Here is a 72,089-nt window from a genome sequence, read left to right as displayed (position 1 = left end):
ATAGAAATCCAGTTATAAATAAAAAACATGTGCACACTTGGTACACTATGTTACAGGGAAAATCAGACAGGCATGTGTGATTTAGCAGTGGGCGGCAGGGGCAAACTCCACCACACAGCTGAATCAGAGTTTTTTTCGAACTCTCAGCTGAGCGTGGAGTTGGCAAAACTCTGCAGTCTCCTCTGGTGAAGTGGAGTTTACCGTCCACCACTAATCCAAAGCTAGTTGTAGAAGTACTTGTTTTGATTTTAGATTATGAGAGGCAGAGTTAAGAATGTAGAGAAATATGACCATGTATTGGCCATTGTGTTAAAAAATGAAATGTTTAATCTGTATGTAGTTGTAAGTAAAAGAAGTAGTGTTTCTGAAATTATAAAACAAAGAATCTGCAATCTGTTAATACAAGGCCTAGCATTTTTATAAACTGTACTGTGCACATATTTTACCCCTATGAGATGTCTGAGTGGAGAAATTGATGTTTCTAGAGTAAAAGACTGTGCTCACTGTTAGGAAAAGTGTGTTTAGAGAAATGTGTTACTTTATAAAACTGTTCTGGAACCATGTTTTATGACATGTTATAATTTAAGTGTAAAAAAAAATCTGGTTCATGGTATTGAATTCTTCAAAGAAAGGAATATCAAGTTAGTTGCACAGTACATATAGCTATGTGATTATGGATGAAAATGTTAAAAAAAGACTTTAGAGTATATAGTGATGTATCACTGTTATCAATTATTGATCAGTATGTAGCTTTAATTTGCTTGGTTAAATTTCCTTTCTTTAGCTAAAAAATCGAAAACTGAATTTTTGAAAAACAGAAGTATCATATCACAGAATATAGGGATGAGAAAAATAAAATGTGTTCACTGTAGATGAGAGAGGGTAACTGTGTGGAAAGTCAGGAAAAAACTTAATTGCAGAACTGAAGTTGTTGTTACTGCTTACAGTGACATTTGTACTGTTCTGTGTAGCTGGTCTTTGATGGCAATATGCTCTCTTCACCTAAACAGCAAGGTGTAGACTTCTGTAAATGTGTAACACACTGGTTCTTTCAAATTTCCCGGCTGAACTCCTTTTTGAAATTTGTATTGTATCTGAAGAGACTCTTTTGCTACCTAGCCAGCCAGAAAAGTACAATTTAAGCATATATTGTTTGGCAAGATAAGGTGTCGGAAAAAAAGTCAAAGAAGATCTAAGTACATCAAAATATAGTATGCAAATTATTCAAAAGGGGAGGAGCAGTGGGGGCCTGGTTATCAGAGTACATTAGTTACGTTTGTTGGTTTGTATGTTTTACAGTTGCTGTTGTAGTTTGTTAATGTTGTTGTTGTAGTTTGTAATGTTAAATCGTTTTTTGTAATAAAAAGTTTAAAGTTGCTACTGATCTCTTACCTTAATAGCTTTTAAAGATTGTAATATTATTACAGCCTTGCCATGTTGACTATCAGTGGCATTTCATTTTCAAGAACTGCAACTGTGCTGCTTGATGGATAGGTATGTATAAGGTGCTAGAGAGAGATCGGTGCTTCATTCTAGTGTAGTATAAAGAGTTTTGTGCAAGCAAGAGGTTTTGACAGAGAGGCAAATGCATTCTCATAGTATACGTCCCACTACTGTGAGCTGGCAGTTCGGTTGCACATCTTAGTATATATGGTTGTCACTCTAGAGAGAAGATTCAGCTCAGAGGTCTGTCTCTGTGTGCACCTTACTACACTTGCCTGTCCCCAAAATGAGTTGTCTTGAGAGAGATGAGTGTGTGTGTCTTTACATTCAGATATGCACACTGGTTTTCCAAGACTCAGTTCTCAAACAAGACAATGCTCTATTATAAACTCTACTTATGACATTCATTATCATGAAGAAAGATATGAGCAGAGGGAGCAGTCTCTACCTGTTTGCACATGTGCAACTCTGGGGAGATGTCTGAACCGACACAGTAGTACCTCTATAATCTATAATAGTCTGTATGCTTGTCATCCAGGAGAAACTTCCCAGTATAGAGTTCATTTCTTCCCCACACCCCAGTTGTAGACCTGTCATTCAACTGAGATGTCTCAGCAGAGACGCCAGTGCCTGCCACCACTCATTTATGCTTACCCATCATCCTTGCAAGAGATCTATGGATAGGGGCCAGTTCATCCCCACTCCCTTTTACATGCACCTGTCATCTTAAAGAGAGGGCTCAGCCTACAGCCCAATAACACAGTGAATTGAATTGAATTTTGAATTGAATTTGATCTTTATTGTTTAGTTAATTAAAACCATAACAAGCTTACTTTACTGTGTCCTCACCAAGGATAGAATAACCTAAACAGAAAAATCAAATAGACATTAGTTAAAATAAAGCGAATTCCAATAATAACTTTCTTAAAACCATCAAATAAAAGCTTCCTTCAGGCTTAGTCCTCAGTCTTGATAATTCTTAAGTGTTACATAGTCAATGACGTATTTGCTTTCAAACCTTTTTCAAAGGCCAACAAAAACTTTACCATCTTACAGTTCATTTGAGGAGCTGTTGAGTCCAGGCCTACGATTACTTCTGTCCTGCATGTGCGTATTCTCTTAACCAGAAAGATGTTCTTCAAGAAAAGCGCACGCTCCCTACTCAGCTTTTTACAATGACATATTATTTGAATTAAATCTTCCTTAGTGTAACCGCAGAGGCGACAATCAGTAGATTTAACGTGCTTCCATGTTGGACCATCAGCGAGAGTTGGAAATCTGCCAAAACACAAAGCCATCAATCTTTTTTTGATAAATATAGAATAAGTTGTATCCAAGTAGGCCACTGGAGTAAGAGTTTTGTAACTGTTGATCACAGTCCATGAATGGGATCAATGAGAAAACATTTCTTTGTCTGTGATCAACGAGTGAAATGTAGTGGCTGTATGTAATGCCTGTTTAAATGAGGTAAACTGTAAATATTTATCCTATAAGTTGGTAGTGCAAGTTAGCTCCAATGCACGGGACAGAAATTTATTTGCCTCTGAGTTTTTTTGTATTTCCAGCTCCTGCCATAGGAATTTATTAAGATTATTATTGTTGATGCCATTTTCCTTTATTCGGTACCAGACCTTGATGCAAGTGTAGAGTCTACCCAGCGATTCATTCATTATTCCGAATTCTAGCCGCATTTGCGCTGGTGATGCAGCCCTTGGAAGTGGAAGACCTTTTTATAAATTTTAGTAATTAGATTGTTTAAAAATTCGGAATCCTTGCCATGCATTGCAACACTTGCATAAGCTAAAGTGGGTAACGTTTTACTTGCAATCACAGTTAGGAGCGGTTTTAACAATGGGCCTTCCAATTTGTTTGACAATGTGCAAAATGCGAACAGTAAGGCCCCTGCTCTTTTCGTTAAATACTTTTTCTGCTCGTTTAAGGCAAGTTTGTCATCAATGTAATAACCCAGGTATTTATAATAGGATACCCTTTCCAGATGTTTTCCTTCAAAGAGCATATTATAATGTACTGATCGTCGGTCAGTGATTAACATTGTTTTGGTTTTGGATGAGTTAAGAGCCAGATTATTAGTAGTCAGGAAATGTGAGGTTACTGTTAGCAGCCTAGACAGTCCAATTGTTGTTAAACTCAGAAGCACAATATCATCTGTGTATGCCAGGTGAGTAAGTTGAAATTTGCCCAATTTCGGGGAGTGTGCATTACATTTATCCAATTTACCGGAAAGATCAGAAATAAATAAATTGAAAATATGCGGAGCCAGGACGCAACCCTGTTTTAGTCCAATTGTTTGATACACTTTTCTAGATACTCGGGCTCCATCCCCTAGTTTTACTTGCGTCCATGTGTCTGAGTAAAATAACAACAGGCCCCTTAATATGCTCTCCGGAATCGCCATGCTCTTAGCTTTGCCCCCAATAGGTTCCGGTCCACGCTATCAAAGGCCGCTTGCAGATCAATAAAGCACAGGTGAAGGTCCTGTTTTGTGCGCTGGCATCTTTCTGCGACCATTGTGATTGATAGAATGTTTGAAGTAGTTCCGATCCCCTCTCTGAGTGCTATTGATCGGTAGTTGAGTGGATTAGATCTGTCTCCACCTTTCGATAGGGGCATAATTATGGATCCTTGCCAGCTATCCGGAACTTGGTTGTTATTCTGCACATCTGCAAATAATTTCTCGAAGTGTAGGCTCCAATAGTCAGGTGCATGTTTGTAGGTAGCTTGCGAAATACCATTCGGTCCCGGTGCCCCATTACTTTTCCCCTTATTGATTATTTTTTTAATCTCATCCACGGAATAAGTACCATATCTAGCCTTAGGTAAAGATGTTTCAGTTGGGACTATTGTTAAGAGGAGACCACAGCCTTCTTCTTCAGTTATAGATTTGTTAGGATTTTTCAAAGCGAGTTGTTTCCCTAGAAGTTTGGATACGTTTTCTTTGAATTTTGATGAGAGAAAGGTAACCCAATCTGATTCCTGCACGTTGGAAGTAATAATATTTCGGACTCTTGTTAATTGATTTAATTTTTTCCAAAATGTATTTGAATTTGGGACCTTGATACTGTAAAGCAATTTAGACCAAAAACTCTTGTTTTTCCTTTTAGTAAATTAACAGATTTCCTTTTTTTACCTTTTTTTTGTTGCAGAAATATATCCAATTGGCGTCCATCTTTGTCAAGCAACTGCAGCTTCTTATGGGCTTTACGCAAGTCCCTTCTTAAGTCTAGCAACTCCTTCGGCAATTTACTATTTGGACCGAATCTCTTTGCCTTTGTATCTGATAATTTCATTTTTGTCTTTAATTTCTCCAAGAAGAGGAACCATGCTTGTATCATATTTGTTGGAGTGTTCCCTAAATCATCCAGCGTCTTCTCTATTATCGAGAACCATTCATTTTTATTTGTATTTTTCCAGATTATACGTTTTTGATTAATTGTCCCTAGTTGGCCCCCTAATATATACAATGGCTGGAATCTTTCCATGAAGAAGTTCAGTTTAATGTGTTGCATCCCATGATCACTCAAGGGGGTGTATTCGATATAAAAACTCACTAGTAAGGGGATTAATGAAAGACTCATGATGGTAAAGTCCAATGTTGATTGGGCATGTGGGCCATAGTAAGTTTTTTTTGGCGGACGATCTTCCTCGGTCCTACCATTCAGGACTCGCATGCCTAAATATTCAAGGTCTGTAACCAATTGAATGCCAATTCGGTCCTTGCGAATCCTCACCCCTCCTTGGAACTGTTGGAGAACACACCAATACATGTTGTCTGCTGATAATATTTCATCTTCCTCTGGGGAGAATATCAAATTTGAATTGAAATCGCCGGTTACTATTATGTTCCAGGATGGTTCTGTGCTGCGAAGGTCCAATATTACTTTGCATAGTAAAGCATTTTTTTTTTAACTCGGAATTTGGGTTGAGTATAATAATTGATCAAGATTGTCGTTAAATTATTGGCAACATTGAGTTCTGAAAATTTGATTAATTGGATACTTGAATCGGGTGACTTAAGCTGTTCCGAATTGATTTTTAAGGCTGCCGACACATAAACAGAAAGACCACCTATGGCACGGCCATAGTTTTTGCTTTTTTCTGCAGCAATATAATGAATGAAACCGGCTAACGGAATTTCTTCCTGCATCCACGTTTCTTGCAAGGCAATTATATCACAGTTAGCCTACTCATCTAAGGCAAGTCCATCCTCAAACAACTTTTTGGCTCCTGCGATGTTCCATACATGAATACCATCACTTGCTGCTTGATTTACCTTGTTTCTAATTGGTCAGATCTTCCGTTTTCTTCCGTTATTGTGACTCCCCAACTCTTTCTACTTCCTCCTCTTCCTGAATGGAAGAAGTGTCACTTCTGCCTTTTGCGTTATGTAAAATTGAGTAGACTGACAATTGAGGAGTTTGTTTGTCCGGATTCCTGGTAAGTAGCTTTCTGGAGGATTTTTTTAGAGGAAATGGGTAACATGGGATACTGGGCAATGATAGTTGTATGCCCCATGGTAAAAAAAGGGCCGAGGTTCCTAATATCCGTTGCACTATTCCTGGAGATTTCCAAGTAGTCAATGTTTGTTCATTTGTTTCTTCATTGACCCCTCTTAAAAATTGGACTGATTCTAGATCTGAAGATTTGATATTACTTAAGACCCTAATTTCTGCCAAAAGTCTCATGATGTTACTCCTATTCAGTATGTCGTAACCACCCTGAGGCTTATACTCCGGTGTCCAAATGATTTGAAGGAGATCTTCTCCAGGCTTAGGAGCGCCTGTTCTTAATTCATTACCATCCATCCTATTCGGTTGCATAATTTCCTTATTGGTTATGCTAAAACTTCATTTACCCTGGTTCGAATTGTTCTGTGTTCCTGATGTGGATCTTAATGAATGACATTGGGGTATTTCTTCGATGGCTTTAGCTCCCGTTTCTGTTGCTATTTGTAATGAAGGGACGGTCGATTCCTTTACCGCTACTTTTCTGCAGATTGCCGTATGTGATTGGCTAATTCCACAATGTAAAACCCCTTCTGTACCGGCTAAGTTGTTTGCCACTTGCGAAACTTGAGGATAACAAATAGTTATAATCTCAGATGATTTTATATGCCCTCTGCATTATGACTTCCCGGGGCTGAAGGATTATCTTGGTATGAAATGCTTTTCAGGGTGATTTTTGGATGTATGATCTCTTCGCAGCGAGGGTCGATGTTTTTTTCCTGATTTGTTGTTTTGTTTAAGTTTTCATCAGAACAAATGATCAATGTGTCATTGACTCTTGATTGCTCATTCTGCTGATTTAACCTCGTGTTTGTGTGGCTTACCGCGCTTCCTAATAGTTGGGAAGCCTCAGGTTCCTTTTTGATTATTGATTCAGCGATGCAGGACTTATCGGCTCTTCCTATAATTTCCATGCTATTTTCCCGTGTATTATCCACGATTGATATTTTTGTGTTTGTTTTTTAAAAGATGGGGTATGTTCTAGTGCCAGACTGTGGGCCTGCGTCGCATTTTGTATTCCTGGCTTTCCGTTCTTTTTTCCTCTGTCTCTTTGTCAGCATTTGCTTTTCAGGTTCTGAAACAATAGCCTCGGTCAAATCAATTTCAATGATGTCATCCCCTCTTATATTGTATTCAGCCCAATAACACAGTGCATCCCCACTCCCTTTTACATGCACCTGTCATCTTAAAGAGAGGGCTCAGCGTACAGCCCAATACCACCCCACACTCTACTACACACACCTGTAATCTGAGAGACACCTCATGGTGGAGGGCAGTTTCTACCTACGTCCTAGTAAACACACACCTTTCATCCATCAGAGTTCGTAGTGTTGAGACCAGTGCTTCCTTGGGGAGAGGTCTCAGTGGAATGGCAAGTCCCTGTACCGTACTATATAGAGTGGTTATCCTGTGGTGAGGTGTTTTTGAAGAGTCCAGTCTCTCCTCACTTCTTAATATATACTGATGCTATACTGTGGAAAGCTGGGACTGGAGTAGTCACTGTTTCCTAAAGCCCCACAAAAAGAAAATATATGCCATAAGCACTGTAATGTAGGAGATTGTACAATCTGTGATTTAAAAAAAATGTTACGATCTTTTGAGAGTCTAGCAAGATCAAGAAAAAAAGGTAGCGGTTGGTAGAGAAAACTGTTTATAGAGAAAGTTGTCAGTGCACAGGCTTATGTGTTTGAATACTCTACTATCCACACTGAGGGATGCACACCTGTTGTCCATGAGAAATAAACTAGATGCTTGAGCTTGCAAGACACTTGTGAGAGACAGAGAAATACATGGCAGAAGGCAGATGTTTGGGTGATGTGGTACTTGCAGGAGGCTCGCAGTATAGTAAAAAAAAGGATTGGGGTAGAGAAAATCTGGCCCAAGAGAGAGGTTTTAGTAGAGACTGTTATGTGTGTAGACTGGAAAGGTGTTTAAAGGATAACTACTGTGAAGAACATGAATGTGTATTGTTTTTAGCTAATTTTTACGATCTTGTGGGAGTAGATGAGTTCTCAATACACTCCATCATTAGGAATGCATATTGTGGTGCTTGTTTTCGAGATAAAGTGTAGTCAGAAATGACTACTGTGATGTGCTGATGGTTATTTTTCATGGGGTTTGTTCATTCTCACGAGGATCCTGCAAGTCTTGCACGAAAAATGACTGGGCCTGCCAAGAGGGGTTTTATGATCCCACGAGAGTCTCATGAGATCGTATGGGAAGATTTCTTTTTTAAAAAGGGCTAAGGGTCAATCCATAGTTACCATTTTTATTATATGATTGGAAAAATGCTGTGATGCGACTGGGTGCATAACCAGAGATAGCTTAGTTTGTCCTTGGTGCTTTGGAGCCGAAGGACGTTTCTTAGAGTTGTGCTCAGCGGACGTTAATTTATCTGTAGCTGAAAGTGACAGGTGTGGTCATTTGCATTTAAAAAATAACTCAGAAGTCAGGTATTTAGCAGTATACTTCAAAAACTTTGTTGTGAAGTGTTAATAAGTGTACTAATTATGGAACACTTCCTACTCACTTTTTGGCTGCTCCATCCTCTTTGCTGTACGCTCTGCATGCCCTGGTGGGACAGGAGTCCCAGTGCCATCTCTCTCTGCGCTAGGCTTTCCCGCAAGGGGTCCAACATCGCGGAAGGGGACTACAGGTCCCAGAACCCTCTGCTGCTGCCACAGGCGCTGCTGTGAGAGGGAGGCGTTTATCATCGTGCTTATAGCCCTGCCTCTCCCCCAGCAGTGAGGGAGTTCCTACTCACTTTTTGGCCGCTCCATCCTCTTTGCTGCACACTCTGCACGCCCTGGTGGGACAGGAGTTCCAGGGCCAACTCTCTCTGCGCTAGGCTTTCTTGCGAGGGGTCCAACAACGCGGAAGGGGACTATAGGTCCCCAGAACCCTCTGCTACTGTCACAGGTGTTGCCGTGAGGGGGAGGCGCTCGTCATTGCACTTACAGTGCTGACTCTCCCACTGCGGCGCAGGACCCGCGCGCGACGAAGCCCGGACCAAGGGCGGGCCCGTCTGTGTCTGTCAGGGTCCAGATGAGGCCAGGCTGGGCCAGCCCTCTGACGTCTCAGTTTGTTTGGTTTTGTGGGTTGGAGTAGCAATTTGGGTAAGCTTAGTTGAGCTGCTTGGACATCATGAACAAACATAAAGCAATAGCAGGGGCGGGGGAAGTGGGGACACTCAACGCGTTCCTTTCCAGGGCAGAATCAGTGTTAATGCACGAAATACAGCTCACTGAACGTAGGCTTTTGCTCAAACCAGTAGTTCCCACTTGTACCCTTGGAACTTCCCCACTCCTCCCGCGCAGTGAGTCAGTCACCATCGAAGCTACTGACCAGCCTAGTGGTTTGACTTCCCTACTCCACAGCAGTCAATTGATTTCCCTCTCCCCTAACCCAGGAAATTTGGAAAGTCCTCCTAATACCACTCTGGTTACTACCAATGGTCAGAAGTCTAGTCATGTTACTATCGTTGAACCACCGTCCAAAAAGAGGAAAGCCTGAGGACCATCTAAAAACAATCATATGCCTCTAAGATCGGGAAAACATGAAGGGGAGTCTACTGCGAGCATTAGTAGCATGATGGCTAGCAGCGCTACAACTAGCCAGCCTCACCTAGTGGATGCATGTGTTTCCTCCCACTCGAGCAATGAGGTAGATCTTTGCACTAGGATTGAATCCAAACTATCGGCACTGATCGATCCCATATTAAAGAAGTTGTCCCTGATTGAAGAAAGACTTGACAAAATAGAGATGGGTATTTCTAACTTTCCCTAAGCAACTCCAATGGGACAACGGTGGGTGGGGCCACAACACATTTGAATGAGAGGTCAGTTGGAGTACCTAGGGGCCCAGCCAGCAGTGCAAGTTGCTTTCTTTCTTTGCCAGGCACAGTCACAAAGGTTACACAACCTGACAATCCACCTCAAACCATAAAGCCCCTATTTCCTACTATAAAGCAGGTAGAAAGACCCACTAGCCAGCAGTTAAATCAGCCCCATATATCCGGCCCCTTGAGTACCCAGACCTTTCTACACCTACCTCCGGAAGCTACTCCATACACAGTTGTTCTGTCCAACGTCCCAGTGCTCCCCCCTTGTGCGCAGGAGCACTGGTCCTCGTTAAGAAATAAGGCACTATGGGCCCGATGTAGGTCGGTCGGTAACGGCCGAAAATCGGTATTTTCGGCCGTTACCGATCGGTATCGAGCAATCGGGATGTAGCAGTCCGAAAACCGCCCAAATCGGGGAAAATACCGATTCGGAAAAGTTACCGAATCGTTAGAATACCGAATCGGACATTACACAGATTATACCGAATCGGTTACAAACCGAATCGGTAAAAATAGGGATTCGGTACACAGATTCGGAAAAAAATTACCGAATCGGTAAAGTCATCGAATCGGTAAAATTACTGATTCGGTATAAATCCGATTCTGTGTGAAAAACTGAAGATTGAGATGTAGGAAAGCTCTGAAATACCGAATTTGCATCAAATTAAGAATCGGTAGTTACCATAGATTGGAATCAGGTGGTAACCAGGTGCAACCTAAAAAAATGGACCCAAAATGCAATTCTTCTTGCACCATGGCGGCATTTTATGTCATAGCAAGACGGCTACGGCTACAGCAGGAAGGAGAGAGGGAATGGCTGAGACAGGAGCAGGTGTATAGACAGCGGATCACCCTGTTCATGCTGACAGATGCAGAGATCCTACAGAGGTACAGGTTGGACTCAGAGACCATCTTAGAGCTCGTTAGGGACCTCCAACCCCTGTTGCAGCACACCACCCCAAGGGCACACGCAATCCCAGTGCACGTGCAGGTGCTATGCAGCCTTCACCTGCTTGCGTCTGGCAGCTATCAAAGTGTAGTTGCTGTGGCAGGAGGGGTGACCCAGAGCAGCCTGTCAAGGTTCTTCCACAAGTTCCTTGACACCATGATACAATGGATGGACCAGTACATTTCCTTCCCTGCAACCCATGCAGAACTGGTACAGACAAAAGCAGACTTCTACCAGATGGCAGGATTCCCCCACATCATTGGCTGCATAGATGGCACACACATTCCGATTTGCCCCCCTGCTGACACGGAATATGTATACCGCAATCGGAAGTCACGGCACACCATAAATGTGCAGGTGATTTGTAATGCGAAGTGTGTCATCACTGACGTGGTAGCAAAATTTCCAGGGAGTACCCATGACTCCTACATCTTTCAAAATAGCGGAATTTATGCACGGCTGACGGCAGGGGAATTCGGTGAAGGATACCTCCTAGGTAAGACACAGTGTCAGACACCCAAAACCTCAATAGCAGTGTGAAGTACATGTATGAATGTGAGTAATGTTACCCCTTTTCCTTCTAGGCGACAGTGCATATGCCCTCCGCTCATTCATTCTTACCCCCTACCTCAACCCCTCAACACCCAGCCAAAGGAGGTATAACCGTGCGCACAAAAGCACAAGGAATGTAGTAGAACGGACCTTCGGCATCTGGAAGAGCAGGTTCAGATGCCTGCACAAGAGCGGAGGTGCAAGGCAATATACCCCCATCACCTGCTGCAAGATAATAGCTGTCAGTGCAATGTTGCACAACCTTGCGGTCAAGAAGGGCACAGAGGTAGAGTTATCTGACTACGAGGACCCTGACGATGACATTGCTGTGCCACAAACACAACCTGCCGGAGGGCCTACACCAACTGATGGCCGGTTCAGACGTGAGGAGATAACAGACAACTATTTCTGAGTGAGTACAGATGCACAGACACGTTATGTATGTGAAGAAAAGCAATTTTTAATTTTTGGTACAACGTTACAGCACTGATGTGCAACACATGAAAAGATAAACTACAATGTGGGGACAGGAAATGGGCCGGGTTGCCTCACCCACACTGGCAGTGTCATTTCTTGCTGCGCTTTGCAGACCCACTGGGATGCGGCTCCCCCCCTTCTGCATGTCCGGCTGACTCTGCGGAGCGCCTGGAGCTCCTGCGCGGCTCGGACACTGCGCTGGCCGGACTGCTGTGGCTGCTGCTGTCCCCAGCCTCGGCCACGTCCAGGGCAGGATTCACCACTGCGTTGGGAATGATGAGTGTCTCCATGGCACTGGTGATGCGGGCCATGCCCCTTGTCACCTCCGCAGTGTTTTGAGTGAGGCACTCTTCCATATTTGCCCCTCTGCGGCATAGCAGGGCTGTTGCTGCGGCAAGCCGGGTAATTGCCCGGTTTTGTACACGGGCATCCCTGCGCCTTATGTGCTCATGCTGGTCCATCTTGGCACACAGCTGTGTCATGGCAGTTGTCATTCGACCCATTCCTGTAGAAATTTCCCGTTTACTTGCCACTAAAGCCACAATTCCTTTTTTCAACTCCCCCATCTGCAGGTTATGTTGATGCAATTGCCGGTGGCAAGCGAGGATGGACTTGGCCTGCATCCGCTGTATTCGGACCATGCTCCCCTCAAGCCCTTGGAAGACGCTGCCCTCCCGTGATGGAATTGCACTGCTGGAAGTGCGTGGACGGGGGTGAACGGTGCTGGTCTGCTGGGTGGCCTGCTGTGCCACAGGTGTCACAGGTGTGGGTGCTGGTGCCTGAACCGCAGCTCCCTCCATGATGGACAATGGGGCCACAATACTCCTCCTGGCTGGAGCTGTGGCAGGTGCTGGCTGGGACCTTGTGGGTGAGTTCTCTGGTGAGAACTGCAATCTTGGGGACTGTGACAATTGGGGGGAGTGTGCAAATAAAAGGGCATGTCCTGAGTCATCCTCATTAACCATGGCAAATCGGTATTTTAAAATCGGTAAATGACATTTACCTACATCGGGCCCTTAATTTCTTGAGTGTTAGGACAGGTATCAAGGAACCTTTATTTCACGAGTTTAAGATAGTTCGCCGAGTTCCTGGGGTGGGAAAATCCTACAAATCTCTCCCAGGTGATTGTGTGGTTCTTAGCTTTAGATCCCCAAGATTGGTTCAGCACATATTGGAGAAGGTGGGCAATTGTTTCATCAAGAAGGATGACATTAATTGTGTCCCATTGAGATTTTTCTAGAAAACAGAAGGGATTATTCGACGTAGTGAGAGGAGGGGTGAACCAAACATGTGTGGCCAACATACTTTCCAGATACTCACTAGCAATCGATTTGATGCTTTAATTTCCATGGAAGAAATAGACTGACTTAAACCCCCAGGTGGCCCGATTCTAGCAGGAGTCCTAGGAACTAAGGGAACAATCAGGGCAGTCACAGACTCTCCCGACCTAGTCTAAACAGGGATGTCTCTGCCTCTGGTTCTGCCGATCACGGCCCTGCAGACGTAGGGAATACTTGTTGTTTTGGGATGGTTAAAACACTGGAGGTGAGGTCGAGGGATTCCATTACTACTTCCTCGGCCAAAACCCCCACCGGCATTTCCCAACAGCACAATAGTTCTCCCCACAAGTCAGTGGTTGTGGGCAATAGTAGTACAGGTACAACTGACCAACCTAACACCACCGTAAAACGGCAAGTACAGCCACCAATGTCTTTTTCTTTTTGGAACGTAGCGGGGTTGTCTACCAAAACTGTCTCAACTGACTGGGTAGTATCTATAGATAATTACAACATCTGATCCTTTCAAGAAGCCTGGTACTTGACTCCCATTTTCTTCTCAGGTTATCTTAATTTTTCCAAGCCAGCACTAGGGGACCAGAAAGGTAGGCCGTCTGGCAGACTCACATGCTGGGTTAGGCAGTCAGATGGATGTGTGGTGCAGGAAGTTTACATTGACAGTCCCGATATAATGGCATTGTGGTTACAAGTGGCTGGTGCGTTAGACATTCTGGTAATTAACCTCTATGGCAGAGGGTCGCCTGGGGGCAGAGCATCGACTGTAGTTGCCCACCTTGACAAGTTTTTAGATAGTCTGGGGGGTGGCTTCAACTTGATAATAACGGGCGATTTTAATTGCACCTTCGAGCCCCTCGACCATGAAGACGGTAACCTCGGTTTGGAAGAGCATGTACAATGGAACATCCCGCAACTAAATTTAAGCCCAATCAAAAAGTGGACTGAGGCTGCATTACAGCTCAAAGGGTTGTGTTTGGAAAGGGGACTTAGAGCAGTCAATGAGAGGACGCATTCAGATAGTAAGGGCACCCACACTTTCAATAATGGAACAAGAAGTAGTCGCATCGACTATATAATTCTCAATGTAGAAATCTGGTCTTTTATGTTAGACATGAAGGTACAGCAGCGGAAGGAAAGTGACCACAACCCGCTGATCCTAACCCTAAAGGTGCCTGGCCTATCTAGTAATGGCTCTAGGGCCGCTGAGGACTAGTTAGCAGAGGCCATACTTACCAATGATATGAGGAGAGTCAGATGGGCAAGGTTGGTGGACAACATGGTTGATGTGGCTGAGATAAAATCCCTGGTCAGTCGCTCACTCTCTATTTTGCATGATTGCGACTCCCAAGAGGCGGTAAGCCGCATTATCCCTGAGGTCCATAATGAGCTGTTCGGGAAGTTTAAACATTTCTTTATCAAACCCAATAAACAAATGAGGGCCATTAGTTGTAATGACCCTGTCATCTACCTACCCGTTTCTGATACCCGTGCATTGTTTACCTGCATCGATGTGGAAAATGTGCAAAAATCGATTCCACGAGGCCAGGCTCCAGGTCCAGATTGTGTTCCGGCTGACCTGTGTGTATCGGATCAAGAGAACTGGGTCCCCTATATAAAATACCTTGCAAATGCAGTAGCTAGTAGCGCACCCACTCCTGAAACATGGTCCGGCGCTGAAATTTTACCTATACACAAGAAGGCTGATCGTTCCCAACCAGGTAACTACACGCCAATTAGTCTTATTGATTCCATCCACAAAATAGTCGCAAGGCTTGTCTTAGTCAGAATCCAGGCTTGGATAGACGAAATGGACATTTTGTCCCGCCTACTGGCAGGGTTCTGTCCTCATATAAGCACCATTGACCAGGTGTTCAGGTTTGTTCTTGTTTATTGGTAGGTAGTCGCTTTTGGAGGTGGTACGATTTTCGCGGCCTTTGTAGATCTTAAGATCGCTTTTGACCTAGTTCCTCAAACCAAATTGTGGAATGCCCTTCAGGCTCTGGGAATGCCCTATGAATTATTGAGTATCCTGGTTAAAGTGCATGAATCAAATTATGCACAGGTTCGATGGGGAAAGCAGGGGAATGTTACCGAAAGGTTTGCGGTAACCAAGATGGTCCGACAAGGGTGTGTACTGGCCCCAACCCTGTTTTCACTCTTTATAAATAGGGTGGTCCAATACTTCACAACCCAGCCCACTGACGTTCCTATGCTGGCAGGAATGAAGATACCACTGCTCATGTTCGCGGTCGATGCCCTGCTACTTTCCAGGACTCAGAAAGGTCTGCAGGTAGCCCTGGAGCGTTTCGAGTTTTTTTGTCGTGAGCATGAGCTAGTGGTAAATGTGGACAAAATGAAGTTCATGGGGTTCCATTGGTCAAAGGCCGTGAGGGGGAGGATGTTTATAAATAATGTCCTCTTGGAGCAGACTGACACCTTCACCTATTTAGGGCTCACATTGGGTAAGAAACTTAGCTGGAAATCCCAGATCAACCTGCTGACACTCAAGCATTCCCAACTTGCAGGGGCATTGCAAAAAGAGCATAGGCTTTCCAAGACCAAGCCCATAGCCCCTGTGCTAAAGATATATAACCTTAAAATAGGTTCATCAGTGTTGTATGGGGCGGAATTATGGGTTTTTAATGATTTTAAGGATTTGACAACTGCCCAAAAAAAAATTTTAAGAGCTCTGATTGGCCTTCCGCAGTCTACTCCACTGAGGCTTTTATATTTGTATTTGAGCTGTAACAAAATTGCGGACCAGGCATGGTTTAGACTGGTAGCATTCTGGGAAAGGCGCTGGACCACTCTGGAGCTTACTCTTTATGCTCAAGCTTTTTCTGAAGTTAGGTCGCTGGGTTCTACAAAGAAAATCCCTTGGATAAAATACACTGACTAGCATGGGGTTGAGCAGCCTGAGGACCCCCTGTGAACCGGATCGGGCGTAGGGGGCTGAGGTGGTGCGCCGGAGCTGGTCCCTGACGAGAGGCTCATGGGGGTGTTGTCGGCCTGCTACCCTGCGAGGAGCCTTTCAGTGGAGGAGCGGTGCGGGACCTGCGATTGCCCCTGAGCGACGCTGCCGGCTGCCGCTAGATGCCTGGACTCTTGACCTGAGGTGAGCCGCGGCGTGGGGACCACCGGGGAGCAGCGCTGCTGGCCACGTCCTCCACTCTCCCCCCCACCCCCCACCCCCCTAGCAACAACACGGAGGACACTGTGAGAGCTCACAGAAAGCGGCTGACGGGCTACCGGCTCTGGTCTGCCGGCATGACTCAGCTGGCGGAGACACCCGGTGCCCCTCCCGGAGAGTTTATGTGCAGATGGACAGTGGCAGTGCCTGCACTGTGAGGCGGAGTTAAGTTCCTTACTTTGCAATGGCCATTAGACATTCCAATTGGGCATCCCTTTCCTACGGCGCATTAGCTCTGTGGCAGGTGCACTGTATGCAGTTGGACAATGTTGTATAAGGACAGGGAAGCTTTGTTAAAGCAGGCCATCACTTAGAAGGAGTATTTCATTGGGAAACTACTGACTGCGCCACTATAATTGACAGTGTCCTTGTCTGTGACTACAGCTCCTGGAATTTCTGATTTCCGAGGGCTTCGCCTTTACTGCACTGTGGGGCTGGAACTGTCCGGATTTTGCCCTCACTGTGTTGCAATGCTTGCAAATTGCTGCTGCGCCCATTCACTCATTGACCCCCTCTGTGAGAAGTAAAGAAGACAGTCAATCTAGACTTACCTGCCCCCACCTCCTGTGCTGTGCTGTGCCCACGGAGCTGGGCCATGGGGAAACCCCGAGGAAAGCAGTGGGGCGCCGCCTTGAACAGTGTGGAACCGGAGACAGATCGGGGACCGCGAGACCCGGCGGCTGCTCCTCCTGGGTCGCTCTCACAACACCAGGTGGAACAAATCCTGCAGGCCATAAGGGACACTAGAGCGGCCCTGCAGCAGTATAGCACAGGATTGGGGCTCTTGAAAGCCGATCATGCAAAGCTATCTGACAGGGTGCGACAGACGGAGATCAAGCTAGAGGAAATAGGGCCTGGACAGTGTAAGCTGGATACTCAAACAGGTGAAGTCCTGTCCCGGCTGCGGACTCTGGAGAAGCGAGCCGATGACACGGAAGGCCGCAATAGAAGGAACAAAGTTCGAGTAGTGGGCCTGCCAGAACGCATTGAAGGGTCTGACATGGTGGCCTACTTAGAGCGTTGGTTCCGGGACGTGGTCGCACCAGAAGGTCTGTCGCAGTTTTATACACTGGAAAGGGCCCACAGAGACCGGCACGCCCATCAGATCCTGGACGCCCACCTCGTCCGGTGGTGGCACGCCTCCTTCACTATAGAGATAGAGATTTGCTCTTTTATAAGGCCAGGACCTCAGGCCCCTACACTGTGGACAATAGCAATGTCACACTATTCACAGATTATACGCTCGAAGTACAACGTGCCAGGACATCTTTTTTGGCAAGCGAGTGCTCAGAGAGGAAGGCATACAATATTCTTTGATGTTCCCTGCTCAATTGCGAATCATACTGGATGGTAAAACACATTTTAGCAATAGCCCTGAGGAGGCCTGGACATGGCTGGAGGAATACCGAGCTTGCAAGGGAGCAGCTGGCCTACCCTCGCGACATCCGGCAATGGAGCAGCGACTTCGTCGACCTCGCCGAGATAGGAGACGACGATCGGTGCCTGGGGGCCCTTCTGTGTCTCAGACAGAGACAGAACGATTGGCGGCACTACAGGCTGTTGTGGATATTGCTGGGGCCGAGTCATCCACGCCGGTGGCATCGACGATCTCGGAAAAAGGAGCAGATAATACGGAAGCTGAGCTATCTGAGACCGGAAGCCATATTCTTCCCAAGGTGACACCGTGTACGCCAGATGATATGGTGGACGCTTCATGACAGACAAGGTAGATTCTGTGACTCGTCCTGAGGGAGTTCGTCGCTGCGCACCTCACAGTTTGCCATGCACTGAGCTGCTTACGATTGAGGTGACCGGGACGCTTGGTGACCAGTGAGGACAATTGGTTGTTGCAATGCTTTTACTTTATTGGCTGGGGGGCGCTGTCACCTTCACTAATGGGAGATCGGACCTTACTGGGGGTTGGTGCTGGATGCATCGGCTGGCTATTGTTGCTCTGTTAGGTTCTACCCCACCCCCACCGGATGGTTCCCAGTTAGCACGCCTTAGATACTCTCTTGAGGGCATTTGTTGGGGTCAGTTTGGATAGGATTCACTATGTTAGTGCCTGTTCTGGGGGGGAGGGTAATGATAAGGATGGGTTTGGGGATGTTGGGAGGCTTGATTGGGGAAAGGTACTCACCGGTGTGTCTTGGAGGGATCGGCGACCTACTGTGTTTCTACAATTGATTTATGGGTCCGTTACCTGATGTAAAATGTATGACTTGGAATGTGTGGGGTTTACACTCTATGCAACGGCAATACAAGGTCCATTCCTATCTGGTACGCAGAGGCGGGCAGATAGTATTTCTACAGGAGACACATCTAACTAAGACTGAAGGATTAGCATTGCAGCGTAGGTGGAGAGGGCAGCTTTATTATACTACTTATTCGGCTTTTGCGAGAGGGGTATTGATTTGGGTCAGGGCGGGGGTCCCCTTCTAGATGACTGATCAATTAGTAGACCCTGAGGGCCGTTATGTGGTGGTTGTAGGACACCTTCATGGGCGGGATGTGACCCTTTCCGGTATCTACGCCCCTAATGTGGAACAGGCGAACTTGTTTGCTTACATGTCTGAAATTCTGGCCGTCTATTTCACCAACCCGTTACTTTTAGGAGGGGACTTTAACTCCATAGCGGACGTGACCATGGATAGATGCCATCCCCCGTTGCCTGATGCCCCAATACATAAGTTATCGAAGATCAGATGCCAGTGGCAGGATAGCTGGGGACTCACGGATGTGTGGCACGCACAACACCCTGGAGAACGAGATTATTCATTCTTCTCGGCCTTGCATGATGTGCATGTGAGACTTGATGCGATTTTATGTAGCGCATACCATGGTGGCTCATAGTGAATATTTATCGCGCTCCATTTCAGATCATAACCCTCTGTTGCTGAGTTTTTGCTCGGCCCTGGAGCGCCTGGCTATACCGTCCTGGCGGTTGCGTCTGGAGATGCTAGATGACCCGACCTTCCGTGCTGAGTTAGAGACAGGAATAGAACGATATTTTAGTGATAATGAGGGCACAGCCACGACGACTGCAATAGAGTGGGACGCCTTTAAAGTGGTGATCCGGGGCTTGTGTATTACTAAATAGGTGGGAGTGCGGAAGATGTTATTACAAGAAATTGACTTAGCGGAAAGAAAGCTTAGGGAGGCTGAGCGAACCCACTCAACTAACTCTGAGGCACGAGAACTGGTCTTGGGTTCTAGGGAGGCCGTGGCTACAGTGGTAGAACACTTGAGGTGATTTGACCATAGGGCTTATCTGGCCCGAGCGCATGCCGAAAGGGACAAGGTGGGTACTTTGCTGGTGTGGTTGGCTAACCCCCTCCCTTGAAGCACTCCTATACTGGCGCTGACTTCCCCGACGGGACAGATGGAATACACCCAGCATCAGATAAATGTCCGGTTTCGTAACTATTATGCAGATTTGTATGATAGTCGACTGCAGGCCAATGAAACTGACATGCAAGAGTTTCTGGGAGATTTAGAGCTACCCATCGTAGATGCGGAGCAGGCCGACTCCCTTGGCCAAGACATCACGCTGTCTGAAATTAAGTGAGCTATCAAACAGATGGCGCATAACAAGACTCCGGGAGTCTACGGCCTTCTCATCGAGTTTTACTCGACCTATATAGATATCCTTGCCCCTAGATTACTGTTGGTCGTTAGAGAGGCCACGGAGTTGGGGGTTCTGCTGACATCTGCTAGGGAAGCGGTCATCATCCCTCTACTTAAACCAAGGAAGGCCCCTGCTGACCCCTCTGCGTATCGCCCCCTGTCCATGCTCACCACGGATTATAAAATCTTGAGCCGTATTCTTGCCACTCGACTCCTCCCGTACATGGTGTGATTGATTCATCCTGGTAGGCCTGGTCATGGACTTGGACTTGAAGGCTGCAGATGCGGACTTCGGTTCGGAGTCAAGCGAACATGCAGGAGATGGAGCCTTGTAAATGATTGAGCCAATAAACAGATATCGGAGGAAATAGCCAAACAATTTATTTGGCACTTTCCCAACACTTTGTTTTTAATATGTCTGATTGGCCACTTAATAAAAAAAAATTGTGAGACACAATCTAGACATTTGTAAATATATCACATTTACACATTCTCACCTATCACCAAACAAAAACAGCTTCTCAGTAATCTGGCGTCGAAGCACACCGGGAAGGCACCCCTTCTCTCCCGGTGGGGTGCAATGATCTAGCATGTCACCAACCAGGTTGGTGAGTGAGGCCCTTCTATACAAATCTAAAGAGATTTATGTACCTTTCCCATGCTCGCTCTTCTGAGGCTACATAAATTACACTCTTTTGTTGTTGAAATACTTTATTAGTCAGGTAGTGAATATCTATCAAATACATTTCCGCCACTAAGGTCAGATGCGCTAACTATCTCCCCAGGCTTTTTACTATTCTCTTTTCCTTTCCTATCTTATGTGGAACTGTGCACTCTCAGCAATAAAATCAAATCAGGTTCACCAGCTGATCCACTCAAACTTTACCAGTTCCAGAAACTTCTAGAACATCTCCTACTCATTTACTGTGAGCGGGTAAACTTGTAGTTATTGTTGGTGTTGGTACCTGCTTCTTGGGCACATGCCAAAGTTATTCCTTTGCTGAAAAAACCTACTTTGGATTTATCTAAACCAGAAACATTTCATCCCATTTCCCTTCTTTCATTTGTGGCTAAACTACTGAACCTTATATCAATTCTATTTCAACCAAATTTGAGGAGTCTAATGAAATCCTGGACTTTTCTCAGAATGGTTTTAGATCTCATCACAGTCCCAAATTTGCCCTGCTAGAGGTTACTCAACATTTGCGGGGCTCCCTAGATGAAGGCCACACCTCTGCCCTGATCCTACTCGATTTAAGTGCCACGTTTGACACAGTATCACATGAGATCCTGTTGCAGCGCTGACAGGAGACAAGCATTGGAGGCGCCGCCCTAACTTGGTTCTTGTAATTTCTTTCTGAAAGATAATTTCAGGTTGTTTCCTCCCCTCATCACTCCCAGGTGTACATCGTACGTTATGGAGATGCCTCGGGGATCGGCTCTGAGCCCCACTCTATTTAGAATGTATATAGAACCTCTTGCAGTGGTAGCAAAAGACAGGGGGCTCTAATTAGAATCCATGCTGATGATCCCCAGCTGTCATCTCCTTCTCCAACAAATTTATCCGGAGCCTGCTCAAATTCTATGACAATATGGTGGCTATTTCAGATTGGATGTCAGCCAACTGTTTGCAGCTCAATGCTAACAAATCAGAGATTCTTCTTCCAGGAAGAGATACCGATATATGGGGCAATCATTGGTGGCTCACTCCGCTGGGGTCATCCCCTCTGCCTAAGAAGGCAGTAAAAAATCTGTAGATAGTGCATTGTCCTTTAAAGTGCAGATGAAATCAGTGGCGGATGACTGTTTCGGACTTCTACGAGGACTTAAGCTTTTGCTTGGGCTCTTTGGCCCACAGACATGTCAGATTATTTTCAGTCTATTATGCTATTCAGACTAGACTATTGCACCTCTCTGTATCTGCTCTAATAAAACAGGGATCAAAGACTTCGGACTGGTCAAAATGCAGCGGTACGAGCTTAATTTGTAATTCCTAAATTCTGCTCTGTCTCTAAATTAATTCATAAACTGCACTGGCTTCCTGTGGCTAAGAGAATTCACTTTAAGACACTGTGCATTGCACACAGAATCCTTACTTCCCAAGAGCCTCCTATTCTACCCAACTTATTACTTGCATATGTCCCACACCGTGAGCTCCACTCGGTAGATCTTCACCTAGCATGTGTTCCTCAAATCAGAAAAGCAAGAGCAGGAGGGCGATTGTTCTGAGTTATGGAATTAGCTCTCTGGAACACTCTCTTGGGGACCATCAGGAGCATCCAGAATCACTGGGCTTTTAGACAGGCTGCAAAGACTTGGGGCCAGATGTAGGTAGCCCAAAATACCGATTTTCGGCCGTTACCGACCGGTATTGAGCATTGGGGATGTCGGAGACAGAAAATCGTCCGATTCGGTAAATTTACCGAATCGGTAAAGTTACCGATTCGGTAAACATTCCGAATCGGAAAATTAACCGAATCGGTAAATTTACCGAATCGCAACGGTTTGCGAATCGGTAAATTTACCGAATCAGTAAATTTACCGATTCTGTAAATTTACCGAATCGGTAAAATACCGATTCGGTAAATAAGAAGTGGTAAAATTGAATATTGAGATGTAGGTAAGCTCTTAAATACCGAATTTGCTTGAAATTCGGTATTTAAGAGTCAGTATTTACCATGGATTGAAATCAGGTGGTAACCAGGTGCAGCCTATAAAAAAGGACCCAAAATGCAATACTTTTTTCACAATGGCGGCATTTTATGTCATTGCGAGACGGCTACGGCTACAGGAGGAAGGAGAGAGCGAATGGCAGAGACAGGAGCAGGTCAACAGACAGAGGATCACCTTGTTCATGCTCACAGAGGCAGAGATACTCCAGAGGTACAGGTTGGCCCCAGACACCATCTTGGACCTCATCAGGGACCTCCAACCACTGTTGGAGCACACTGCCCCAAGGGCACACGCTATTCCACCCCTCTGTTCCAACTGTAATAAGGTTACAGTGGTGGCCCCGTTATTTCCTATCTTAATCAGCATCTATGTAGGATTCAAAAACTCTCCGTCTGCATCTGCATATCCCTAATGTCTTTTCAAGGGAGGGGAGAGAGAAACCAGCCTCTCACTCAACAGATCGGTCCGCGGCCATCTTGCCTACGAAACTATGTATCTCTTCCACAACAATATATGATGGTAAAATAAGTTGTTGTGGTTGAGTACAGACTGTGTCTCAAATTGATGGACATATAAATTCGCCAGGCTTGGGGCAAACACACTCCCCATCGAGGTCCCAAAGACTTGAAGGTATAATGAGTCCTCGAACTGGAAATAATTTTCAGTCATTGCTAGCCTGGCCACTTCCATGATGAAGTTTATCGGGGTGATGCTCGTGTGGTCTTGAGCCTCCAAAAGAACCCTCACTGTCAGTAGTGTTTCTTCCTGCGGAATGCACGTGTATAAAGATTCCACGTCGAAAGGGTGGGTTCTGGCGCATTTTCTATGCTGAGGGTGCTCTACTGCACCGGTGACTAGAGACGGACTCAGCCATTGTTCCGTTTTTTCAACCAATCCAAGATCCTCATGTTAGGTTCTCTCTCTGGTCCGCTAGCTCAGAATTTAACCCGGCCTTACCGCTTGGTACGCTACCTTCCCCTCGACTCAGTAGGGGGTAGGAGGTACCGACGGATGGGTGGGTCTGGTTTCTCTGTTTGAAATACATGTTGTATTGATTACAGGCTAGAGTTCTGCTTGTTATTGGTCAACTTTTTTTGTCAGATTCCTTTTGAACAGAAGTTTACCTTATATTATTTCTGTTCTAAGCAATTTGTGTTCATATCTGTACTCTAGTTGTATAGCCAGCGCCATGTTCCATGCGGGCTTTTGTTTTCAGTGACACGGGCATGGTTACTTCCATTTTCTCTTTTCCGTGGAGGTTTTCTATTCTTAAATATTCAGACCATGGTAGCTTCATTGTTTACAACTGTGCAACTCACAATGAATGTTAACATATCATCATCATGAGGGAGATTGAGATACTACAGTCTATACACAGAGTCCTAATACTTTGTTTCATTTTGGATATTGACAGAAACCATACTTGTTTGTGATAACACCAACAAACAACGTCACTTCTAGTATTGTTCATCACTTCATGAGGCTAATGGAGTGTGTAATCTTGTCCGAAACACGCAGACATCATAGTTGATATGAGGAGATGGTTTATATACCGTTGTAATCTTCATGTAACTGGTATATGTCACTTTTTGCTTTCCATCCCCTCAGAGCGAGGCCTCTTTTTCCTGAGAGAGTGCCAGGCGAGGTGAGGCTACTCCCAAACAGAATTTGGGTGAGTGATTAAAATTAATAAAATTGTCTGTATGGAGCTAGTGCTCCTGGGGTGGGTACATGTTAAAGTATCATGTACTTATTGCTTCACATTTGTTTTACAATGTTTATGATTGTGTGTTTGTATTAATTTTTGTCCTAGGTGAAGATCCTCTCCAACCATGACCTTATTCCTTACCATTTAGCATCACTTTATGGTAGGTTATATTACAAATTGCATGGTTTGAAAATTTAGTTTATGTTTTCACTTTCACAGTTGCAGTAGTAACAAATTTAGGTCCTGAAGAAAGCCATTCTTGGCTGAAACATGTTGACCAATACACTGACCATCAGACAGTAATATTTGTTTATAATGCTGTCCACATTCTGTTTTTAATCTTGACATTTTGGTGGCCCCTCCAATAAAGTTTTTTGTTTGGCACCTTGATAGTCAATCTTAACTATCAAATTTTCACTACACACTCCCTTTTCTGTACACTGCAACACCTTTCTCCTTTTCTCCCACAGCCCCCTACTACTTCTCTTTGGCTGCTCTTCACTGGTGGATCCGCGACCAGTAAATTCCTTGCAATCTTTGGAAGCAATGCACCTGGTGGATACCAGTCTTTATATAAAATCCCAAATGATGAAGCTCCGCCAATGGGTGGGCTGATGGGTTTTCTTCACCTAGGAATTCCTATACACGCACACTATTCTTTCTCATAACCCCTTGTAGACCACTAGTACCCCCTGTGTGTTGTTTCACAGGTTGTGTATGGGACCAACTTATTTTAATGTTGCCACAACGTTCAAGCACTTAAGTGCAACAAAATTAACATTACAAACGTGGGAACTGTATGTCCTGGGTTACTTCACCCATGACCGGTAATGTCACTTGCGCCCGTGCTTCCCTGAGCCACTAGGATGTTGTTCGCTTTGTTCAGCGTGCCCTGCAGCCTCAGCTGGGCGCCTGCTACTCCTCCGTGTCTCCACAGCAGAGCTTGCTATGCTGCTCCGGCTACTAGTGTCCTCAGCCTCTGCCACGTCCAGGGCAGGATTCTGTGCTGTGTGGGAAATCAACATTGCCTCTAGTGCACTCGTCATTCTGGCCATGCCCCTGGTGACCTCTGCTGTATTCTGTGTCAAAGCCTCCTGCATATTTATGCCCCTCCTGCATAGCAGGGATGTGGCAGTGGCCAAGCGATTGATGGCCGTATTGTGGGCACGGGCATCCCTGTGCCTTGTGTGTGACAGACTGTCTAGTTTGGAGCATAGCTGTGTAATTGAGTTGCTCATCTGCTGCATCCCTGCTGCAATGTCCGTATTTGTTTTGGCGACCTCTTTATTTGCCTCCACAATGTCTCTCATGCCCTTCCCCATGTCTCCTATTTGCACATTCAGGGCTCTGAATTGGCGTTGGCAGGCTTGGATGGATTTGCCCTGCATCCTTTGAATGCGCACCATGCTCCCCTCCAGCCCACGCAACACAGTGCCATCACCACGTCCACCTGCACTGCTGGGTCTGCGTTGTCTTCTGCGAGCTGTGACTGTCTCATTTGTGGACTGCAGTGCTGCTGAACTCACATCTACGGTGATTTAAGCCTCACCCTCTGCTGCCTCCATTACTGGTAGTGGGGCCACGACACGCCTCCTGGCTGGTGGGGTTGCAGGAGTGGACTGGAGCAGTGATGGTGAAGTTTCTGGTGAGAATACCAAGGGAGGTGTTTGTGAAAGCTGTGGGGAGTGCAGCAACTCTGTGGTCTGTACAGTGTCATCTTCATGGGAGATGCCAGTCGTGTCACCTACCTCCTGCGAGGCTTGCACTTGGCTTGGACCTGCTTCCTCACTCTCCTCCCTCGCTGGTGCAGTCCCTTTTGTGTCAGTGGGTCGACTGCCTGATTTAGCCCATAGGTATAAATAAGCATATATCAACTGAGTTCTACTGTGTCACAGTCACTACAATAAATGCTTTACACATTTCACTTTCATTTATCTGCATTACTTTCACTAACTTGCTGATGTCTGCGCTGTTACACATGGTCTTACATTTGCTGACTACATTTACCATAATGCATTGCTCCTGTTTAGTTTTAGCAGTACTGGACTGTGGTTTGCTTGTCCACAAAGGGTAAAGGGAAGCAGGTTGGTATGGGGTGTAATGCAGCGCATGCGTCTCACCTTTTTTTGTTGCAGCTCTGGCTGAGCTGTCCACATCTCCCAGTCCGCAGATGCTGTCTGCCTCAATGGTTGAGGCCACCAACTCCTCCAGGTCAGTCAGGGAGGGCGCTGGGTTCCTGCCTCCACTGGTTAAGCCTGCCTGCTTGTGGATTTCAGCCATTTTTTTCTTGGTGAGGCTCCTGAGGTTATAGAATCTTTTTTTGAGATCCTCAGTATTCCTGGGTGTGACTCCCACAGCATTCACTTTTTCAACAATTGCCAGCCAGATTTTTCTTTTGGCAGACTCGGGAACAGTGAGGGAGTGCCTGCCAAAAAGTTTCTTGTGCACACTCACTACCTCCTCCACAAGTACCTGCAGCTCCATGCTGCTGAACTTTATTTTCCTCTTTCTTTCTGCCTTCTGGCTTTCACTGCTGCTTGCCATTTTTCAGTTGGTAAAGTTTCAAAAAAACTCTCCCTGCTGCTCTGTGTCTCTGCTCAGCTCTGACTGCCTCTCCAGAACCTTCTAATTAGTTGCAGCTGCCTGGGTAGCCACTTCCTGGTAGGGAGGGGGAGGGTGGTAGCACCTGATTGGCTGTTTTCTTAAGTTTCACTTTTGCTTGCTTTCCGATTCGGAATTTACCGATTCGGTATTTACCGAATTGGTATTTACCGATTCTGTATTTCCCATTCATTCCTATGGGCCTTTTGGCCCATAGGAATGAATGGGAAATACCGAATCGGTAAATACCGATTCGGTAAATACCGATTCGGTAAATTCCGAAAGTCCGATTCCGAATTTTACTGATTCGGTAAAAAATACTGATTTTTTATCTACATCTCATTTACTGATTTATGAATACCGAATCGGTAAGAATCGGTAAATGAGATTTACCTACATCTGGCCCTTAGTTATTTCCAGCCTAACCCGTTTGCCCTGTCTCTCCTTCTGCAATATGAGTTGGGACGCCCCATGCTGGGGCAGCCATGTGCTTTAGAAATCCATTTGCATAACATAACACAGTAGGGATGCGCAGTTCTTTTGCACATGTTACTATACATTCTTGCGACTCTGGAGAGAGATTTTAAGAGAGAAGTCTGTCCCTGTGTAGACCCTACTACACCTCGTTGTCCCCATGGGGACAGGTCTGAGGGACAGGTGATTCTGTCCCCACATTCAACTATCCACACCAATCAACCAAGACACAGTTCTCAGCAAAGTGGATGCACCCTTTCTATACCTTAATAGCCAGAGTCTACTATGCACATATATGTTATCTCTCAGCTGAGACTGCAGACTGTTTATGCATCATAGTCTCTATAGTTGTTATGCAAGACAGACTTCTCAGCATGAAGATAGTTTCACCCCCCTTACTTGTACATCTGTCATCCAGGGTAGAGCTGTGACCAGAGAGGCAAGCTTGTTTTCACAGCCTAATGTGCACACCCATCATCCAAGGGACAGCTCACCGGAGAGGAGGCAGTCCATTGACGCACTGTAGTGCACAGACTTATCATGCAAGACATATATGTCATCAAACATGGTAGTTCCGCTCGACATCTTACTATGTTTACCTGTCAGCATGGGAAGAGATATGAGCAGGGGGATGTAATTTTCTGAAAGCCTATTACAAACACCTCCCAGCCTAGTAAGATATATCAGCAGGCAGGTCACTTCTTTCCCAGACACCACTGTGTATCCCTGTTGCTCTATGGAGAGGTGTCATCAGAGAGGCCACTGCTTGACCACACTACTGGTCTTTCATGTCGTCCTGCAGATATGAACTAACGGAGAGGACAATGTTTCCTTACACACTACTGTACATGTCTGTCATGCTGAGGAGAACAGTGTTCAGTTCAAAGCTTTATTCGACTTGAGTTTACAATTCATAAAAGTATACAGATAAAATCACAATTAAAATTCCATCTTTTTCACTCAAGCTTTAAGCAACACTATAAAAAGGTTAAAAGAGAAATATAAAACAATACAATCGGGTCACAAACATGTTAATTATTTATAATAAATTGGCTATTGCTATTCCATAGTTATGGTCCTTCTCACTCTTAAGATTGTGTTCAAATAGGAGCTCACTGTGCTAATAGTAAGGCAATTGTCTAAAGTCCTTAATCTATTGTAGGCATCTCTGGCTTTTCTTAAACCCCAGGCTAATAGGAGAGTTTTCAAAGTTTGTCGCCTGGGATGGCTGTATAAAGTACAAAAAAGAATGCAATGAAGGTTCGATTGGTATGATTTATCATCACAAGGACAGCGTCTTTTTTCTCTCGCCCAATCGTTACATATCGGGAATGTTACAAGTCTGTAAAAAGTTTCCAGGCGGAAGTACGTCTGGAGCCTACGATGATGCAGGGGTTGGTCTAATACAAGATACAGCTGAATGTCCCTTTGGGAGGTCACCTCATCGTGGCTCATGACGGTTATTTTAGTCCTTTCAACCTTCCATCTTTGTAATTCCAAAAGTTCTAAAAGGGTCTTTTTCAACGTGGATCGCGAGAGCTGTTCCAGTGAGGCCGGATTGAAGAAATATTCAGGATGACCAATCTCACTGACAAAGTTCTTGATGTACCTAAACCATTTAATGTTTTTTGCCCCATCACAGGCTAAACAGTCCTCTATGATGGATCTATTCAGGGTTAGCCCAGACATTATGCCAAAGTAAAACAGGGGCTAATTTTATAATGTCTGTGATATGAAGGAGGGCAACTTCAGCGTGTAGCACATATATGGCGGTACTCTTTGGTGTGGCTGTTAGGAATCGCAGAAACCTGTTCTCGATTCGCTGTATTGCATCTACTTGCTGCCAACCCCAAATACCCGCCCCATAAGTACCAGTGTCCACACATTTAGATTTGAATATTTGGAGACTGGCCTAGTCCCTATTTTATTTTGCAAAATTCACAAGAGCGCCAGTGGCTCTATTGAATGCTATGGCCCTTGCATTCACAGCGAACTTCCACGTGCCCCGCCTATCAAAGTGCACGCCTAGATAGCAAAAAATATCGGCTAGCTTCACCCGCCTATCGTCTAAAATAATTGGACATGGTGTTCTTTGTTTGTTTGGACCACATGACATGGTAAATGTCTTAGAGACATGTACACGTAGGCCCCTGAGCTTCATAAAATTTGAGAAGCTCTGTACTGCTTTTTGGAGGCCCACCTTTGTCTGCGAGAGGACAGCCGCATCGTACAGGAGGATGGGGATGGGTTTGCCTTTGATTACAGGATAATCATGATACTGTTGTGCTAAGCAAGAACCCACCCCGTTGATATAGAGGTTAAACAGCAAAGGGCCTAGTATGAACCCCTGCCTTACCCCTCTACTGATCTTAAAAGGCTCTTTACATTCCCCCCTCCTGCCGTATCTTACGCGTGCACCTGCCCCAGCGTAGAGTTCTCTAATGTAGACAATTATTTGGCTATCCAATCCAATGTCCCTTAGAGTTTGCCAGAGATTATCATGCAGGACGCAATCAAATGCAGAGCTGAGGTCCACAAATGTCACGTATACGTTTTTTTTTTTTGCATGTATGTATTTGGAATCAAATAGGGAAAGATTTAACCCTTGCTCAATTGTCCTCCGTCCTCCCCTAAAGCCATACTGGAAGGGCGATAACACTTCCCGACCTTCCAGCCAATCCTGAATACGAGCGAGAATGACCCTACCTGCCATCTTCATAAAACCATTTAACAATGAGATGGGCCGATAGCAGGCAGGATCATTCCTGTCCCCCTTTTTATAGATCAGGACCAAGATTGCCTCCTGCCATGTCGAAATAAAACCTCTTTTGTTTAAACAGTTTAAGACTCTAGTGAGTAAAGGGGCCCACAGGTCCGGGAGCATTTTAAACACATCAATAGGGACACAATCGGGTCCTGGTGCCTTAGAAGCTGAGCTTTCCCTTAGAGCCTTATAGACCTCTTCCAGTTCAAACTGAATATCTAAGGGGAACGGAGGGTCTGCTCCCTCAGCGACTATTGATGATTGAGGGGGGGGGCGCTGGTGAAGCTGACATGCCATAAAGGGCTTGGAAGTGGAGCACCCACTCCTGGGCCGTAATAGCATTGTCTATGCGTGGGCCCTGGTTGTCTTGATAGAAGGGAGCATTCACAACCTTCCAAAAGGCTACAGTGTCCTTTTGTACGGAGGGTGCGTGAAGCGCTGCCCAGGCTTCAGATTTTATATCTTTCTTCCTTCTGGCTAGGGCGACACAATAGTTTCGCCTTGCCATTTGTACCTGTGGTCTATCTATTGGTGTAATGTGCAGAGCTTGTTTAAGTTCCCTCAGTGCCCTAGTGCAATTTGGGTCAAACCACCCAGGGGTTCTCTTAAATACATTGCACGGGTTTCTGGTCAAAAGCTGTTTAATTGAAGAGCAGATTTTTTTAAAGGAATCCAAGATGAGCTCTTCATCCTCTTCTAGGGTCAGGCACGTATTAATTTCCTTTAGGGAGCTAATTACTACGTTTTTTAGAAAAGTAGCTGGAATTACCTTCTCCCATTAATACAGAATCCGTTTTGCTGACCAAGAATGGGATTAAGGTCATAGTTACAGTGAGTATTGTGTGATTGCACTTCCCGGTTTAATTTAAAGGTAACTAAAATAGGGTAATGATCACTTATACCACTGGTAAGTGTCTCCCAATTAGTGACCAGTGGAACATAACGGGACGAAAATAAAGTAAAACCAATGATTGTTTTTACCCCCCTTGCGTTGAAAGTGGGGGTGAATAATTTAGGCAGGGCGCAGGCCTCATTAATAAATGCCAGGGAATGATCTGCTAGTAGATTATTAAGCATATCCCCAAGTTTTGTGTGGGCAAAATGGCTAGACGCCCCCTGGTTTTCATCTTCCCAACCACACACTCCATGTAAGCTCATTGGACATAATGGGCAGTTGAAATCTCCTACCCACAAAAGAGCCATGTCCCCCGGGCAACTATCCTCAATGTTCTTAAGGGTGCCTGACAATTCCTTAATGACGGTTTTTTAGGTGTGCCAGGGGTATATTGTTATAGAAATTAACAATAGCAAAATGTTTTAAAAAGCCCCATGTTACCACTAATATTTGATAATAAACACTATCCAAAAAGCTCTTAAGGATTGTGGGGCCAGTGTGAATCGACAAATATATAGACAGCCCTCCCTTATGTCTACCCCTTTTGCTAGGGACTGCCGAAGTAAAAGGAGGAGAACAGTGAGTGAACAGGGAAATCTATTCCCACATGTTAATGGATATGGTTATTTTACTGGAGAGAGGTCTCAGTGGAGAAGCTAGTACTTATGCTTACTGTGGCATAGTGAGGTCTTATATGTGAGGTATGCACCTTCCTCACCCTACTATGCATACTACTAAGCCTGGGTAAAGGTCTGAGTGGAGAGGCATTGGCTCCTTACAACCAACCCTACACACTGGTTACCTTCATGCAAGGTACCAGTGAAGAGGCCAGTCTCTCTCCATGGTCTAGTAGTGGGAATCATAAGGGATAAGTATTGTAATGAAGGAAATTGTAAATTCTTCCCTTAAAGTAATTCTACAATCTCACAAGAGTCTTGCAGAAGCTGCACTTAATATTAATGAGATGGGTAAAATTGCTACCCACTGTGATTCAGTATTTTGTGAACTGACCAATTAGTACATAGGTCGGTTCACAAAATTGCATAGGATTCGCAAAATGTCAGTGTGCAAATCGCGACTACTTTTTGCGAATTCTATCTTAGGTAATCTGACAGCTGAATGTTTACACTTAAATTTGAAAGCTGTTATTAGGAATGTTGTGGAAAAAGACAGTTATCAACCAGTTTGCAGAAAGACAAACATCTTCTTGTTGAAGCCTAGCAGGTTATACAATTTTCTGAGTTGTTAGGAAGAAAAAAAGGGGTGATAGTACAAACAACATATATTATATAATTACTAGCAGCCCGTTCCGACGTTGTCCGGGTATGAAATAGAATGTGTGTAATGTGTGTATTTGGCAAGGGCAATTTATTATTAAAATCCTGCGGTAGACAACATTTTTTGTTTCATTAGAATAGGGACGGAGAAGGCCCCGCTGCAGCCCTAGTTCATGTTAGCAGGCGCGTGTAATTGGTGTAGTGATCCGCCGCCTGAGCCCGGCTACAGCCCTGGTTGATGTTAGCAGGCGCGTGTAATTTCGTTGAATGAAAGAGTTATCAGCCGCGGGTAAATCCGTTTAATGAGAGAGTTGAGTGACAGCGAGTAGGAGAGGCTGCAGTAATTGTCCCCGCAGACACGCTCATTTGCGTGTTCCCCCGCTTGAGGCCCCGATGCAGACCTATTTGATGTTAGCATGTGCGTGTTCCCCCGCTTGAGGCCCAGCTGCAGCCCTGGTTGATGTTATCAGGCGCGTGTAATTAGTGTACTGATCCGCCGCATGAGCCCAGCTAGAGCGCTGGTTGATGGTAGAAGACGCGTGTAATTTCTTCGAATGAGAGAGTTCAGTAACAGCGCGCATGAGAGGCTGCAGTAACGTTACTTACCAGGCCTCCAGGTGAACGCGTTTGTCATGCCCCCAGCACACGGCCACAGCAGGGATGTATGACATTACAACGCATGCTTTTACATCGCATGCTTTTACATCGCAGTTTATACAACGCATACCATTACAACGCATAGCGCTTTGGGGTGCTGGATAGTGAATAGTTTAATTTACTATTCCAACTCCAGTCCCCGTGGACACTAGGGAAGGTGTTGGATAGTAAATTAAATCTATTCCCTATCCTAGAGCGCCCCCCAGCGCATTGCGTTGTAATGGTTTGCGTTGTAAAAGTTGCGATGTAAAAGCACTGCGTGGTAAAAGTTGCGTTGTAAAGGATGTTTCCCCCACAGCAGACGATCTTCTGATTAATGTACGACCCACATGGCATGAAGGGCGGAACGTAGCACACGCCCCCAGCGTTTCTCACGCCCCCAGCGGGCCCCTTCATGCGGCGCAATTGCGTTCACATGGCATGAAGGCCAGAAACACACCCCCAGCGTTTCTCATGCCCCCAGCGTGCCCCTTGATGCTGCACAGCAACGTAATTGGCGCTTGTATGTACGACTCACATGGCATGAAGGGCGGACACATGCCCCCAGCGTTTGTCATGCCCCCAGCATTTGTCACGCCCCCAGCACATGCCCACAGCCCACGATGTGATGGCCGTACCACACGCCCCAGCGTTAGGCATGCCCCGAGCCCACGCCCACAGCACAACGCAGACATGCCCACAAGGGACTACTTTGCTGGCACGGTTCTTTTACCTTTCAAATGTATAGAGGAGTTGGCCTAACGGTTAAGGTGCTCAAACTCGGACCTGGGGATCTGGGTTCGAGTCTTGGTAACGACGCCAAACATCCTGTGATTCTGGGCAAATCACTTAATCTCCCCGTGCCTTACAAAAATGAATGTGTGTCCTCATGTATCGTAACTGGTGCTATGTAAAGTGCTCTGATACCTGATTCAGTTTGGGTAAAGTTCGCGCTATATAGAACTCTGCAAAAAAATAATAATAATCTGGTGGCCATCTGCATAGTCTATGTCCTACTGCTGCAACTACCCTTTCCAGCGCTGTATTGGGTGTTGTGATTGGTGCTGTGGTTACTGAGATTACCCGCCTCAAAGGTTTGGGCTCTCTCTTTATAATATTAGTATGGATACTGTGGCACTGAAAAGAGTTTTTCTAATTAACATTTTTAACAAATGCATTTATAACTATTTTTGTATTTTTTTGTTTGAAAAGGGTCCAGCAAAAATAGAAATTGGAATCAGGAAACAACATCTCATTCAAAACAAAGAAGAGAAAAAAACTACAAAAAATATTATTTAAAAAAAATGACTGCGTAAGTGGGCATTTATAATCCTGGACAAGCCTGTGCGGTGCAGCCCTGTTTGTCTATGAAGAAAAAATGGTTTCCTTGCGAATGCAGCAAAAAAGGGCTTCTTATGTGCTTGAGCAGTGTGTACCACAGCAGGCACATTGTCACCAGGTTAAAAAGATGAGGGCACCCATGATGAGTTATCAAGGTCTGCAGCACGGCTAATTGAACACAAGCAAGTCGTTAAGGGTACATAACCCTCAAATGTTGCCACATCTTAGAGGTACTCATACTTTATTGCTTGTTCCTGCTGCCCCTGCTGAACTCCTTTTTGCATATTTTACAAATCATATATTTCTCAAAAACATTTTACCCACCTGCCCCCCTTTGAAAAAATTCTAACACCAATGACTCTTCTCGGGTGAGTGAGGTGGCTGAGTCTGATGATGACATACTTGTGACAGAAAATCAGCAATGATACAGAGCTAGCTAAAAAGGTCTAACCACTGCAAACCCCAAAAGGTAAATGAAGCAACAAGGAAGGAATCTTTAACGCCAAAATAAAGACATCCATATGAATGAATCACAATCCTTACTTGGGATTTCTTTCCTCTTCCGAGAGTCTCGTGAGTGTCAGGCAAGAGGCCCAGGAGATCATTAAAACAGAGAAGTTTCTTAATATATCAAATGCAAAAACACATCAACTCTTTTTTTGTACTTTAAGCAACAGTGCACATGTCTTACTTTCTTCAAAACATCAAAAATACCCTCTTATGAACTTAGGGGCATATTATCAAGGGCGTTTATTTCCGCTTTTTTGGCTTTAAAAGCCAAGAAAGCGGAGATAAAATGATCTCCCTATTACCTAGCTGTCGCTAACACCAGTTAGCGACAGCTAGTAGGAGATAGCAACCATCTTGGGCCCCACTTTGCATGTCAGTGATATTTATCACTAATGACATGCAAAGTGGGCGTGCCAAGATGTTAGCGACTGGAAACAGTCGCTAACATCGCTATCTCCTATTACCAACTTATGGAGATATTCGCACTAAGCGCGAATATCTCCAAAAGCTAACACCTGCCCTGAGCAGTTCTTAGCCATGTTATCCAATGGGAGGTGGATAACATGGCTAAGAGCATTAGCTCGGTAATGCATGAATATCGCGGACTTTTCAGCGATATTCATGCATTGCGACCGATTTTTATCGCATTTGCGATAAACCTTGGTAATACCAAGGTTTATTTGCGATAAAAATCTCCGCAGCTCAGCGGTAAATTTTTGTCTCTAACCAAGCAATAGCGATAATTATCGCTATTGCTTGGTAATATGCCCTTTAGTTTCAAATGTATGATCCCACAAACGGATCCTGAGAGCTAGACAGAAGGGACAGCCCCCTTGTAGTCCACACCAGAAGTGTGTGTTCGACTCCTGAGGTCTTCTCATGAGAACACTAATTTTGCAAATGAAATTATTAATAAAATATGCATACTGTACTGACTTTATTATACAATATTAGCATTCAATAATTACTGAAACATGAAAAAGATCTCTGTACCATAGATTAGAATTAAACACATAGTTTGCTGTATAAGAAAAACTGATCAGTGTCATTTTGAACTATAATTATGAAGCGCATGTAAAAATACATAAAAAGAGTATGAAAACTATGTTTGGAATATTTCTATATATGTGAGTTACAAAAACTAAGAAGTTTAACAATCTCAGTGAAAACATTTTTGGAGTAGTTAGCATCTGTGTATTTTTTAAGATATTTATATATTTTTTTAAACCCCTAGAAATTCACTTAAAAAAACAAAGGTTAAAGTGATGTTATAGATAGGTGTAATAAAAATATATTTTTCTGTTAAAACTATAAGTTGTGCACCCTCCATGCACTGCTTATGACCTCACATAGACATAAATATAACTGGTGAATTTCTGTGTTTTTTTGTTGTTGACGACATTATTGTTGACAATGAAAATTCACCTAACATTATTTTTTACTTTACTCTTTGTTTTTTTCAGTGGATATATAAACATACATGTTAACGCATTGTCTGTCATGCTCTCATGCACAGTTGGGTTTATCAACAAACAGAACATTAAAGGAGGTTATAATTCTCTGCTATCCTGAGACTGAGGGAAGAACTGTTGATGCCTGTAGAGACCTATAACCCTGGCCTAAGGAACTGTAACCTAGAACAGCAAGGGCTTGTGTCTGTCTCAGGAGTGACATCTAGTGATGCATGTGATACTGCACAGTGGCGCAAGATTCTTGAGGGACATTTAGTAAAGCCACTTATAAGCATTAGCACATTAAAGCAGGCCCTCCTGGCTTTGCCAGTGCTTGTTTTCCTTGAGTACAGTCATTGGTAAGTCATGGTATTTTTGGATTTGATTTTTATTTCCCTTTTTAGGCTGAATTTGTATGTCAGTTCTAGCTGGCTGCCATCGACAAGGCAGAATGGAATGAAGGTGGTATATCTAATTTGTAAATGTTTCTTTGAAAAATAACCACCTTCACTCCAAAATGTAATACCCTAGGTTCAATTATTAAGACTATTCATATTGAGCAACAATAAGCAGGTGCAAGTACCAGTTTTTTTACAAATGTAAATCTAGTGGATGCTGGATTGCAGCAGGTTATACCAGAAGACTACTTATATGTAAAAAGCTCCCAGTAAAACTGGTTTTCTTCATTTCTACATTTAAGTGAATTTTTGCACCTACTCTTTTAATACTCTTTATCAATATCATGCATTATTACATTATAGTCCCATGTAGAAAAGCCTTACAAACACTGTGAGGGAACACTGAGGCAACCCCTAAGGAGTCTAGAAACGTATCATGTCATTGGTTTACAAAGAGCCCCATTAATGAAGGGGAAAGTTTTGATACTCTAGATTTTTGGGAAAGGTTGGAATATGATCCAGGTTCATCCGTTTTTCACAGCAGTCAGCCTAATTTTTCATTAATAAATGTGGTATTGGCATCAAGTGACCAGTGTTTTTGTTCTTTTTACCTCCATTAGGTGCAGAATTGAAGTAATTGAAGACAAGGCTTTTTGGGGTCTGCAAAACCTGACTTATCTTATCCTGACAGGAAACCCCCTGAGGTATTTAAGTACAGGGGCCTTCTATGGTTTGCTATCCTTGCAGAGACTGGCTGCAGTTGAGATGAATCTGTCATCTTTGGATGATCTCTTCATTGGGTTCATGTCTGGCCTCCAAGAGCTAAACATTGGTAGAAACAAAATCAAATCTTTGAAAATCCCTCAGTTTTTCACCAGCCTAAAGAGTCTCAGAATTCTAGACTTGCATGCAAACATGATCTCAAGCATCTTTGTTGGAGACCTGTATGTCCTTAAAGAAATGGACACATTCAACCTCACAGTAATTCTTTCACTGAATAGTATAAGCCACATTGAGCCAGAATCCTTCCTGGGGATTCACTTCCACAAGCTTATCCTGCGCTACAGTTTTGCAGATGCTGACACTATGCAAAATTGTCTTCTGGGACTGACAGGTTTATGGGCCAATGAACTTCAAATAGGAAACTTCAATAATTATTTAGACTTCAATTTTAAAAATGGATTGCTTGATGGTTTATGCCATGTGGAGTTCTACAAGATTCTACTTATCAATTTTGGTGATTTTCCCAATGACACAGACACGGTGTTTAACTGTTTGGTTAATGCAACTGTCATTCGACTTGTGAGATCAGGTCTTAATCATATAAGAGAGATGCCCAAATTCACTAGACTCCGATATCTAGAAATAAAGCATTGCTTCTTGACAGAGGTGCCAGGAAACCAACTGTCAAATCTGACTCCCCTCAAGGCACTGAAGATAACGAATGGTGATTTTCTCAGACATTTCGATGGCCATTTAGAGGGACTCCCTAACCTCCTATCATTAGATGTCAGTCAAAATAGGATTATCTTGGTCAGTTGCTGTCCTCACCTGGAAACCCCTAGACTACAGCATTTGAACCTAAGCTTCAACTCAATTATTACCATGAGTTCGCATTACCTTCACTTGGAAAACTTGCTAACTCTGGATTTTCAGCATACAAAGTTAGTCAATTTTGGTACAACTCAAATGCTTTCCCAACTCAGTAGACTTTTGTACTTGGATGTTTCCCACTCAGACACAACATTTTTCCTTGACTGTGCATTCTGTGGTCTTGAGAGCTTGCAGGTGCTCAAGCTGGCTGGCAACCAGTTTGGACCCAACATTATATCCACCAGCTTTTGCAACCTGACAGAGCTTATATTTCTAGATGTTGCCAGTTGTAGCCTGGAAAGCTTGCAACCACAAACATTCAGTAGGCTTGAGAAGTTGCAGGAGCTAAACATTAGCAACAACAAACTTTTGGTGTTTGATCCAGCAGTGTATGCACCTCTTAAGGCCCTCACTATTTTGGATTTCAGTAGAAATCAAATACCTGCTTTTCTCAAAAATGCACAAGAAAGTCTTCCAGGCAACCTGGTTTTACTGGATCTTTCTCAGAACCCATTTGACTGCTCCTGCACACACTTGTATTTTCTTCAGTGGGTTAAAAGTCATAAGACCCTCCTGGGAGATGGGAAATCAATGATCTGCAATACCCCAGGACACCTAAGGGATGAGAAAGTAAGAAATGTGAACCTATCCACTTGTGATATTAAGCTGTTTACTGTGCTATTGCCTGTGAGCCTACTTATCTGTACATTTCTTGTGCTTTTCCTTATCTATAAATGCTACTTCCAACACTATTATAGGTTGCTGCTCTCTAAGTGGTGCATAGACCCTGCAGATGAGGCAGACATGTATGACGCCTTTGTCATCTATTCTAGCAAAGATGAAGAGTGGGTGACTGGTTTACTTGTTAAAAAATTGGAAGAGGGTGTGCCGCCCATTCGTCTGTGTCTCCATTTCCGTGACTTCATGCCAGGGGTATTGATTACATCTAACATTGTGAAGGAAGGTTTTCTGAAGAGCCGCAAGGCTGTGGTTGTTGTCTCAGACCACTTTTTGGAGAGCAAGTGGTGCAGCTTTGAGTTTGAGTTGGCTCGGTCTTGGCAGTTTCTGGAGACTACGTCAGGAATTATTGTTGTGGTTCTGCAAGAGGTGGACAAAGCTCGCTTGAGGCATGTCTTGGGCCTGCACAAGTACCTTCGCAGAAACACTTATTTGGAGTGGAAGCACAATGCAGTGGAACAACATTTGTTTTGGATGAAGATGAGAAAGGCTTTATTGGATGGAAAACCATAGCGCCATCAACAGATGAAAATGACATAACAGAGGGAATCAATGGCTTTTAACCTGACTCACCTCTGTTCACCACTCAGGACCAAGTTCAGACATGCCACAAGCCTAGTTGAAGACAAAATAGCATCATCTTATGGTGAAATGAATGTGCAATGGGCAAAAAACCAATATGTAGTGTATTTTGTTTCTTACAAATAGTATTCTGTTGGTAACAAGATGGAGCCATATGCATTGAATTCTTAGAGATGATGTGCCTTGATGATTACAAATTTTAGGTTTTTTTTATTGTTACTCTTTAAAATGCAATGCATCCCATATACATATAGTGCCTTTAAAGCAAAGGGACAGGTGAAATGCAACATGACTCTGTGAGATAAAGCAATCTTTATCTCTCATATGTTGAAGTCATATTCCACAAAAACTTCATGTTTCTATGTGTACACATTTCATCTGCGACTTCCACACTTCCCGCTCGGAGGAGAGATCGTCATTAAGGCCATCACGAACACAAATTCTATTCACTTCAGTCTTTTAAGGCTCGTTTACATATGCAGATAAATAGAAATATTCCCAGTTAAATCAAACAACTTTACCTGCTGTGTTTCTAGGCGAAATTTGGTTCTGACCCACTACAATTCAGATCTTCAAGAACTAATCTATTAGTACTAGGCACTTCTTGAAACTCTTTACTGGTCAGAGATTGCATGACCATTTTGGGATCATGTATTAGTAGATATGGTTCTTAATTACTTAGGGTAGGAAGAAACACAAACACCATCTCACATGGAGCTTGTTCTAGACTACCAATCATGATGCCCTATGTTGGGATAAATTGTGGGAGCGGCAACTCTCCAGAATGGTGGCTGTTCTGCTACGGAACAGCACCTTTCCTAAAATTGTGTAAACATGTCCTACATCTTAGTTTATTTCTAGGCTTCTACTTCAGGCTATGACATTGGATGTGAATAAGTAAGCCTAACAAGAACATAGTAACTTATTTCCCTATCCCTTCATCAGCTTTATAAGCTATATGTGCATATGTCTCACATAACACAATTGCTCTTCGTTACATTGAGTGTCGCCATCTGCTTGCATATAGATTTCTTTCTCTCCGGTTACCATCATTTTATATTATGTCCTTCCCTTCTTCTGGAAAAAGAACAATCGATGGACGGAATGCTGAACCATGTCAAACATTCACCCTCAGTACAGAGATCTTAGCCTAAATCCATAATTTTTTTGCACACATGCTATTCCAGTTTAGACAAAAGCCATATGCAAATCAGTCTTGGCCCTGCTCCCAATGAAAACAATCCAGCCAGAAATACTAGGCCAAGTTATCCCTGACTGGACACAAGCATCTTGTGACCGTTTCGTGTATCACCTCTCATAAGCCAGGCTAGCTTGACTCCAGTGACATGGTAAGCACGGGACCCAAGTTTGGGCATACCCTTCCCACTTAGGGCAACAACTGCAAAAAGAACAATTGATGGACGGAATGCTGAACAATGTCAAACATTCACCCCCAGGACAGATATCTGGGCCTAAATCCATCATTTTTATGCACACCATTCCATTCCAGTTTAGACACACAGCCATATGCATATCAGTCTTGACCCTGCTCTACCTGGGAACAGTCCAGTCGGACTGCCAGGCCAGGTCGTCCCTGGACCGGAAACAAGGATCCTGTGACCGGCTTTGGGGTATCACCTCTCATTAGCCAGGCTAACTTGACTCCAATGGCATGGTGAGGACCAGACCCATGTTTGGGAATGCATTTTACACTTAGGGAAAGGCAAATGCTGAAAGAACAATTGATGGATGGAATGCTGAACATGTCAAATCTGCACCCCCAGTACAGAGATCCGGGTCCAAATCCATCGTTTTTGTGCACACCATGCCATTCCAGTTTAGACACATAGCCATACTTAAGGATGCTTGTTTCCGGTCAAGGGAGAACCCGGCTTGGCTGTTCGGGCTTGACTGTTCCCACGAGGAGTTCCCATGCTGCTTCAGTATATTATCATAAATTAACTTCTCCTGACATATTCTATGCTGTTTTAAATTGTATCAAAGCTGCACTTATTGTTAGGAAGCACAATGCGGCCCCCGTAGCGAGGTAATTATATGTCTGTTTTATTTCACTCTACTGATTTTGCTTATGTTTTATGAAATGTATTTATACTGTGCTTTTATGGCCTTCATGTGAATAAAGTATTTTGATGATGATGATGATGAGAGTGGAAGAAATAAACTGGATGTGAGAGGAAGAATGAAAAATAGGATGCGGAACAGTCAAACAGTCAAGGTATCTATACAAAATACTGCAAGAGAAACAAAGAATTCCTAAAAAAGTTGCATTGACAGAGAGAAACATAACACTGCATCATCCTTAATGAGTACTTGCTTTTCTGGACTGTGAACTTATATTAGTTCCACTTGTGTGGAATAAAATGGAGCACATGCAGGCAAATACTTTGCAGCCAAGCTACTATCCTGATCCATCATGGCTGCAGTATCTCAATTTGTTGGAAACTAGAACATTAGTAGTGATAAATAGGGACTTACCACTAGTAATAAGGACACGATCACAAATAAAGGTCCAGTCAAGGTCTCAATAAATGATTCCCTTGCTCAACCCTTGGTAGCTTGCAAAGAGCAGGCAGGCTTAACTTACCAAACAGGTGTGTAAAGTACTTAAAACACCAATACATTAAATAAGTAAAACACAATACACATTAAAAATTCAAAACCAATTTATAACAATAGGTTATATTTGTATGAACAAACTGGCACAAAAACAACAAACATCCAATGAAGGGAACCAAAGATATACATTTTGAAGAATAAACACGTTCTAGTGCATAAAAGCAAAAAGCTTCAAATTGAGACATGTGGTCACGCTTGACCAGGACTCAGTAAAAGTTTAAAGATGACTGCGATGGAGCCCTGGTTGGATACACTAAGTGGGAGGCCCCGGTCCACTTTTACCTCCTGACTTAGAAACCTTTATGGAGGATTTTCTCTCAATGTTGAGCGGGTCTCTCCAGCAGGCTGGATCTGCAGCAGGTTCATCAGCTTGGTCCAGCAGGAGCCTGCAGTCAGCTCTTGGAAGTCCTAAGCTCTGGAGCTTCCAGCTGGACAAACCTGAAATCCAGACTGGGTCGCAGATTGACGTAGTCAGCTTCACTCTTGACATCGAGTTGGTCTCCTTAAGGAACTTTTTCCAAACGTTGCTCCAAACTTCTGAAACTTCTACCTGAAGTTTCCCTTGAGGTTTCAAGTATCCAAAACACCAATTCAAGGGTCTAGGAGATCTGAGATGGTCCTTTGGGATTTTAGAAAATACAATTCCCACAAAGAACCTGGCCAAATCCTTAAAAGTCCATTGGACACACTCCATGATGGGTACTTCTTGGAGTTGATGATGCAGGTGGGCTCTGTTAAGTTGTATCTTGCCAGGAGGCCTTTCCTTTGTCCTTGTGAAGAACGGCAAAGTCCTTAGGGCTATAGTACCAGATTGTGCAGCATGTGCAGTCCTTCAGAGTGCTGTCCTTTGGGTGAATATCAGGGTTTCAGCAGGGCAGTCCTTTGTCTTCCTGTTGTTTCAGGCAGTGGATCTGAGTTGCTTGGTAACACTCCCACATGTATTCAGTGATCCTGGGCATCAAGCAGGAGAACACCCCTCAGGTATGACCAGTTCCTCCAAACGGTGGCATATTCCTGTTCTAGAAAGCACTATTCTTCCAAAATCCAAAATGGAGAAACGCTCTCCTGGAGGGTTAGATATGGCTAAGCCAACCCACTGGTAGATAACATTGGGTAAGAAATTTTAACACTCCCTTTCTAGCCCCTTCACTAATCTTATTACAGGGGCTCCTGTGTGCCTGGTTTTGCTGGATGTGGGGTTGAGCCTGTGCTGCCCTAAAGAGTCATTCTCCCTTTGAAGGCTAGTCTGGCTACTCCACATCCCATCCTGCCTTTTGCTTCTACAGCTGTAGTTCTCTACCCACAAGAAATCCTTTAGATCTTTAGCAGGACACTGCACACCTCATTAAGAGAGCTTGGCTCAGGCTGGCCAATCAGGAGGGAACAGCTGGAAGGCTGGATTTTGGCATGCAGAAAATAAAAAGCCATAACTTCTTTTCTGCAACAGTTATAACAAATCTAACAATGGCAAGTTGTTGAATTAATTCTATTAATTTAAGTCTTTGAATGACATTTCTAGCTCACTCCTGTCAATATTTATACTCAAATAAAATATTCCCGTGTAAGCCTGTGGAGCTAGTTTTCTGCTATGAGTAAAAACTAAATTTGCAGTTTGTTTCTCACCAGGGCTTATAAAACATAAGGTAATTTGAGACTTTGGAAGTACCTTTAAATCCAAAGTTGAATTTGCATATATACTTGATGTAAGTACGTTCAAAAAATAATATTTTCTTGTTGCAAACCCTGTGATCTGCACATAGATCTGTATAAATGTGTTAGAACTGCTAAACTGAAATGTCATTTTTCCATCAACAGCTATGAACACACTAGAACTGTCAGCACCATGCCACAAACCAATGTCACTGTGTCACATATTAAAAATTTCTCTACACTCCTTTCCCTAGACAATGACAATGAGTCCTCATGTGGACGTGTACTTGACAGCATGAACATCACACAAGGCTATATTTGTGAAAAGTTGCCTCCACACCCACAGTAAATTCATGCCTCAAGGTACACACCTCAACAGCATTGAGGGATTTCACAATCTAGTGACAGAAGACTTACATCGCCTGGAAGACAAATACTATAGAAAAACCAAGAGGTACACCAAGACCAATCTTACACTAGACAAGAGGAAAGCAATCCAAAGTTTATGCATGAATTGCTCAATAGTGATCAGGGAAGCAGACAGGGGGGGGGGGGGGGGGGATGTTAGCAACACTGTACACTGCACAAGAATCAGCCCAGAATCATTGAACTACAGCCACCAGGAAGATTAGCACTCAACTTTCACACTGGAAAGAGGTGGGCCTCTTGTCTGACATAGAACACAATTTCCTCTCAATCCTAAATCCCAGACATCCTTGCATCTATCTTCTACTGAAGATACACACAAAACAGCCTTTCCCACCGGTATCTCCGATCATCTCAGGCATAGGTTCCATGACAGAAGCACTCTCCGAATTTGTTGACACTTTTCTACAGCCTTTAGTGATCAACTTGCCATCCTATGTAAGAAACAGCACAGACATAAACAACAGATTTGCAGACCTAGAATGTGATCAAGGGATGTGGTTCACAACACTTGATGTAGAATCTCTCTACACGTACATCATGAGAGATCTAGGCAAGATGGCGGTAGACTTCTTTCTTTCAAACAGACAGGCGACCCTGTATGACCACAACCAGATGCTACTAGAGATGATTGCTCTCATCCTTGACAACAATTTTTTCCTGTTCAACACTATTTGGTACAAACATGAACAGGGTATTGCCATGGGATCCAAATTTGCTCTGTCATACGCTAACATCTTCATGGGGTGGGTTGAACACACACATGCATGGTCAAGAGCAGCCTCAGACTGGACTAGGCACATCCAGTGCTGTGGCCGGTTCATTGATGACATTATCATCATATGGACAGGCACTGGACACAAGCTTAGGGAATATTTCAACTTCCTCAATGACAACATCCTTAATGTCACCTTTACTCTTAAAATGTCACAGTCCAAAATACACCTCCTGGATTTGCAGCTGTACGCAAATAACAACACTGTCCAAAGGACATTACATAGAAATGAAACTGCAGTTAACAGCATTCTGCACTACGCCAACTCACATCCACTGTCTACCAAAAAGGCTATCCCCTTTTGGTGAGTTCCTGTGTATTCACAGGAACTGCAGTAAAGGAACCCACACTAGCCAAGTTAGCAACAGACGGACTGAATAGAAGAGGCTACTAACAGCATATACTCAACTTGGCAGGGTACAGGGCCAGGAACTTAACAAGAGGAGACACACTCAAGAGTAAGACCAAGAGCCTTGACCAGGGCAAACAAATACTCTCATTCATCACCACTCATTCCACAATGAATCACAAGGTGTTAAAAATTCTGGGCAAACATTGGGCACTGCTTAAGGGGGTACCCAGAGTCAACAACATCATCACAGAGAGACCCTCCATGACATTCAAGAGGAGCAGAACGATTAGGGACACCTTGTGTCCAAGTTACACCCTGCACACGGCATCACAACAACACAGCTGGCTGAAGAAACCCATGGGATTTTACACATGTAGCACCTGTAACATCTGGTACATAGGCTGCAACATAACAACGCTGTTCAGCTACAACACAGATTTGCAACACAGGATAAGATAAACTGTCTCACCAACTTTGTGGTCTACATAATCATATGTGGATTTAACAAAATCTATGTAGGGAGTACTACAGCTCAAAAGATGCATCAAGAACATCGCAGGGCAGTGCTTAATGGAGACCCGACATACGCTCTTGTCTCACATGAGTACATAATTGGAGTAGATAGGACCAAGTCCTTCCGTGGCATACACGTTGCCTTAAGCAACAAAAGAGGGGGGATTAAGCACTGGCATTCAGATAACTCGAAGCCAGATGGATGTGCACTCTATGCTCTTCTACACTGGGTCTCAACATGGACAAGGAAATGCATTATTTCCTGTAATGGTCCACAGACCTAGACCGTTTCTTGTCATTAGGTAACTCCTCCCTTCCTGACTGTACCTTAGTCTTTAACTTCCTTTTTTTCCCATTTGGTTTACGCATTACATACTTCCCTCACTTTTGGCCATTTCATGATCTTTTGACATTACTAGCCTCTCCTGCACTGTAACCTTATTGCTCACATACCCAAGGCATACAATGATTCAAATGCTTAGAATACAAGGTACTGTAACCCCATTGCTCGTACACCTTAGGATGTGAGGCGCTGTAACCCCATGACTCACACACCATGGGGTGTGAGGCACTGTAGCATTACTGCCCGCATACCCATGGGACCTAATGCTTTCGATGTTTAATATGTGATGCACTGTAATCTTATTGCCCACATACCCTAGGTACTTAATGCTCCTGATACCAAATATGCGAGGTTCTTTTACATCATTACTAGCCCACCCAGGCTTTACAAATCGCACATACTAATGATGCGAGGCACTGTAACGTCATTGCTCGCCTACCCAAGGTACACAATACACTAATGCATAGGGTACGAGGCACTGTAACCCCATTGCTGATCATTTCATATGTGGGTCATAATGAACAATAGATAACGCAGTATTGTATTGTAGTTTCTATAAAAGGTGTGTCAATATTGCTGGAGTGTATTAGTCAGCATTAACCAGCGATGACCAAATAAATGCATTTTGAATGAATACAACTTTTTATCTGTACAGACCACAGCGTGTCGTACAGATGTTTTCCAATGTACTGTTAACATAACTCTCTCCTCCTCCACGCTATCTTTGTCCTCACCACCTACATAGATTCTGGTACCTTCCAGCTTCAATAACTACCTCTCTTTGGCTTCTCCTTTTAACCCTTTAGTCATTCTAGTGCACTACCACAATACATTTTTTCATCTGGATCAGACATTACATTGTCTTATCCAATGCAATACTTGCTATAAATATTAAGTTTCTCTCTGCAGTGCACCACATTTCGGGACAATAGCCCAATTCAACATCTTTGGCCAGACTTCGTAAGGTTTCTTTGACAATTTTTATCTTAATATACTTCTTGTAGCCCTTGCGTCTACTGATAAGTATTCTTTCAATTATCTCCGCAACCGGAAGCGAGTACCAATATTACTCCTGGTTCACAGTCTAGTCTTCCACTACCTGGAAGTGGACACATGGATCCTACGCTACTTAGCGGGACTCCTCCAAGAGGCTACACTCTGCCTTTCATCCCGCAGACCACAGAACAACATCCGGACATCGCTCCTTCCAGACAACACATCGAAAAACGAGTAAGTCCTTTGGTTAACTTGCTCGCGATTACCAGCTTGGGTTACTCTAAAACTCCATACTCACCTGGGCCCATAAAACACTCATTCATAAGCTGATAATCACCACTGGTGATCAGAACTTATACTTCCTTTGTGATGAAAATTTACCTTTACACTATTTCTTACCAAACCTTACAACCTTAGTTCTCAATTTCCTCTGGTCAACAGATCAGGTTGTTAGCAGAATAGGTATAAATGACATTTACCATTATTACTTTGAATGACCACAGACTCAAGAGTGTTTTAAAAATTAGGCAATAATTTTGTGAGTCAAATACCAAAACATGTCATACACCAACTTCTTTAAGGAAATGTTCGGAGTAAAACATAAAGAGTTAGAAAAATCTCATGACGTTGGTACCTGGGAAGGGTGAATAGGTAAAACGGTACAAGGACATACCACAAAGAATTATATTTACCTAGAATGGGGTGAGGACCAACCCCTGGCCAAGGAGCTGGGAAGGGACTCCCGAGTAGTCTGGAACCAATAGTTCAGGACAGGTTCAGAACAGGACAGGTGACCTATTCTAACTACAGCGCCAGCGTTGCACCCCTCTCTGGTACTACTGTTGTCGATTCTTTTCCCTTCTGGATGTACAAATTCTTCTCCATCAGCGATCTCTCCGAGCTTTCACTCTCTCCGTCTCTCCTTTCTCGATTCTTCTGTCAGAGTGTTCAAGCAGCATCTCTGACCTTCGTGGCATCCGCTGTCTTCTGCTTCCGTGATGGGTTGGTGACAGGTCAGAGGCAAGTGTGACATTCTACCTGGCTGAGTCTACCTTAGTTATACTATTCTAAGTGTATGTACCACCCTCAATGTTTCAATATTCATGAATCCCCTACTTCTGGTTGGACAATGGGATGGGGAGAGGTCATTACACCATACTAATGTAATGTCATTTCTTAAACTTATTGTTCTATGTTCCCTCCCCTTAATTACTTTCCCAAACTTTATTTCCCACACGCATTTCACATTAGGATCAATACATTGTAAGCAAATTTTGACTTTTTCTCCTTCCCCTCTCCGGGTCAAGAGGTGGTGTTCCCAGGCGCTTCTCTGGTTAAAGTGTCCTTGACTGGGTTTCAATGTCACAGCACAGAGTTTGACAGAGTCCAGTGCGCTTGCGTATAACCAGTCAAGATGGAGATTTCAGTCACCCTCCAGGCCCAAATACGAACTAATAACAAATTCAAAGAAAAATATGTTAGATTACGAGAATAAATGAATGCACTGTATACCCCACATTCCTACTCTAATCCCTTTAATTTATCTTAACTATTGCATTAGCAGTTTAGTAAGACGTGCAAGGTTTTAGTTTAAGCATAGCATATGCATTAACATGTGAGGTTTAAGCTGCCATCTTAAATACTACTGCGCAGCTGCAAAGAATTCCCACCGAAGCGAAAGACGTCATACTACGCAGATGCAGTTACTGAATGCGCAGAAGATTCCCACGTTTTTGGCAGCCATTTTAAGCCACTCGGATTACTTGTTAGTAAAGCACATTGAAAAGCTTCTCCTAGATAAAGTAATATGTAGTTTAATGCAATTATTAAAATCAATCTTACGTATGAAACCTTGCTCCATCACTCTGGAGGCTGCATTTTTGCGCGATTTCTTTTTGACTCGCACAACGACAAACGTCTTTTAAGCAGTAGCCAGGTTTTCTGAAATTTTAAGATCATCACTGCACACTAGGACTCATACTTAGGGTTACATTACCTGTGAGGTCCTGTCTCTAAAGTATTGCCATGCCACAAACTAATGACAGAATTGTCCTGTACTCGCTATTGGGTACTTCTGATACCAGCCCTCTTGTCCGCATAGTTTTGTTTTGACCGTAGTCACTGCCCGCACCTATTTACTCACTTTTATAGGCACTTCCATTGCCCAATCTTTGCTGAGGTTAACGGAGTGTCCTCTTTAGTCTATTTACTGCCCCACACTTATTTATTATTCACTCTCATAAATAATACGTAGTTTTTAACTAATTTATATTTTCTTGAATGCAACTTCATTACCTAACTTGACTACTGGCTATCCTCCATAGGATCCACGCTAGGGTACCATTAACTTTTTTGAAACCCCTATTAGGAATTGAGCTGCGGCTCCGTATCACGACTCTCTGACTCTGCCATGGGTTATACATGGCTCATATGGCCAAGATGCCCTATCACAGGGGCGCTGCTCCATCTTGGCTACTGTTGATCATGTCTACGCATATTCTTTCAAAGACACCACATACTGGATAGCGTGAATCTCTTCTTGGACTCATCACAACCCTTGTTATTCCACAGATCAATATATCCACTGAGTGAATACTACTCTACAGACTGCCTGACACTGGACCACAGTGGGATACACCCAGAGGCGGCTCCTTGAGTCAGAGGATTCGTCACTGAGGACTTATACTCATTACACCTACCTTTGCCTATGATAAGTCGTTAAGCTGGCCACTTATGAGATTTCTTCACACCGCCCCTATCACTGATACTTGGGTTATTATGAAAAACTTTGAGCACTTATGGTCAAAAAAAACTTTTGGGCTCTTTTGTCTTCATCCACTTTTACTGTTATTTCTGCTTTCTCCTCTCACTGCGCACTTACTGCCTAGGCATACCTTCCCCATTCAGCCCTCACTCAGGACCACCTAATTCCCAGTCACATTTTCACTCCTTCTTCTCTTTCTTCCCTGTCTGCTCTCTCTTTTACTCTTCTGTACCACTCCTTTTCAACTCACACATTGAACACGGTAGTCTTTCATCTATGGTTTTTAAAACACCTGTATATTGTATGCCATTGCAGCCCTGAAGAAGCCCATGTTTGGACGAAATGCGTTGTCTATTTCCAAGGAATGCAAAATAAGCATACCTGAAATAAAGCTACATAAAGATTTTCACCAACAACTTTTTTATTGCTTGTCAACTTGTACATTTCGCATCTCTTCACCTGTTACTCATTCGTATTGCCACTTATCCACCCTCTATAAAAAAACACTATGACCAGCTTACACTAGTACACAGAAGAACACCATGTGTGTCATTCAAAGCAAACACTGTTTGGGGCACTGTTTTTCAGATAAGAGACGAAAAAGGTTTTCTCTAATTTCCCACCCTACGCCCTATATTCACGTAACAGCTAAGCAATAGTTTAATCTCACAATTACCTGAAAGCATAAATCAAACGAGCATGATGGATGATTGTGGTAGTCATTATCTTTCGTCCTACCAAGTTGAAAAAAAACTGAAGCAAGCTTCTTTATGGGGGAACTGGCATTATTACACAGCCTATGTTGAAAAGTTGCTTGAGGACAAGAACATTTGCAATGTAGCCAATGTTCTACCAACCAGAGCATTCCCTGAAGATTTCCCTTATCTAACTAAGAACATCAAGTGTAAGTTTGGAGCACACAGAACCACTCAGCAATCTCCTGCCTAGCCTATATGTGAAAGTTACTGTACCCAAGAGATTCCTTCAGGGCACACACAAATTGATAAGCAAGTAAAGAAGTCCGGAAGCATTCACAAATCGCTTGAGCTGCATTCTTAAAAAGAACGTACCTTGCGTTAGAACCAGATGCAAATGACACTACAGTTTCTCTGAGCCTTTTGTTTATCCCTTGCTCTTTTTTAGAAAGTACACAACCGAAACAACAGCATTCATCTAGTTTGCGGCCACACTATGCATGTAACTTGAGGGGTTATCAACCCGACATTGAATTTAGTGAAAAACACTCAAACTCTGGACTGTGATATCACAAAGCACTTGGTAGAAGTATTATTCCTTAATGCAAATATTGGATTCACCTTCATAAACATTTCAGGGCAGATTTAGCAACACTGTTAGACCTGTCAGCCGTAGGGTGGTTTCCCCTCAAAATGTTGCCTTTACCTTCCATTTTTGCTGATCTTGTTTTGGCTGGCCTAAGGTGCAGTTGCCTCAGTGAGCAGTTGTTAAACTGCCATTTTGAACTGTATTAAGCCAGGCTCAAGCCTTTGTTTTTAATACACAAAAGTACCCCTAGGGTCGGCCTTAACCCCTTCGCTGCTAAGCCTTTCCCCCCTCCTATGCTAAGCCTTTTTTGGCTATTTGGTGTAGTTCGCGCTTAGGCCCCTGTAACTTTTTGTACACATTAGTTATCCATGCCAAATTTGCGTCCTTTTCTTCCGACATCATGGGGATTTTAAAGTTGCCCAGGCTTTGTGGATTCCCTGGGAGAGGACCAAGAAATGAGCCAAAATACTGCTACATTTTGTTTTTTTGGAGGGAAAATAGGGAAGTGCTGCAGAAGCAAGCTGAAAATGGCATCAACAAACGAGTTGTGGTGCTGAAATCACCATCTTCCCAGCTTTCAGGGACAGACAGACTTTTGTCAGGAAACCAAAGTTTTGAACACAGTTCTGGCATTTTACTGGGTTAGCCTATTTTTGCTACTTTTTGTGCTTTCAACCTCCTTCCAGTCAGTGGTAGAAATTGGTGTGAAAGCAATAATGGATCGTGGAAAGCTATAGATTTATGAAAAGTAGAAAAGATTCTAAATTCAGCAAGGAGTCATTTGTGCAGATCCTTCAAGGTTTTTGTTTTATAAAAACTAAAAGTTGAAAATAAGGAAAATTGAAAATGAGTTGAAAAAACAGCCATTTGTGCCCACGTTCTCACGTGTAACTTCTTCTAAGTATGACAGATTTTTTAAAGCAATATTTAGGTACATCCTCTGGATCCTTCTGGTTGTCGGGATATATAGGACTTGTAGGTTCACCAAGAACCTGAGGAACTCAAAGCCAATAACTGAGCAGCACTTTGCACTGGTTTTTGATTGTGTACCGGGTACATTGCAATTCATTTGGTAAAATATAAATAGTGCAATATAGGTATCAAAGACACCTAAGTATTACCAAAATGGGAACAAAATATCGAGTGTAGAAACAGTAGCTATTTGCACATCTCCGAAGCATGTGAATTAAAGGACATTTTTTAAAGGGACTTCTTTTTTACACATGGTCTTACATTTAGAAGGCAGAAATGCATAGAACATCAAACTACAAGTCTGCATTCCCTTAAGTCTCTCAATAAAAACAGTACCTCACTTGTGTGGGTAGGCCTAGTGCCCGCAACACGAAATGGACCAAAATGCAATGTGGACACACCACATTTTTACAGTGAAACAGACCATTTTATTTGCAAAGTGCCTAGCTGTGGATTTTGAATCCTAGCTCAGCCAGCACCTAAGGAAACCCAGCACCCCGATACATTTTTAAAAACTAGACACACAGAGGAATCCAGGATGGGGTGACTTGAGTGGCTCTCACCAGGTTCAGTTACCCAGAAATCTTCGCAAACCTCAAACTTTGTAAAAAAACAAACATTTCCCTTACATTTCTGTGATGGAAAGCCCTGGAATCTGCATGGATCCACAAAACTCCACCCACCCAGCATTCCCCAAAAACTTCCAATAAAAATGGTACCTCACTTGTGTGGGTAGGCCTACTGCCTGAAACAGGAAACAGACCAAAACGCAGCATGGAAACACCACATTTTTACAGCGAAAAATTACCTTTTTTTTCAAAGTGCCTAGCTGTGTATTTTGAACTCTAGTTCTGCCGGCATCTAGGGAAACCTAGCAAACCTGTACATTTAAAAAAAACTAGGCACCCAGATGAATCCAGGATGGGGTGACTTGTGTGGCTCTCTCCAGGTTCTGTTATCCCATGTTCTGGTATCCAGGATCCCTTGCAAACTTCAAACTTTGCTGAAAAAAACCATTTTCCAGATATTTCTGTGATGGAAAGTTCTGGAATCTGCGTGAACTCACAAAATTCCACCCACCCCGTATTCACAAACTCTTCAGATGAAAATGGTACCTCACTTCTGTGGGTTGGACTAGTGCCCACAACAGGAAATGGGCCAAAACGCAACGTAGACACACCACATTTTTACGCTGAAAACAGACCCTTTTTTTTCAAAGTACCTAAATGTGGATTTCGAGCCCTTGCTCTGCCGACATCTAGGAAAAGCTATCAAACCTATACATTTTTTTAAACTAATAACTCTGGGGAAACCAGGATGGGGTGACTTCAATGGCTCTCACCAGCATCTGTTACCCAGAATCCCTTGCAAACCTCAGACTTTCACAAAAAAACACATTTTCCTCACACTTCTGTGATGAAAACTTCTGGAATCTGTGTGGATCCACAAAATGTCACCCATCCCGCACGTCGCAAACTCTTCCAATTAAAATGGTACCTCCCTCGTGTGGGTAGGCCCACGACAAGAAATGGCCAAAACACAACATGGACACACCACATTATTACAGTGAAAACTAACCCTTTTTTTTGCAAAGTGCCCAGCTGTGGATTTTTAACCCTAGCTCAGCCGGCTCATATGGAAACCAAGCAAACCTATAAATGTTTGAAAACTAGATACCAAGATGAATCCAGGATGGGGTGACTTCAATGGATCTCTCCAGCATCTCTTAGCCAGAATCCCTTACAAACCTCAAGCTTTCACAAAAAAAAAAAATTCTCCTCATATTTCTGTGATGGAAGGGTCTGGAATCTGTGTGGATCCACACAATTCCACACACCCTGCATTCCCCACAGTTTTTCGATAAAAATGGTACCTTACTTGCGTGTGTAGGCCTAGCTTCCACAACAGGACATGGGCCAAAACGTGAGTGCGCAACGAGGACACACCACATTTTTACAGTAAAAACTGAACATTCTTTTTGCAAAGTGCCTAGCTGTTGATTTTAAACCCTAGCTCTGCTGGCACCTAGGGTAACCTAGCCAACCTATCCATTTTTGAAAACTACACACCCAGGGAAATCCAGAAGAGGGTGACTTGTGAGGCTCTCACCAGGTTTGTAACTCAGAATCCGTTGAAACCTCAAACTTTGTCCCAAAAAACATATTTGCTCACAATTCTGTGATGGGAAGTTCCGGAATCTGTGTAGATTCACTAAATTCTACCCACCCTGCATTCCCCAAAGTCTTCTGATAAACACAGCACCTCACTTGTGTGTCAGGAAACCAAAGTTTTGAACACAGTTCTGGCATTGTACTGGGTTAGCCTATTTTTGCTACTTTTTGTGCTTTCAACCTCCTTCCAGTCAGTGGTAGAAATTGGTGTGAAAGCAATAATGGATCGTGGAAAGATATAGATTCATGAAAAGTAGAAAAGATTCTAAATTCAGCAAGGGGTCATTTGTGCAGATCCTTCAAGGTTTTTGTTTTATAAAAACTAACAGTTGAAAATAAGGAAAATTGAAAATGAGTTGAAAAAACAGCCATTTGTGCCCACGTTCTCACGTGTAACTTCTTCTAAGTATGACAGATTTTTGAAAGTAATATTTAGGTACATCCTCTCATGGGCGTCCGCAGAAATTTTTCCAGGGGGGGGGCAACATTTTTACTTCATCACCATCCTCCGACATGATTGAGCACAAGTATTAAATAAACAAATAAAAAAATCTAATAAGACAAAGAGCTTAAATAAACAAAGAAACCCATGGGGTGGGAGAAAAATCATGTGAGGCTTCACAGCAGATTACCTGGCAACCACAATGAAACAGAGGAAAAAACAAACAGCATTGGCATAGCCAATAGGTCTTGCCTTTGGGACCTTATAAGTGTTTAGCCATGCAACACTTGAAGTTGTTGCACCAAGGATATTGTACTAGACAACTAAACACTTATAAGGTCCCAAAGGGGAGACCTATTGGCTTTGTCAATGCTGGGTTTTTTTTAAATGACAAGCAGTGCTATATGGCTCCGGCTGCCACTTAGTCCACCACATCCCACGTAGATGCTGCAGCCATCTTTGAATGGTTTTAAAGCCAATTCAAAAGTTGTCACCAGTGTATGTTAATCCCTGTCTCAACTGTGAGACTGCTCTCCTGCTTCCCAATTCTATTAAATACAAATGATGTAAAAAGAACATCCCTTTCTGAGCTGCACGGCTCATCCTACCCACGTTTCATGCGCAGATTTGAAATACTGATGGCTTGGGCTTCCCAGAATTCAACTGGTTGAGATGTAGACAGGTGTAGAGAGGTAGAGAGAGAGAGGTGTAGAGAGGTAGAGAGACAGAGGTAGAGAGAAGTAGAGAGAGAGGTAGAGAGCGAGAGGTAGAGAGAGAGAGGTGGAGGTGTAGCAAGAGGTAGAAAGAGGTAGAGGTAGAGGTAGGGAGAGAGAGAGAGAGGTGGAGAGAGAGGTAGAGGTGTAAAGGAAGAGAGAGAGGTATAGAGATAGAGGGAGAGAGAGAGGGAGAGAGGTAGAGAGAGAGAGAGAGAGAGAGGGAGAGGGAGAGAGGTAGAGAGAGAGAGGTAGAGGTAGAGAGGTAGAGGTAGAGAGAGAGTGGGAGAGGTAGAGAGGGTGAGAGAGGTAAAGAGATTAAGAGGTAGAGAGAGAGGTAGAGAGAGGTAGAGAGAGAGAGGTAGAGAGAGAGGAAGAGAGAGAGGAAGAGAGAGAGGTAGAGAGAGAGGTAGAGAGAGGTAGAGAGGGGTAGAGAGGGGTAGAGTGAGAGGTAGAGAGAGGTAGAGGAAGGGAGAAAGAGAGAGAGGTAGAGAGGTAGAGAGAGGGGTAGAGGTAGAAAGTTAGAGAGAGAAAGAGGGGTAGAGACAGGCCCGGACTGGCCGTTGCAGGCACCGGGCAATCCCCCGGTCGGCCGCGAGGGTGGGGGCCGGTTTTGGGCCCCAGGGGGCCGGTTTTGTTACAGGGTCGGTTTTTGCAGAATAGCTGCAAAAACGGCACTGTAACAAAATCGCCCGAAAACCGGCCCTAGCAAAGAGCGCGGTCGCACCCCCCAACCCCCCGGGGGGGGGCGGCCGAGCACATTGCCAGGGCCGGTTTCGGTTCCCAGTCCGGCCCTGGGTAGAGAGAGAGAGAGGTAGAGAGATAGAGAGAGAGAGAGACGTACAGGTAGAGCGAGAGAGAGAGAGAGTGGTAGAGAGAGAGAGAGAGAGAGAGGTAGAGTAATAGAGGTAGAGAGAGAGGTAGAGGTAGAGGTAGAGGTAGGGAGAGAGAGAGAGAGGTAGAGGGAGAGAGGGAGTGAGAGAGTGGTAGAGGGAGAGGTAGAGAGGGAGAGAGAGAGGTAGAGTAATAGAGGTAGAGAGAGAGAGAGGTACAGGTAGAGCGAGAGAGAGAGAGAGAGAGTGGTAGAGAGAGAGAGAGAGGTAGAGTAATAGAGGTAGAGAGAGAGAGAGGTAGAGGTAGAGGTAGGGAGAGAGAGAGAGAGGTATAGGGAGAGAGGGAGTGAGAGAGTGGTAGAGGGAGAGGTAGAGAGGGAGAGAGAGAGGTAGAGAGGGAGAGAGAGAGGTAGAGAGAGAGGTAGAGAGAGAGAGGTAGAGAGGGAGAGGAAGAGGGAGAGGAAGAGAGAGCGGTAGAGAGAGAGGTAGAGAGAGAGGGGTAGAGAGAGAGAGGTAGAGTGAGAGAGGTAGAGGTAGAGGTAGGGAGAGAGAGAGAGGTAGAGAGAGAGGTTGAGAGAGAGGTAGAGGTAGAGAGGTAGAGAGAGAGAGGGGTAGAGAGAGAGAGAGGTAGAGGTAGAGAGAGAGGTAGAGGTAGAGTTAGAGAGCGAGAGCAGTACAGAGAGAGAGAGGTAGAGAGAGAGGTAGAGAGAGAGAGGTAGAGAGGTAGAGGTCGAGAGAGAGAGAGAGAGAGTGGTTGAGAGAGAGAGGTAGAGAGAGAGGTAGAGAGAGAGGTAGGGAGAGAGAGGTAGAGGTAGGGAGAGAGAGAGGTAGGGAGAGAGAGGTAGAGAGAGAGAGGTAGAGAGAGAGAGGTAGAGAGAGAGGTAGAGGTAGAGAGGTAGAGGTTGAGAGAGAGGTTGAGAGAGAGGTAGAGAGAGAGAGGTAGAGGGAGAGAGAGGTAGAGAGAGAGGTACAGAGAGAGAGAGGTAGAGAGAGAGGTAGAGAGAGAGAGAGGTAGAGAGAGAGAGGTAGAGGTAGAGAGGTAGTGGTAGAGAGTTAGAGAGAGAGGTGGAGAGAGAGGTAGGGAGAGAGAGAGGTAGAGAGAGAGAGGTAGAGAGAGAGAGGTAGAGAGAGGTAGAGAGAGAGGTAGAGAGAGGTAGAGAGAGAGAAAGGTAGAGAGAGAGAGGTAGAGAGAGAGGTAGAGAGAGAGGTAGAGAGAGAGGTAGAGAGAGAGGTAGAGAGAGAGGTAGAGAGAGAGGTAGAGAGAGGTAGAGGTAGAGAGGTAGAGAGAGAGAGAGATAGCGAGAGGTAGAGAGGTGTAGAGAGAGAGCTAGAGGTAAAGAGAGACAGAGAGAGAGGTAGAGAGAGAGGTAGAGAGAGAGGTAGAGAGAAAGGTAGAGAGAGAGAGGTAGAGAGAGAGACGTAGAGAGGTAGATTGGAGATCCTATCATTTCCAGAGCATTAAAGGCACTACTCATTTGTAACTCCATTCCTTTCACTGCACATCCTGCTTTAGCTAAATAACTAGGGCCCTCAAATACAAAAGGATATTGTGGTCATGAAGCTTACAATTTGCAGCATCACAGTGGTTGCTACTGCAAAACCCCTTTTTAGAGTTGTGTATAACCTTCATGATTGACAAAAGGGGTTCTGCATCTTACTTCATATTGGAATTTGGAGGGGCAGTGGAAGGGTGCTATCTTCAAATTGCAATTTACAATGACATATATCAATGGTTTTCAAACGCAATGGCAGTCGCAAACCGTTGATCTGATACCAACACTGAGCTGCAGTTGGTACATGATTCAGAAAAGAAAAGTTGTCCCTGTGGGACAGCTTTCCCTTCGTGAATCATGGCAGGCGACAGTGAGTACAGACAGTGGTCCAGGGGCTACACTCGATACTGCAATGAACATGAGGTACTGCCCCTTTGGAGCTCAAGGCGTAAACTCTTTTAACCATCTCATATGCAGACCCTTCTGTAATACTAGTGCTTATAGTGCAAAAAACAGGCATATCGTGTGTGGTGCAGACACTTCTGTTCAGTTTTAACTCTTTTTCAGTTGTCAACAAAATATTTTAATTCATATTTTGGTTTCCATTGTTAACTGTTTTTTAATATATCCATTATTTTATTTTATTTTAGAAATAATGGATATATTAAAAAACGTATAACAACAGTTAACCAAAATATGAATTAAAACAAATTATTACCATGGAAAAGAAATTGATGAAACTTTAATGTTCGCTGAAAGTGCACACATCCATCGGAACAGAAGTGTCTGCACCACACACGATAAGGTATACGAAAGGGCACCTAAAGAGTAAGCATGGGCGGATTTTGCGAATTGGCAATCCGCGAACTTGCGTATTTACGGATTCGCAATCCGCAAAATCCGAGAACTCTCGCGAATTTGCGGATTTTTTCTTTTTTTTTGTGTTCGCAAGGATTTCTGCCAGTTCGCGAGGATTCTGTACCAGTTCGCAATTGCGAACTTACTTGTCGGCTCGCAACGACCGCGACTATGTTGTTTCTACATCTGGTTCATCATCACAGGTTCACAGCACCCTCTGTTTCACCACTGCCACCCTCTGGTACACAAATGCCACCCTCAGGTACATCCCTGCCACCCTCTGATTGGTTTATCACTGTAGATTATGGGGGTGAAAAAAAGCAAGCACACCTGCCCTGCTTCAACTGACATGAATTAATTTGGGGTTGATTAATGTGTCACTGAATTTAAACTTCCAGTCTGGCTGGCACCTGCTTCCTTATCTGTAATTTGCTGAACTCTGAAGGGGCCCCTCAGGAAGCACTACAGGGAATGGTTACTAATGATAAGATTGAACTTCTGCACCTGCTGAGTGCTTTCAGTATTGTCTGTAATTGCTTTCTGTTGCAGTGTAATTTTTTTAACAGGACCTTTGTTGTATACTTGTAGCTATTCTCTGAGCCTGCTGTGAGGGTCAGAGCAGGGTCATAGAATAGTTGCAAGTAGGCAAATGAACTCTGAAGCGGCCCCTCAGGAAGCACTACAGGGAATGGTTACTAATGATAAGATTGAACTTTTGCACCTGCTGAGTGCTTTCAGTATTGCAAAAATCCAAATATCCAGCAGCATCCACAAAAGTAATCCTTCCAGGTCAAGATCCAAATCAAAGTGACCAGCACATGAAGAAAGCACTGGGAGGAGCCTGGTGGACAGGAACAGGAAGTTGGAGACTGTGGGGCACTTCCTTCCTCCCACCCCCACCCCCCAAAATGGACTCCTTGCAAAGAAAAAGTGCAGGCAAATGTCAACCTGAGGAGTTATTCTGATAAAAATCATAATTTTCAAGGTTTATGCTGCCTGCTGGTGGATTTCTTGTGCGAAATTGCAAATTTTGCAATCTCGCAATTGCGAGATTGTCGCTGCCCGCCGCATCTACGTGTTCGCAAGTATTTACTCCCGCGAAATTGTATAGTATTCTAGTTGGCAAGCAAAAAATCCGCTTCGCACGGATTTTACGAATTTCCGGCAAGTTCGCTAAAGTTCGCGGATTGCGAATTTACCGAAAATCCGCAAAATCCGCGAGCGGAACGGATTTTACGCCCATGCTTACTAAAGAGTAGATACCAGGATGTAGTAGCACCAACAAAAGAAAGGAATATAGCTTGAGTACGAATAAATCACAAGTGCACAGAAGGACTTTCCAATTGATCTCTCAAAAAACAGGCAGACACACCCATTGCATCTCTGGGCGAATTGTGTAATTCGGTGCCGGCGTTAATGAGGCTTTGATGGTTTTCACCCCTTCCTAGGGCCCCTGGCTGCAGCTCCACTCTTCCTTAGCTTGAAAAATGTGCCCCCCCCCCGAAATTTGACTCTAAGTGCGCCTCTGCTTCAAGCTGTGGGAGCAGCCAGGCCCGGACCTTCTCTCTTGCCGATCAGCAGGACCGTCATTGCATGCGCTTTCTCACGCTTTTAAAATTGACGGCCCTGCAGACAAACACCACTGTGGGGGCTATCAATAGTGACGGACTGGTGTTCCAGGGGGGGCAAGTGCCCCCCCTTGCCCTCCCCTGCGGACGCCCATGCATCCTCTGGATCCTTCTGGTTGTCGGAATATATAGGACTTGTAGGTTCACCAAGAACCTGAGGAACTCAAAGCCAATAACTGAGCAGCACCTTGCACTGGTTTTTGATTGTGTACCGGGTACATTGCAATTCATTTGGTAAAATATAAATAGTGAAATATAGGTATCAAAGACACCTAAGTATTACCAAAATGGGAACAAAATATCGAGTTTAGAAACAGTAGCTAAGTACACATCTCCGAAGCATGTGAATTATAGGACATTTTTTAAAGTGACTTCTTTTTTACACATTGTCTTACATTTAGAAGGCAGAAATGCATAGAACATCAAACTACAAGTCTGCATTTCCTCAAGGCTCTCAATAAAAACAGTACCTCACTTGTGTGGGTAGGCCTAGTTCCCGCAACAGGAAATTGCCCAAAATGCAATGTGGACACACCACATTTTTACAGTGAAAACAGACCATTTTTTTGCAAAGTGCCTAGCTGTGGATTTTGAATCCTAGCTCAGCCAGCACCTAAGGAAACCCAGCACCCTGATACATTTTTAAAAACTAGACACACAGAGGAATCCAGGATGGGGTGACTTGAGTGGCTCTCACCAGGTTCTGTTACCCAGAAATCTTCGCAAACCTCAAACTTTGTAAAAAAAAAAACATTTTCCTTACATTTCTGTGATGGACAGCCCTGGAATCTGCATGGATCCACAAAACTCCACCCACCCAGCATTCCCCAAAAACTTCCAATAAAAATGGTACCTCACTTGTGTGGGTAGGCCTACTGCCTGAAACAGGAAACAGGCCAAAACGCAGCATGGAAACGTCACATTTTTACAGTGAAAAATTACCTTTTTTTTCAAAGTGCCTAGCTGTGTATTTTGAACTCTAGTTCTGCCGGCATCTAGGGAAACCTAGCAAACCTGTACATTTAAAAAAAAAGTAGACACCCAGATGAATCCAGGATGGGTTGACTTGTGTGGCTCTCTCCAGGTTCTGTTATCCCATGTTCTGGTATCCAGGATCCCTTGCAAACTTCAAACTTTGCTGAAAAAAAACATTTTCCAGATATTTCTGTGATGGAAAGTTCTGGAATCTGCGTGAACTCACAAAATTCCACCCACCTCGTATTCACAAAGTCTTCAGATGAAAATGGTACCTCACTTGTGTGGGTTGGACTAGTGCCCACAACAGGAAATGGGCCAAAACGCAACGTAGACACACCACATTTTTACGCTGAAAACAGACCCTTTTTTTTCAAAGTACCTAAATGTGGATTTCGAGCCCTTGCTCTGCCGACATCTAGGAAAAGCTAGCAAACCTATACATTTTTTTAAAACTAATAACTCTGGGGAAACCAAGATGGGGTGACTTCAATGGCTCTCACCAGCATCTGTTACCCAGAATCTCTTGCAAACCTCAGACTTTCACAAAAAAACACATTTTCCTCACACTTCTGTGATGCAAACTTCTGGAATCTGTGTGGATCCACAAAATTTCACCCATCCCGCATGTCGCAAAGTCTTCCAATAACAAGCACTGGCGTTGCCAATAGGTCTCGTAGAATGCAGTGCATCCTTCTTGCTCTAGTAGGGCGATTGGGTGGCTGTTGGTAATTAGAGAGTGGCTGGAGGGAAGCCGGATGGGGGCAGGAGAGCTGAGATAGCGTGTTAGGGGAGGAGAAGCCGCAGAGCGCACGCTGGGCGAAGCCCTTTGATGTGCTGTGCGGCCGTGAATGCCAGCGTGTTAGGGGAGGAGAGGCCGCAGAGTGCACGCTGGGCGAAGCCCTTTGATGTGCTGTGCGACCGTGAGTGCGCGTGCTTGTTTGCTCACGTGATTCACGTGAACTTAAAGAAAACCGCACGAACGAAACCCTTGGTTTCACGATTTTTTTGAGCACTTGAATTCTCGCTCCCTCAATGCGCTTGCGCGCATTGATAGGTCACGAGACCTAAAAATGGTACCTCACTCGTGTGGGTAGGCCTTGTGCCCACGACAAGAAATGGCCCAAAACACAACATGGACACACCACATTATTACAGTGAAAACTAACCCTTTTTTTGCAAAGTGCCCAGCTGTGGATTTTTAACCCTAGCTCAGCCGGCTCATAGGGAAACCAAGCAAACCTATAAATGTTTGAAAACTAAATACCAAGATGAATCCAGGATGGGGTGACTTTGATGGATCTCTCCAGCATCTGTTAGCCAGAATCCCTTACAAACCTCAAGCTTTCACAAAAAACAAATTCTCCTCATATTTCTGTGATGGAAGGGTCTGGAATCTGTGTGGATCCACAAAATTCCACACACCCTGCATTCCCCACAGTTTTTCGATAAAAATGGTACCTCACTTGCGTGTGTAGGCCTAGCTTCCACAACAGGACATGGGCCAAAACATGAGTGCGCAACGAGGACACACATTTTTACAGTAAAAACTGAACATTCTTTTTGCAAAGTGCCTAGCTGTTGATTTTAAACCCTAGCTCTGCTGGCACCTAGGGTAACCTAGCCAACCTATCCATTTTTGAAAACTACACACCCAGGGAAATCCAGGAGAGGGTGACTTGTGAGGCTCTCACCAGGTCTGTAACTCAGAATCCATTGAAACCTCAAACTTTGTCCCAAAAAACATATTTGCTCACAATTCTGTGATGGGAAGTTCTGGAATCTGTGTAGATCCAATAAATTCTACCCACCCTGCATTCCCCAAAGTCTTCTGATAAACACAGCACCTCACTTGTGTGGGCAGGCCTACTGCCCATGACAGGAAACAGGCCAAAACGCAACGTGGGTACACCACATTTTTACAGAGAAAATTGACCATTTATTTGCAAAGTGCCTAGCTGTGGATTTTTTACTCTAGCTCTACAGACACCTAGGGAAACCTAGCAAACCTACATACTTTTTTAAACTACTTACTCAGGGGAATCCAGGAGGGGGTGAGTTGTATGGCTCTCACCAGGCACTGTTACCCAGAATTCCTTGCAAACCTCAAACCTAGTAAAAAAAAACAAATTTTCTTCATATTTCTATGATGGAAAGGTCTGGAATCTGCGTGGATCCACATAACAACCACGCATTCCACAAAGTTTCCCAATAAAAACAGTACCTCACTTGTTTGGGCAGGTCTAGTGCCCGTGACAGGAAGCAGGCCAAAATGCAACGTGGACACATCACATTTGTAAAGTGAAAACTGACCCTTTTTTTCAATGTGCTTAGCTGTCGATTTTGAACCTTACCTCTGCCGGCACCTAGGGAAAACTAGCAAGCCTCTACATTTTTTAAAGCTAGACATCCAGGGAAATTCAGGAGGGGGTGACTTGTGTGGCTGCCGCCAGGTTCTGTTACCCAGAATACCTTGCTAACCTCAAATTTTCTTACGAACACATTTTCCTCACCATTCTGTAAGGCAAAGTTCTGGAATCTGAGTAGATCCACAAAATTCCACCCAGCCTGCATTCCCTAAAGTCTCTAGATAAAAATGGAGACTCACTTTAGGTAGGCCTAGTTCCTGCGACAGGATACAGTCCAAAACACAATATGGACAAACCATATTTTTACAGATAAAACAGACTCTTTTTAGGTCGAGCTCTCTCGACCTATTGTGGCCGAGTTGCTCCTCAAGGGACATAGAGCGGTGCACGCGCGGCGATTCTGGTCTTTGGACGAGCACGTACAGGCACGCCCATGTGCACATCTCCTGTCCCGCAGGCAAACCAGCATTCAGACAAGAGATGGCCACGCGCAGCACACTGTTCACAACACACACACACACGCCCTCCCTCTCTGCCCCCCCTCTCTCGCTCCCCACCCCCCACTCACCGGGCTCTTTCAGTGGTTCGTTTCAAAGAAGGCGTGAATGCAAGCCCTACCGGCCGAACGCCGGCAGCTTCCCTGCCTGCTGAGAGACAACCACGGCGCTAGGGCCTCGCCTACATCCTCCCTGCCCGCTCCTCCAAGCTCTTAAGGTATGCTCTACTTGGCTCCTGCCCTGAGGTCCGTCCGTCGTCTTGCCCTCGTGGAATACGGACCAGGGACTAGGAAGCGGGAGACGAGTCCGTGGAATAGTCTCTTCAACAGGGAATCGGCGTGTGACGTCAGTGCGCCGGCGTCCGCTTCAAGCCACGTAGTTCTGTTCCTGGGTCACTTTTTGCATTTCACTGCATCTCGTCAGTGGCGTTGTTTTTAAATATGCCGTGCAGTCCTTCGTTTACTACTTCCTTTATTGTGTGGGAGGTAAGCTGTGAATGTTCGCTACAAAAGCAACATGCCCACATTGCCGCGTTTCATTTTGAGTTTGTAGCTTTGAATTGCGCATGCCCACTGTTACGTGCCGTTGTGATGATGGAACGGAGCAATTCGTTTTCGGGTCAACGAGGCCGAGAGTCACGGGGAGGCTGTACAGTGGAGTGGAAACCGGTGCATTATCGGCACCAGCAGTACTTGTGGGGAAGCGAGAGTTACCGGAGCAGGAGCATCTGCACTTCTAAACAGGACTGCGTCACTTTCTGACAGGGCAGTGTCAGGGGGCAGTACCAGCACTTCTCGGGGGGGTTTTAATGGGGCAGTCCCAACCGTTTTTTTGGGCGGGGGAGAGTAGTGCCCTGTATTTCACACCCCAAGCCTCCCGTATCAGCTGTGAATGTGAGCGCTCTTTTGTTCCTGCACTTTCCCCCTCCTACGCGAGAGCCCTTTGCAGCGATTTACCTCTTCCAACGGAGGGCACGCCCGGCTGCTCTCTCCCTCCTCGAGTGCATTAACCCCTCCGGCTGCCACGGCGCCAGCCGCTACACAGCGCTAGGAAGCGGACACTGCTCACCCCCCACAGCCCCAGAGTCTGGTGCAGACACCAGCGGCCTGCCAAATAGGGCTCCGAGGGGCGGGGCGCAGGATGGGGGCCAAGGGGGAGGGGGGGCGTACCGTGTGCGAGCACACAGATAAGGGACGGGTGGGAATTATGCACAACACTCCAAACAGTATTACGCAGTGCTTTAAATGGGCCGGTACTCACCGGTACTGAGTACCGGCACTTCTTTTTTTTACCCCCGAGAGTACCGGCACTTTTTCCTTACAAAAGGAGAGTACCGGTACTCATAAAATCAGATCGGCTTTTCACGTTAAAGTGAGCATGCGTCACATCTTTCACTGTGACACATGCTCACATAATGGCTGGAATGTGTGCCGTGGCGCGGTACTGATGTAGCATAGCCAAGCAACGTCTGACGTCACCCGCCAGGTAGATGTTTGGCGCGAAGGATCAAAGGCCTTTAAAAGGCCAGTTTAGGCGGGTTTTCCCTGTTGCGGTTTCCAGCGCAGGACAGAAAGCAGAGCCACAGGATCAGCACCGAGGGAGAGCTATCGTGAAGGATTTCGCAAGCCAGACCCAGCGAGGAACCCTCCACAAACTCCTCGGTACATACAGGTTAGTACAATGCACGCCTTTTGTTGTGGAAAGCGGGATTGATGGGCCCCTTAGAGAGATGTAATGCAGGGAAGTGTAGCTGCCCCTGCATTACACAAACACACTAGTGTGTTTCAGGCACGGTAGTCTGAAAAACATTAGTGTGCTTGTGTAATGCAGGGGCGGCTGCTGCACTTCACCCCGGTGCCCTGATTACATCTCTCCAAGGGGCCCATCAATCCTGCTGTTTCTGCCTCTGCTGCTGTATTTCATTCCGGTCCTCGCTGCTGGCCCGGCTCCTCTCTCCAAGGGCAGATCTTCAGGAGGGTTTGTATGGAGCTACCACCCCCGCCCCCCTCACCCCCAGCCCAATTATACTTTTTATTGTTTATTTTCATTGTATTCGTTTTTGTATAGCGCAGCCTTTACCCGAAGTTGTCAGAGCGCTTCACAATAGGAATAGTAGTGAAACACGAGGAAAAATTACAAGTCAGCATTTAAAGAAAAATTATCTGTGTAATGCGTTCCTTGTCATTTTTTTTCCAATATTTTCTGGGAGGAGGAGGGAGACCGGGTAGTTGATCTTTATGGTTTTGCTCCCTGTGAGATTCAGAACACCGAGAGAGCACGCTCCCTCCCATCCACCCCTGGCCAAAAAGAAGCTCTTTCAAACAGGTGAGATCAGGCAGAGTTATATTTAAAGTAGCACCTTATCAAAATATGCATGGGACCCCATCATTAGGATTCATATGTATGGCAATTCAACATATTGAATTCTATACTTGCTTTAAAGAGCTTGGGCAGGCATGCAAATTCCACAAACAGAAATGCCAGCTCACATAAAGGCACAGGTGCAAAGAAGCACACGGACATGTACAAACACATAAGCTAAACATGGCAGCTTCTCAGCCAGCCAAGAGCCAGCAGACAGTGACACAAAAAAGGGCATCGTCCTGCTCTGCTTCCTTTCCCTCAACTACTATTGCATTCTGCTACAGATTTTTCAGTTCTGCAGAGGCTCCATGTAGAATGTGTGACAACACCGGTCGCAAAAGCCAAGAGACCTGTGAACATCCCAGGAGGAGGCGTGGCCTTGCCTATGCCAGCAACAATATTAGGGTGTCTTCTTAGGCAGCTAAGTTTCATTTTCCACCATCAAGAGTCTCTGCCACCATGGCGTTAGTGACATCCAGATAGAATGTGCCTAACAACTATATTTAGATCTTCCACAAATAAATCTGCTGGGACTCAGGCTGCGGGTGCACACATCCTACTACTCTGCTCACCCATCACATGTGTTCTTTGCACACTGCATGCCTTCCATTTCCTTTTCCTCGAGGGATTCACTTGAGGTCACTGTGTACAGACAATCAGAAATGTTACAGTTTAGGTCCTTTATTTCGCAATCAAAAATTCCAGTCCTACTGCTACAGGCTGAACTTACTCTGCTCTTCCACCTCCCAATAGTGACAATTGTGCATGTATCAAGAGCAAACCAATCTGTATTTGGTCCGGTTTTATGGCGTTTATTCAGCCCAGGTGTTTGTGCAATTAAAACGTTCGGGCAGCAGCGTCTGGTATCTGGGCGAGCAGGCCTTTAAAAAGTCACAGACATGTAATTTTCCTTTTTGATGGCCCCTGGAGTGCAATACACTGTTTTGGTATTCAGTATTTTGCCATTTTTATAGTTGTTGTCCTTTATACAACTCTCCAGTTTACACCAGAATTGGGGTTTTGATTTGTACCTAACAAGCGGATTAGTAAATATCATGGGTTCTCACTTACATTTTTGTTTGCCTAGGATCACACAATTTGGTAAAGTGGGGAAGCCAGGACTAATCCCAGGTTTTCTGGTTTCACATTGTGCAGTTGACCAGAAATCAGAAAATCTGGGATTAATCCTGGCTTCCCCACTTTACCAAATTGTGTGATCCTACGCAATTGTTTATACTTTCCCTCCCTTTACTTCATTATCAAATATAGGAGAAGCGCGCAATATTACTTCAGGATATGCACTTTACAAAATCCTCCCCTGTGTTTGATTGATAAATTATAGTGATCATGTATAATGGGAAACCAGGCCGCTCAAGAGGATGAACATAAGTTCCATATTTACATTGTTGTCAGGGTGAAGGGAAGAATTCATGTTTTTAAATTCATGTTTGAAAACCATCACTTTAAAACGGAAAATGCTTATCAACGCACTGGTATATTCTGATGTATTAAGGATAAGCGGTTCTGCATGTTAAGAAAATAACACTTTTAATTGGGAAGAGATTTTATATATTGTGTACACTCTTGCAGCAAAATGTGTTTAAAAATGAGTGTTGGTAAAGTTAAGAGGTGCAGGACACCCTAGTTACTTCTTCTTTTCTTTTACGTCACTTAACCTTTAAATACATGCTTGCATGTTTATTTAAAATCTTTTTGATGTCAGTTCTTGGTTGAGTAGGCTGCAGCCGAGTGCTGCTGTTGATCAGGTGCCGCACGTCCAGGTCAGTGCTGTATAGCATTCTGTTAGTCCATAACCAGAAAGATAAAGCATACTAAAGAATGGTATGGTTTTAACTAAACTGTGTCCGGTTAGATTAATAAACTTTTTTTTTGTTGCAATTGATCTTGGTGGACTGAATTCCAGACTGTACTTCATTAGACCAATGCCTCTGATAAAAAGGAAAACCTGATGGCTACCTATTCAATAATCTGTCAACTAGTATTGGTTGGTTGTCTACTTTTCTTCTATAAACTGGCCATGGTCGCTGAATCTGTGCATAATAAATGTGATTCATGTACCATTTGTGCACCAGCAATTTCATATGCAGCATTTGAAGGAGAAAGTTAAGAGTATCTTTAATACATGCAAGGGTATCAATATATTACAGATTTGAAGCAATGTGTCGGTATCGCACCCCAAAAAATTCTTGCGCCTTTTAAATTGACATTAGTCCCGCCCCTTGTCCCGCCTCCTAGCCCCGCCTTCTTGCCACGCCCCCAGGTCACAGCTCAATTTGATGAGTACCTGCACTTTTTTTTCCCCATTTAAAGCACTGGTATTACGTATGCGGTACTCTTTATGTCGACCCTGCAAGGATAAAGGGATGAGTTAAGTAGCATCAACACTTTCGCCTGCATGTTTTGCCCATCCCTGCACGGACAAAGGACCCATGCAGCTGCCTTACCATCGAGAAGGGGGTCGGTGGAGACCCGCGGCTCCTGTCCCGTTAGCCCCTGTTCTCCTGCCCGATTCTACTGCGATCACTTTAAAGGTTGCTGCCTGCTCTGCAGATCTCCTCCACTCGGGCCTTTTATGAGCATTGCCCTCCAGGAAAGGCGTGCCCTGATGGTCACAGCAAGTAACAATCGACAGGGTTAGTTACCCTGTGTCCATCAGAACATCGGCGTATTACACTATACAAATACATCTGCTTCTGTTGGATCGGGTAGTAATGTTGCGCAATCTCAGATGGAACCTGTCGAGCAAACTGTCATGAGTAGGTTATGTTATGTTGACACTTTTAGTCAATCCATCCGGAGTGTCCCGCGCTCGGTCAATTGCTTTCAAAAGTGAATTCACACTCACGCATAGATCGTTCTTGCTATAGTTACCGCCCCAACACCACTTCATAAGTAATATAGCTCAAAGGAGTGTTCCACGTGCAATGAAAGATGGACGGAGTGCTTGTGCAGTGTGTAGACGCGCGTGAAAGAATACAACAAAAATTAAACACAGTTGATACAGCCTGGCTGCACAGCACATACATGTATTTCATTGGTCAGTACTAGGGTCAATTTGTTTTGCCTCATTCCAGTCATGTAGTGCAGGTGAGTTCATATAGTTTGTTAACATTTCGACACGTATAAATATCTCTTTACGACATTCAATCATCTAGTCAGCGGCCTCTTTATGTGAGCATCTACAATTAATCAAACCGAGGCACTCAGCGGGAGCTTCTTTTAGGATTTCAGAGCGACCACCTCGAGCCCCGATAAGACTCCCTTTGACTTTGTCATTTTACACTCCCAAACAATAGGGCGTCTCCTTAATGCTGTCTCGAGGACGACATGACTAGATGACTGAATATCACATCTCCTGTACTGCACGTCTATATTGGGCCAAAGCACTGTGCACTGTGTAACCAGGGAGTTAAGATTATGCTTTAATTTTTATCATATTATTTCACACTGCATGAACACCTCTTCCCCTGCACACAGACCGCCTTGTTTGAGCTATATTACTTATGAAGTGTTGTTAACTTACCTAGGACAATATATAATCAATTCAATCAATTTTATTTATTATGTTTTTGGCTCTCAGAAGAGGGCCACATAAAAATATACAGAATTAGGACAATATATAGATATTCCTTCTCTGAAAATGCAATCGATGCTTGTGTGTGAATTAACTTCTGAATGTCATTGATTTACTGTATGATACATTGCTATTCATCCACATTTGAGTGTGTAAAGCATTACTACTCGACTCAACATGACCTCACCGCCTCACAGTGCCCGCAGAAACACACAGCTACTCTTTCCACATGTAACCTTGCAGCTGAAGCACCGGCAGCCTTAACAAGCACTGGCAAAGTGAGTAGCTCTGGCTTGTATTTTCTCTCTTAAACCAAAAAGAAACGTTGCCAATGTTTGTTTTATCACTGCACACAGTGGTGGTGGTGGAATTGGGGTTGGTGTTAAAGGTGGTGAATGGAATGGTAGTGGTTGTAATTATGGTAGTCCTAGTGGTGCTGGTAATGGTGGTGGTGGTGGTAATGGGGGAGGTGCTGATTGTCGTGATTGTGGAAATGCTGTTGGAGGTATTAATAGAGGTAGTAATGGTAGTGGTTTGTGGTGATATGATTAATGGTGGTGGTAACTGTGGTAGGCGTAATGTTAGTTGTGATCAAGATAATTATGGTGGTAATGATCATGTAGTGGGAAAATTGTATAGCTGCATTGCAATGAAGTACGCCTTAAGAGGTGGAACAATACACTACAGAGATAATAGCATGAGGTGAGCAAGAAGGGCTTCTCTGTGGATGACCCAGAGCCCACTATGCATGTTTTAAAGTACTGATAACATGAGGACTGGCAAGTAGGCAATGCTGTCTGTAGCCAAACCGGAATTGGAAAATGCAGCCACTAGGCCGCTACATTCAGATCAGTCTCTGTAATGCACCCCAGGGGGTGGAGTCATAATTCACTGTAGGTGAACCCACTGGACTGACTTAGAATGGCTTGCAGAAGAGGAACAGCCAGACCCTGGTGTCCTGGTAACTTGGAGTCTGTGGCGACAGAACCTGTAGAAGGGTTCTTTGTACAGACAGGAGGTCCTTATTCAACACCATTGGTTTGGGTAGTGGCATCACCTGCTTTTTATAGCGCTATGTATGCCAATTCTGAGGAGTTTGAACTAGAGGTCCCAACAGAGAAGATGTGTTTACATACAGTAACAAGCCCTTGGCCACCACCGTTACCTTTCAATGCAGAACATCTGAGAGCCTGTCCCTTTAATAGTGCTTGTGTTACTGCAGTAGGCAGCCCCGCACTCAGAGAATCGCAGGGTTCCTGTGGCAGGGATCCTCAGACGTCACTGTGGGTGTTGTGGTTGGTATATCTATAAAAGTTCTAACATTTCTCCACATTCGGGATCAGAAAGACCTCTGCCTGAGTGAAGGAGAACTAGCTAGTCTGCTGATCGAGCCCCACAGAGGTTTGAATGCTGTACCTTCAAAAGCACTTACGTCTCTTAGAGTACAGCTCAGCAGTGGTTCCTACCTTTGGCCGTAGGAGCCTCGCCCCACCTGCTGCAAGTGCAACAGTAAACCAACTATTCAATATGATCTGCATCAGTGTGTGCCACTGGGTTCGTGAGGGCGGGGATGACTCCTTCCTGCTGAATGATTAGCAGCAGTACTGCAGCAGGGATGACACCTAAAGTGCGGAGTGCACATGTTAGATTGGCCGGCTGTCTTGCGTGGCCAGCCCCACATGCGCACCTTGCCCACTGCATCAATTCAGCATCTGTGATAACAGCGGTGGATTACAGACACAGGCTCCCAGTCGCACAAGGAGCGCTGGGTTAACCTGCTCCGTGCAATCATGGAGCTTCTCTCATCATGCTGAAAACATCATAAAAGAAGCTGCGGGATTGGTTAGATTCACGTAGTTAGCGTCACAGAATCCCGTCCAAAAACTGCCCCTGAGGTAGCA

General features: G+C 44.3%; 1 protein-coding gene across 1 annotated transcript; it reads left to right on the top strand.

The window, feature by feature from the left end:
- The first annotated feature begins 25,554 nt into the window (after window positions 1–25,554).
- On the top strand, window positions 25,555–41,695 carry TLR4 (toll like receptor 4). Its single transcript, XM_078640844.1, has 2 exons — window positions 25,555–25,923; window positions 37,246–41,695. The coding sequence occupies exon 2, from the start codon at window positions 37,391–37,393 to the stop codon at window positions 39,467–39,469; it is 2,079 nt and encodes a 692-aa protein (XP_078496970.1). The 5' UTR covers window positions 25,555–25,923; window positions 37,246–37,390; the 3' UTR covers window positions 39,470–41,695.
- The last annotated feature ends 30,394 nt before the right edge of the window (window positions 41,696–72,089 follow it).

The sequence above is a fragment of the Lissotriton helveticus genome, chromosome 5_1, assembly GCF_964261635.1.
Source record: "Lissotriton helveticus chromosome 5_1, aLisHel1.1, whole genome shotgun sequence".
NCBI lineage: Eukaryota > Metazoa > Chordata > Amphibia > Caudata > Salamandridae > Lissotriton > Lissotriton helveticus.
The sequence above is the reverse complement of the archived record's forward strand: the minus strand, read 5'-3'. Positions and strand labels throughout refer to the sequence as shown.

Bases quoted from the DNA above. Each gene is read 5' to 3' on its own strand.
- TLR4 (XM_078640844.1), top strand. From the start codon at position 37,391: ATGAATCTGTCATCTTTGGATGATCTCTTCATTGGGTTCATGTCTGGC.